Source organism: Pteropus medius, unplaced genomic scaffold (genome assembly GCF_902729225.1).
Source record: "Pteropus medius unplaced genomic scaffold, Ma_sr-lr_union100, whole genome shotgun sequence".
In the NCBI taxonomy this organism is placed as follows: domain Eukaryota; kingdom Metazoa; phylum Chordata; class Mammalia; order Chiroptera; family Pteropodidae; genus Pteropus; species Pteropus medius.
The window spans coordinates 820665-892220 of record NW_024352148.1 but is presented as its reverse complement, the minus strand read 5'-3'; the positions used below and the strand labels follow the sequence as shown (position 1 = coordinate 892220).

The 71556-nt window shown below is 53.7% G+C and overlaps 1 protein-coding gene and 1 pseudogene across 1 annotated transcript; both read left to right on the top strand.

Moving 5' to 3' along the window:
- The first annotated feature begins 35593 nt into the window (after window positions 1-35593).
- Window positions 35594-56321, top strand: ARSJ (arylsulfatase family member J). The gene is made up of 2 exons (XM_039846900.1): window positions 35594-36555; window positions 53967-56321. The coding sequence occupies exons 1-2, from the start codon at window positions 36251-36253 to the stop codon at window positions 55501-55503; spliced, it is 1842 nt and encodes a 613-aa protein (XP_039702834.1). The 5' UTR covers window positions 35594-36250; the 3' UTR covers window positions 55504-56321.
- Window positions 56322-59957: 3636 nt separating this feature from the next.
- On the top strand, window positions 59958-60076 carry LOC120589361 (uncharacterized; annotated as a pseudogene).
- Window positions 60077-71556: the final 11480 nt, after the last annotated feature.

Genomic DNA, 71556 nt, shown 5'->3' with positions numbered 1-71556 from the left:
CTGCAAACCCACCCTACCAAGCCAGGAGGGTGGGAAGCACCCAGGTGGCCGTGGAGAAGCATGGACGGTAACAGCTGCCATAACAGTCGTGAGCAACGTTCGTTCTGAAGAATGCACAGTCATCGGGAGGCGAGTCAGTGAAGGTCGAAGAACTGCCATGAACACGACCTTGAGGGGAGCCAAAGGAACAGCAGGGCTGGCTTCTAGTGCATCACAGGGCAGCCCATCTCCCGTCTCAGCTGTGCTCCGACCCCGCCGACCGTGAGTGCAGGAACCTGAGTCACAGCGTTAACAACGGAGCGCAGTCAAACCAACGTTTGTCATGCACCTATTAAGTTTCTTTCTTTAACTCAGTTAACATTCTTTTGATGGAGGGTGGTGGAGACTGCTTTCCACTGATATGTTATATTTCTGGAATGATGGGTGTATAAAGCATGTGACATTAGCCTTCACATTAGTCATCATGAGCTACAACTAAAAAGGGTGGCTTATTCGGAATCTGAAGGACAGAGTTTTATGCATTGGCCCATTTGCTATTTCCAGGAGAAGCCACGTAGAATAAAGAACTTGGTGACAAAATCAAAGAACTGAAAGAAAAGGTGGTGACCGTGTACATTGCTGGGAACGGAAAAGGACTTTTGAGACAAAACAATGACCATCAGAGGGACATTCTACGGGTTTAACAACGTTAAAATTTGAGACATCAATACCTCAAAAATGACCACGAAAAGTAGAAGACATACCGAAAATATTAATGATACAAACCTTAGTATATTTCATAAATAAGTAATTATAAATCAATATAAAACGATGAATGCACAAAGAGAAATAAAGGAATGGTGGTTAATATGCAATTCATAAAAATACCAGTCAACGAGCACATCTAATAACGAAAACGCATTTATGAGATAATCGTTCCTAGGTGCCGAACTCGCAGAGGGTGGAGGAAGTGGCTGTCGCCACTGGGCGGCACTGTCCAAACATTTCCAGGAAACCACCCGGCACACCCTCTCCGTACCTTAAAGCGTTCCTACCTTTTAATCTGAGAATTCATTTCCTACAAATTAGTCCAAAGGAAACGATCAAAAAAGTGGGCAAAAATTTCTATACTGTACCAAAAATTCATCTGTGCACTGTACGCAATTCCAAAGCAAGGCTCCCATCTGCATTCGAGGATCAGCTCACCGCACTGTCACGTCGTGAACAAGGAGATACCCAAGGACTCGGAAACGCAGCACGTGATTTGCTCCGTACGAACGCGTGTGCCCACAGCGCTGTCGGCGACCGTCTGCACGGTCGACGTGCACGGCCACCGTCGCTCCTGAGCAACAGGGACGTTCTGACGCCGGCACTGTCACAGTCACCCGTCAGCGAGGATGCTTTGATCGCCGTTGGTGGGCCCCGGGATATCGACCGGAACGGGCGGGTTATCTCCGGACGATGCTGATCAAATTCTCACGGCTGTCCTGAGCGTCACCCGGCCCTCGTGACCCACTCACAGCCGTCACGACCCTCACGAAGCCCTCCACAACCCTCACTGACCTCCACAGCCCTCCACGGCCGATAAAGCTGACTCATCCCTCCACGGCCCTCTACAATGCCCTCACAGCCCGTCACAGCCCTCGACCCTCACCCTCACGTCCACCTCCCGGCCGTGGCAGCCCTCACCGGACGGTCAGCGGCCACACTCACAGCCAGCCCTCGCATCCACCAGCCACTCGCAGCCATTAGCGGCCCTCACAGCCCGTCATAGATCACCATGAATCACCAACCCTCACAGGCCCTCACGGCAGTCACCCGCCAGTCACCGACCCACATCGTCCTCACGGCCTCCTCTTGTCCTCACATTATCACCCTCACGGAATTAATTGTGACCCTCTGCAATGGTCTGCATGGATCACGATATCACCCACATCACGGTATCACGTGCTCACCGATATCACAGCCCTCCCACAGCGTCATGGGCCTGTCGCCACCACGCGTGTGGGATGCTGGTGGGTAAACAGACGCCCTGCGCCCGGCTCACGAAAGCACGGGACGTGCAGGTATGCGCAGGGCCGACACTGGATGGCGACGGTGGGTGGCTGCTCCGGCGACGCGCCCACGAGGCCACAATCCCGGCGCCACGTCGGAGCGCGCGCTCTGTACCTCGACGAGGGCGCTGCAGGACGGGGCGCGGGGCAGCCCGATCTCGTGCTGCGTCGCTGGGCAGCGGGCGGCACAGGCCCTGGGTGGCCTCGCCGGCTCGCGTGAACAAACCCTGCGGTGTCCCAGGGGGCCGGGCGCTAACGGCGACCCCGCCTGTGACCGCACACCAACGCGATGGAGGTTAGTTCCGAGTGCTGCGGAAATAAGTGATTTAGAAATGCGTGTTTTTAGATTTTTTCCAAAAATAAAATTTTGGCGGATGTTTTTCATTCCCTTTGCCTTTCCTGATTTGTTCCAACGTAGTAGTAAAATTACTTTTCCCTCAGGTTTCTCAGTCCCTTCTCAGAATGCATTATGTTTACAGTTGCTAATCATGTGCTTTCTGCAGAGTGGGGAGGAGAAGTGAATAAAGAAGGCTATAAATTAAAATATTTCACGAAACTAAATCACACATTCCTAAATTTCATTTTTATTATGTAGCATTTAGGGAGTGTCTACAAATTACCCCACAGCTGATAAATTTCTGAACTGAACCCTGACTCTGAACTCTAGTTCTTTTTTCCCGATTAAAATTAATAGAAGGAAATAGCGTACATTATCTGAAGAACTGTCCCCTCTTTATATAAAGTTTTATATGTCATATTAAGTTTCCCAAACATAGAGGTTTTACTTTGAAAATGGAATTATTCTTTTATTATTTTATGATAGAATTGTAAAAGGATTCAAATTAAAACACTCAAGCTTTTTCTGAAACCAGATGAAGAAAATTACTAAAGATATTTCTAATCTCAGCAGTCTACTTTAAAGGAAAAAATGATAAATATTTAAAAGTCCTACATAATAGTCAAATTGAAATATTTAAGTTGTGGCCAATGATACAGAGAAAGCATCTTCCCTACACTTCCTGAGCACATTCAACAGAGTCGGATTAAACAGATGTGCGCAGTTTCTCAGAAGAATCTAAAATATCAGGACATTTAACCAGAGTGAAAAGAAAAACACTTCTCTTATTTAATGCTGTTGAAACAGAGTCACCAATGTTTAAAAAAAAAAACTACTGAAGATGAATGAAAAGCATTATCACATTAATTTCTCGTGCTATTTCACCATAAATTCCTTCCGTCCTCTGGGGTGGCAGGGTAGGACACGCTGGTAAAGCATGCATTAGGACAGGGGACGGTCCACTGCTGAGCGGGTCCTGGGCCCCCACTGCCCTAGGAAATGCTCGCCGAAAGACTCGCTCGTGAAAACGACGCCTCCTAACTGTGAGGGAAGTATAAGTTGGCTGCTTATATTTGAGGTGGTTTTAATCTAACAGAAGAATTAATACAAAAAATAACTAGTAAGTTCGAAAGAGTCATAATAACATGTATATGCAAAGCCTTCCTTTTTTGGCAGTGGAGCTGGAGCGTGTCATACGCAACTGGAAACCCCAGTGCTGACGGTGGCCGCTCGCTGTGCGCTAGTGCAGAACACGCACGCTCAAGAATAAAGTGTCTTTGAATGTGCACCTCCTTAACTGCAAATTCATGCGCTGTAGTTTCCTTTCAGTAAAAAAAAAAAAAAGATATTTATGGAGAAAAATTGGAGCTAACGACTTTAAAACAAAATGATTGTATTGACAGATCCAGTTTTACACTTTCTCTTACAAAGCCAGATGTTTTGTATCAGGTAAACTGCGACTTGCATCTGGCACACCTTCCCTGTCTCCCTCACTGCCGTACGGCGTAGGGACGTGTCATTCTGCCTGGGTCTCCCATGGAGTTTACCTGGTCTCGCAGGCAAAATCAGGCTTTTCCGGAATGAAGACCATTTTTCTTCCAATCCCCACGCTTTTCTTTACATGGGAATAGTTGACGCCCTGCACGAGTGAAGAAACTGCAGCCCTTTCATGCCATAAACCAGAAACTGCCCAGGGGACACTGCGCACGGCAGCACGTGCCGCCCGCTCCCCCCACGGCCGACGCCCACGCGCTCCGGCGCTTCCCAAGATCCCTCTCAAACGGCCGTTTCCCTGCAGGGTAGGAAACACGGGCCTCGAGCTTTGGAATTCTGTTGCCATTTCTTTCACTCTGAGTTTCTAGTCAAGACTCTGGAGCTTCAACCTTTCTAGAACATGCTCAGCGTGACAGCTTGTGTCAGAGGATGGGTAAACGGAGCTTCCAGAGCCTGGAGACAGGACCCGGTCACGGCGACACGCAGCGACACGCATCCCCAGCCACCTCGCTCCCCCCACGCTCCAGAAACGTCGCTGCCCGCTCAGCTGCTCTCCATCAGGGGACGACACTCCTCAGGGTCTTTGTGGACGAGAGAGGTGGGAAATGAAAACCTCCGCAGCAGGAAACCCCTCGGTAAGAGAGCCCTTTAGCAGTGGCCCCAGCCCTCGTGGCACCAGGGACAGCGGCTCCTCTGAGCATCTGAGGCCCGATGACCGGAGGTGGAGCCGAGGCGGTGGCGCCAGCGCTGGGGAGCAGCTGCGGACACACACGAAGCTTCGAAGCTTCGCTCGCCCACCTCCTGCTGTGCAGCCTGCTCCCTACTGAGCCCGGGGTGGGGGACCCCTGCTGCAAGGGGTGTGACTAGCCTGCCCCTCAACTCTGAGCAGAAGGCCGCCCTGTCCGGTGGGGCCTCTCGGTCACGTCCCCACTTAGACGCAGCGGCCTTACCGCCCGCCGAGCCACTCTCCGTGTTCAGAATTGTGAATCATTCACTATCTGTGGTTGTGTATAACGTAGCAGCAAAGAACATTCGAAACGCACGCTGGTGTCAGGACCAGCTCTCCTCGTGTGGGACCAGGGGCGTGTTTGAGCTTCGACTTCTCCAAACTGACCTGGTTCTCTTCCTGCTCTCACAGGGTCCCCGCCCCGCCAGCCGGCACTGACGAGCAGCTTCCGGAATCACGCAGCTCGACGTGAGCCCTCTGCGTCACACTGGTCAGCGTCCACAGCCAAACATCTTGGGAAACGGTGTTAAAACACTTATTGTAATAAAGAAAAATCCATCCCCAACAGTTCTGCTTTACTTATTTTGGAATTACGTGATTTGGAACACGAACGTTTGCGATCTCTGCATTTTAATTATAGACTGGACACTTTTAAATTCTCCTTGAGATTTTTAATCCTTTTCCCTCGAATCCTGACACCACCTGTTACTGACTCTGCTGCCCTCAAATTCTCTGTGTGCTCAGTGTCTGCGTCGTCACAATTTACAGTGTTTATTTCGACCTTTCGGTTTCGTGTTTTATTTTATAACTTATAAACAGCATTTCATTATTTTATAATTTCTTTTAATAAAATTTTGAATTCGATCATATTCATTATAAAAATTTATAGGTTTGCTTATCGGTGGTTTTATTGGCGTTTTTACATTTACCTTTTGCTTTTATCCGTGTATTGAACGTGGTTTCTTAGCTCATGCTTTTTCTCTACTGACTCGGATGATCTCCATCTTGTTTTTAACTCTAGTACCTTCATAACTCTCTAAAACTGAACATGTATTTCTCTAAACTATCCATGAAGAAGCAATAACTTCCCGTTCCCCTGTTTCAACACAGAAACTCGATTCTACCCCCATCCCCTCGTCCACACTGGTTTTCGTCGTCGTTTCGTTGAGCTCCGGATTTTATTATCGCTATTTGCCTTTGTGTTTGTACCCGTGTCATTACACTGTCACCGTGTGTAAACGATCTGGCAACTGCATTACTTTGTAACAATACTAAGGGCTCCTATACACTACCTGGAAGTTTCACTGGTCTCTATGTCCACGTCTCTTCGTCAGGCTACACCTTTCCCAATCTTGAGCTCCGTTTAATTTTCCAAGGCTTTCTTTTTGTTTATGTTCTTTCCCGGGAGACCACGGGTGGGGTGCTCTTCCTCGTTTCACACATTCCTGAAAATGTCTTTCATTCGCGCCCACTCAGAAATGATAGGTAATCTTCAAATAACACCTTTCCCTGAAAATTTCAGATTTTTTCCCCCAAGGAACTGCATTAAAGCCTGATAGTAATTGTTTCTCGTATAGGTGAACGTTTCATTGTTTGAGCGGTACAGGGCTTTCTCTGCGTCCTGAACTACCTGTGTCACCAGGCTGCCCACACAACGTGTCCCACTATCTCTGCCCCAGTGGCCCTATTCAGCGTCCATGTTACTCCACATCCCAGAGGAAATTCTCCCATCTGATTGTGACAAGTTTCCAAAACGTAGTTTCTGAGCCGCTTCCACCAATGACCCTTCTGTCGCTTTAACCTGCACGAGTTGAGCTGACCGAACCCCAGCTCCGCTAATCCGCGTGACTCTGGGCACGTGACTGAACGTCTTCGGGCTGCAATTTCCTCATGTGTGAAATGGGTGTAATATAAACATTCGAAGACTGTTCGCAAGATCAAATGAAATCACGGAAACGAGACGCCTCATTCGACAATGTTAAACAAACACAGCGACCATCTTCTGGTCAGAGGTGATTATATGATAACTGTCATTGCTAATGCCACCCAGCGGAATAATAACGTCTGGCTAGTAAACGAGCAGACCATTAAGAAACCGTGGCAAAGCCTGCTGGTTTAATAAAACATAGCCATCAGCGTGACCCGGGTAACGGTAAGGCGAGTCTGGCTAGGTCGCAGCAACAGCTAAGACACCAGGTGTGTGCTACAGAGGTGCTTCGTCTCGTCTACTGCAAACAGAAGTCTAACCGTTGAGCCGAGTAGTGCGCCACGCCAGCAGAGCCGCGTGGACGTGCGTGCAGTGACGTCACGGGAGAGACTCCAGCTTGGGGGGCGGGGGTGCTGCAAAGTGGCCTCACCTTCCCGTTCGTGAGTCATCAGCCAAGTGAGCGGGAGGCTTCATGTTGCCACAATAACGCACGACGTGTCTCTGTGCGTCTTTCCTGGCAAAAGTCCGCCAGACAGCTCTGTGCGCTACTCCAGACTGGCACGGACACCTTCCCAGAACTGGTTTCAGGGACGAGAGTCAAGCGTGCTCTCAGGTTTAACGGAGCATTTTCTCTGGTTGTCAGCACAGGATTTTAAGGGTACGGTCAGAAAAGTCTGCCGGGAAAAAAGCCCTTCTCTGAGAAATGTTTAAAATGACTTCATCTGGAAGAAATCCCACGGCCATGTGTTTGCTTGGCCCAGATTTCATTCAACAAAGCTTTCTTCGCACATGTTGTTCAGAGAGACAAAACCAAGAGCAGCACAGCTGCCCGCTACGAGATGCCGCGCGTCGGTTTTTAATCCGATGCTGTCAGCAGCATTTAGTGGACGGGCTTCGGAACTTTAAATCTGCAGAGAGAGCAAGGGATTCCCAGTGCCTGCTCTTCCTTCTGCAAAAACATTGCCGTCTTCCTTCCTTACAGAAATTCAGAGTCCAAGTTTGCTGATTTAAAATGCGTGTGGTCTTTTCTTCTTTCGTGTTTAATGTTATCTGTCGCTGATGACGTGCTTACTTCCTCTAGCCTTGTGAGGATTTGTGAAAAATCGAAGATACTTAATAAAACCTGGGACAGCACAGTTCTCGAGCCGTAGCGCACACCACTGTCGCGTGCCCTTGGAAGGCGCGAGCAGAGGACGAGCAGGTAAAGCCGAAGACGTGGGTGAATAAACTGACACAAAATTCTCACTGCTACTGGAAACCAGATGATGACGGGGGAATTTTAAGGGTAAAGATTTAACAGTGGAGCTGCCACAGATAAATTAACATAATATAACTTACCGTAAATTAAGTTTTCTAAAGGACTTGGAAAACTCACACAGCATCATCACTGAAAATTAGACTTATAAAAGCCTACTGCTGTGACTGCTGGGCTGCGGGTTACAGATAAAGCATCTGAAGGGTTTGGAGAGAAGTCTTGGAATGAGAGACTGCAGAGCTTGTCATGGCCGTGATGATTATGTGGTGACATTAGATCTTATTACTTATCCTCAGCGAAACGGTCACTGACAGAGTCAGAACTGGAACTCAGGCCCTGTGTCTCCTGACCCAGCGTCCTTCTCCACGAGCCTCACGGGTCCTGCCAGCGGGAGGGCCCAGGAGCGTCTCCAGGGGACGGCAAGGTCCTGGCCTGATTGTCTTGGCATGTTCCACTCTGACCCTCCATGCTGAAGTTCAAGTGTGTGAGGCATCGAGCGAATGAACACATTGACTAATTGCTCCAAATCAATGCCGGCAGCTGTTCAAGAGGTAATTAATTGAAATCCCAGTGACGAATCACATCTTAGATCTCTATATTTCAACGTCATTGTCAAAGCTAAAAATGATCGTGCTGTATGCACCAGACGATTTTACGTGTCCGGCATCGATGCATTCCCTTGCTGCTCACGACCAACAATGCAGTAGACACTAATGTCCCCGTTTCACAGACGTGAAACTGGAAGGAAGACGACGTGATGAAGGTGCCCCGGGCCACGCGGACAGCGAGGGGCAGAGTCTGGGTTTCCACGCACAGGACTCTCCAGAGCACGCTCACGCGAATCTCCAGCGCCTGGCCCACGTGGTGACACGGCGTGTCACAGCGAGGCTGGAGCTGGGCGCCACCACGTGGCAGGAGCCCTAACTCCTCCTTCCGCCCCGCAGCCAGCTCTGCGGCTGGCCTTGGGAACGGCCAGCTCTGCCCTCAGACCCTCCGCTCCCGTCACGGGGCCCCGGCCGCACGCCTGGAGAACGTTCCGCACGGAACGGACCATGACCGCCCAGCGCCTCGCAGGACAGCTGACCGCGATGGGGTTCCAGGCTTCCTGGGCTGTCCGTCTGTCTGCTCACAGACACCTCCACAGCCTTTAAGTCGTCTGCTTCGTCTGTCAGCGGGGAAGTCTGCCTCGCAGAGCCGGGGTGCTGGGAATCTGAAGCCGCCACACCCGCAGGCTGGGCCACCCCACGGGCGCCTCGGGGTTGTGTAAGGGACCCCAGGCCTCAGCCTGCCGTGTGCCCCAAGGAAGTCTCCTGCCGGCTTCTACACAACCCTCTGGCACGGCACTCCTGGGTGTAACTTAACAGTGCACCGCTCCTGCTGAGGCCTAAACACCCAGCGAGAGGGTCTGGTATTTTGTTAACCAAAAGGACTCTAAACGTAACGTGTTTTTACTTTTAAAGAACCCAGGGATTAAAAGCTTGCCTTTCAACCGGGTCAATTAACATCGCTAAACACAGCTAAGAGACAAATGCAGGGCGCCATTTCCGGAAAGACCTACACGCCTGCCCTGCTAACAAAATACCGTCATCTGCCCAGAGCTTTTCTCTTCGGCTTCCGTTCTAGACGTTCTTGGTTAAAAGGCATCTTCCCGGGTTCTTCAATAAGGACCGAGCAGAAAGAAGCCACTTACCGCCTGACTTCTCAAAGGAATTCTTCCTAATTACATTTTGAAATTAACTGCTAATGCAACGCAAAAACGTACGCAGAGCCCCAGCCACAGAGGAAAAATGAAAACGGAGGCTTCGCCTGAAGGAGCAGAGGAACGCGCAGTGAACGTGCGCCCTGGACGGCCGCAGCAACGCAACGGCGCGCAGCACAGATCGAACGGGCGGGTTACGACAAACCCAGTCACAGTCCACGGAATCCGGGCCGCGGCAAAAAAGGAAGCGGCGTTTTCCAGGAAGGAGTTTTTCTTACCCTTTGATTGCTCCTTGACACATAAGCGACAGAAAGAAGGCGTCTCCAGCCCCGCGTAAGGGCCCGGGAGCCGGCGAGCTCGCACGGCCTCTGGGGAACGAGGGCTCGGGAAAAGCAAGAAGCGGGGGACGCGGGAAAACGCGGCGCAACTGCGACTCTCCAGCACCCGGCCCCGAGGGACAGGGCGATCGAGGGCGCGTCTCCAGAACCCTGAGGCGAAAGGGGTCGTTTCAGAAGGAAGTCACCAGACCCTCCCTCCGGTCTGCTTAGTGGTGTCCGCTCTGAAATGCTCTTCCACATTCAAAAACCCCCTCTTCTTACTTCCCCGGTCATGCCTTCTGCTCTGCTTCTCAATGGAGCCCTCACGAGTTACCATTCCTTTGCGAAAGTTTTGAGCAATAACATACTAGCGAAAAAAAGCACAGTTAGCTTAAAATAACAGATTTGTTTTTCACCAATGTTTCTGAAAAAAATAAGGTAGTGTATGTCGTCATCAGCAAAGACTGGCTTTTGCGAATAATTACTTTTTAAATTTTGTAAGACCCTCCCCCGGTACGCAGCAGGTGCTGACGGACCCGGCAGGAAACACGGAGCTGCCTGCGGCAGCTTGTGAGCAACATGATGGGCGGGACCGTCTCAGCGGGCCCGGAGGTGACCGTGTCCGCGCAGCACTGACCGCTACTGCCACGCGGGCTGCCACGGGCCTGCGTCCACGGGGGCGCCCCGCCAGGCCCTGGGGACCATGCGCGAGTGCCCGGGCCAGCGGCTGTGAGCGTGACAAGCTCAGGGGACAAGCTCAGGAGCCCTGAGCTCTGAACACGGAGTGTACGGTGCGTCCCGTGTGGGCCTGATGGCTCTGCGGGGGTCTGCGTGGCAGCCGCCGACCCCGAGGCTTTGCGGGGCCACCAGCGGGTCAGCAGGCCAGCGCGCACATGCAGGTGACCGCTCATTTCCTCACAAGCACTGACAGGACAGGCGGGTACAGCGTCACCTGAGTGTCTGGTCACCCGCGGCCGCGTCTACTTTGAGACTACAGACAGGGCGGTGGCAGAGGCCCAGCCGTACCTCGGGAGAGTGACACTGTGCTGGCCGCGACCGCTCGGGGCCAGGGACCCCGCACTGAAGGGCGGAGCCCTGCGACCGCCCAGGGTCGTCACCACAACACTCCTGGTGCAGACGGGGCCCTTCGCTCTCGGGGTGCTGGCTGGTGCCCTCCACTGTCCTGGGCTTGGTCCCCACAGCCGCTCCTGTGCCGAGGCCACCTGCCAGCGGGCCTCCGGTCGCTACTGTCCCCACCTCCCAGTTCTCGCTGTTCTAAGCGAGGCAAAGGGACGTCTGCGGGCGGCCAGCCCCGCCCAGGCACTTCTTAGGTGCTGTAGGGTCAGGTGCTCGTTTCCCAGGGGTTCACTCTCGTCGGCTTTATAAGCCCAATTTCAAGGCAGTAAGAGCCCAAACGCCACTCGGTGCCCTACCTGTGCCTTCCCGGGAGGGTACACCTACCGTAGGGACCTCGCTGGGAACACCAGTGCCGCCTACGACAGCCGAGACTGAGGGCTGGGATGTTCCGACTCCTCTGCCGTCTCTGCTCGGACCTAAACTCGACCTGAGATGACGCGTCACCACACAGCCAGCTCGTGCCTTCCGCGTGACGAGCCTAACACGCCTGCCCCTCGCCGCCCGGGTCAATCACCGAGCTCTGACGATCCGCCCGGCTTCCAGCAGAAGACGTCGCGAACTTCCCTGGCGTCTCACCCGGAGCCGGAGCGTGTCCGTCTGCTCACCTGTCTGACACGGGCTGCGTCTGTCAGGGTCCTCCGGAGAGCCCAGGAGTGCACATCTGGAGACAGGTTTGTTCTCAGGAGCTGGCTCACCGATCGTTGGGGCGGCGAGTCTGAGGCCTGCAGGGGGTCAACGGGGAGGAGGTCACGTCACCGTCCGGAGCCCAAAGGCGTCTGCAGGCAGACCTCCCTCCCCGCTGGGGACCTCGGTCTTTTTTGTCACAGATTTCGACTGACTGGACGAGGCCCACAGGACAGAGGGTGACTCGCTTTACTCACTCAGCTGATTTAAATGTTAACCACATCTAAAAAATTCCTTCATGGCAACAGCTGAACCGGTTGCTGACCAAAAACCGGGTACCATGGCCCATCCAACGACATGTAAAGTGACCCGCCACAGGGGCGGAAGCTTCCGCGAACCCACAGCTCCCCGAACCTCTCGCAGTAGGGCAGAGCTAAGGCTGCCCGGCAGACAGGCGAGGCAGCCAACACCCACAGGTGCACGGCGCTCTGCAGTCAGCTTCCCAGCGTCTCCTCCCCGACGGCCAGAGAAGTGGGCCGTCCATGGCCCCGCAGACCTTGCGCCTTGACTAGGACGCTGCTGCTGATCCCCAGGGACCTCCCTCGTCTCCCTCATCGGACCACACGGCCCCCATTCTTCCGGAATGCTGTGCATCTGCATCGGCAACCACCTTCCTCACCAAACTGTCTCCCACACGGAAGGCCACGAGAGCTGACCCTACCTGCAAGCGGACGGGCCCGTCTCCCGCGGCGTGGGGACAGCGGGCTTTGTCACTGGGGTGCAGGGCCTCAGCGCATCCAGGCAGCGTAACAGAAACGGCACGGATTGGGGGGCTGAGGAACAACAGACCAAGGCAGACTCACTGGGCGTCTGGCTTCCTGTTCCACAGTGGCGGGGGGGGAGGGAGCTCTCCAGGGTCTCTCCGATAGGAGTGCCCGCCCCGTCACGGGGGCTCCACTCTCCTGACCTCGTCACCTCCCACGGCCCCAACCTCTAGTACCGTCACCTGATTAGGTTCCGCCATGTGAGGCTGGGGCACATGCCCAGTCCGTAGCACACAGTCAGGCCGCATGTCGGCAGATCTGTGCAGCGGCCTTGAGCCCCGGTCCCGTAGGGCGGGGGAGAGCTCTAGCAAATGCCCGCGGGAAAAGACCATGAATTTGTCATTAGCCATCTGAAAGATCGACCGTTTCTCTTTTTAAAAACGAAGCATGTTTTCCATAGCTAAACGACCCTCGACCTCTGAATTCGGTGATGATAAGACAGTTTATGAAACACTTCAGCAGCTCAATCCTGGCTTGACATTTCACATAACTATTTTAAATTCTAATACATCTGCTGAAACAATAAATAAAAATGAGATACAAAATATCCCTCCTTGTCCGCTCAAGTTTCTTTTGAGACACGCTTGCACTTCACTGTGCCCATCCTCGGTATGATTTACGTACTGAGGAAGACTATTAATGAAAATTAGGAAGTACTCGGTTAATGTAAGATATTAACGAAATGTCAGTGAACGTTAGTGACATATTGGAAGAAGGTCTCTCTCTCTTTCTGCCGTCCATCCTTCCTCCCACCTTATAAAGCAAACAGAGCGAACACTATTTCTCTGAGCTAAGGGAGGGGACGGCCACAGCTGCTGAGGTCCGGCTCCCCGACAGGTAATCCAGGGTTCCAGTCGCTGTGTTCTGATCTCGCCAGTTTCTGGGTGAAGTTATTAAACAGTAATATATACATCAAACGATGTTACACGGATAGACAACTATCACATCGACCCCGTGAGGCCTGACGATAGCACTCGGCGTCACGGTAAGACAGAGGGTGTCAGCGAATGTTGCAGAATTTAGTGACGTGAAACGACTGGGTCACAGTTAATCTGTCAACAATTCCCTGTAGAAGTTATTCTGACACAGAATGCCTATTTTCGGTGGTCATGGAGCTTCGTTTTATTTCCTTTATGATGTTACCACCCAGCCAATTTTGGTCAAAGTTACTTTAAAATAACATAAATATCATACATGATCGTTCAAAGATTTTCTGAATTTTGGTAGATGTTTGGAGGGGCACTGAGTTTACAATTAATTTTAATAACAAAAGAAACTCCTGGAAATATAGTTTTAAACTGTCAAGGATGCTCGAGTGTTTCTCTCTCTAAAGAGTAAATCGTTCTGCTGACTTTATGATGCCATGGGTATTTTAATCCTTACAACAATGGTTATAATTTTCTCCAAATGCAGTTTCCATGGAAACAGTGCTCTTTACACAGACAGAGGGACCAGAACTGCCTCCGCTACACGGTGAAGCCCTTTTCATCTCTGACGTCACTGAATTCACATACATGATAAACGGCATTTCGAACGTTTACATGTTTTGTTTCGAGAGCATACATATTTTCGTCAGTATGTTTACAACATTGTAGCATATATTATATACCTATTTGCTCGTATTTGCGCGACTGCCCACAGAAGCAGTTTTGACAATGACGTGGGTAATAACGACATACTCTCCACACCTGTCAGCCGCTCTCTAATATGACACGTATAGAAATGCATTCATGTAAAATATGAGTTTTGTTCTGCATATTTGAAGGGCTCAGTTTTTAAGTAATCGAGAAATTTTAAGTGATATAACATTATAGTATTTCAGTTGTACCAATTATCAATCAATAGCACCAAATTCATCAGTGTGAAATTGGTGAACGTAGAAATGACTGGTGGTATTTGTGACAAAATAAAACAAAGCTAGGAAGACACAAGGAGGTAACGTAAGCTGCGATTTTTTCAACGGTACTTTGAGTCCCTTTATTTTTAATGCCGCAACACAGCAAGTAGTGACTTGGTCACCCAGAAAGACTTACATCAGAGAGAAATCAAAGTCTGTACGATCCAGCACTCACAACGTCGATACGCTCATCTCCACTCAGTCGCCGGCCCCCGGTTCAAGGCAAACTCCGACGATCAGTTTTCCGCAGCCGGATGCCCTTTCATCTCGGCGCGGGGCCCCTGAGCGAGGAGCACCTGGCCCTGGAACCAGGAGCCCGGCAAACAAACGACGGTCACTGCCTCGTCCGCACCAGCACCGACGAGGAAGCTGTCGGTCGCCGACTCTGTTTAGCTTCGACTCCACCTCTGAATGAAGCTGAGTAGGAGAAGTGGGCAGATTCGGTCGAGAGAGTAAAGAGGGGACAGTGAGCAGCCTGCTGGGGCCCCCGACGCTGGGACAGGAGGCGAAGCACAGAAACGCACGGCAGAGCACGAGGCGCGAGGACGAGGGCTGCGGAACGGCGGGCTGGGGGACAGGGACGCCACGGCGCTGCTACCAGCCTGAGGGGCTCCGCCGAAGGCCGCTGTGCACCAGGCACGGTCCCCCGAGGATGGCTCGCAGCCCTGCGTGTGCGCCCAGCCCACGCTTCTCTGAGGCTCTGCCAGCATCCGCCACCCAGCGCGCCCAGCTGGACCACTCGACAGACTCCCCGTCCCCGACCCCTGGACCACTCGACGGACTCTCCGTCCCCACCCCTGACTCCTGGACCACTCAACGGACTCCTCGTCCCTGACCCCTGCTGCGCCTCCCTCACCAAACCCAGCACCTGCAGACGCATCCCCTGAGGTCGCCGCTCAGGGCGCACAGCGGCACCAGGAAAATGCCCACGTGCTCGTTGCTTCACACGCTCTTTGAACTGCAGGCCTCACTTGAGATACTTTGGTTCTCAGAAAAGTCCTGTTGTCTGATTTGAATCATTCCCGAATGGCAAAAGACTCGACTTTGAATAAGATGTTGCTTCATCTGGTTTGGGTTTCTAAAACCAACCGTACTGAGGTGCCTATGTACTTCCAGGGGCTGTAACAGGATTTCAGGTTTGATAAAGCCCACACACACGTGCTAAGATAGGAAGAAATTAACAATACATTTCGCCAGCTTTTATTGAGTGATATTTTTAAAGAGTTATGGTTTTCATTTGTAGAATTAGAAAATGGCCAAAAGTGATCTAATTTTTACAATCAGACAATCTGAAGACATAAATCAAGCAAAAACTATTACTTAATAAACATTTTCGTAGGGAAAAATATAGAGAAAAGTGATGTTAAGAAAGCAGTGGAATTTCTATGACAGACACAGGAAACTGACGGATCGTCTCGTTTTCCCCTCGGAGGAAACGGGTGGGCACAGGGCTCTAGATCTCAAACAGCAGCAGCTTGGCACGCGCTTGGTGGGAACCCCGGCCTGGCCCTGGGCTACAGATCTGGGGGAGAGTCACACGGCACAGGTGTTGTCTCTGCAGGGTTCTGAATTACCAGGAAGCTGTGCCACCTGTCACCTGCGTGAAGTATTCGTGCCTAAATAAAGGAACAGTCATCAAGGTCCAAAGTTCTTTCGGTTCATTTTCAAAAGGCACGTCGGAGAGAAATCAAACTCGATCTCTCGGTCTTAGCTTCTGCCCGCCCCTCCTCCCGTCCGTGTCGGGACGTGTGTCCTCTTCCGTGTCTGTCACTCCGCCGGTCAGCTCTTCTGTACCCACAGTTCAGAGGGCCTGGCCTCTGGGACAAGCCAGAGCCGGGCTCCCATGCTCGTGTCAGCCTGCTGGGGCGTCCGGCCCACGCGGCTGTGAGGTCTCAGGGTCCGGCTGCCCGCCGTCCACTCTCGATGGCCTGTCCCCGAGAGCCGGCAGTCCCCACCACTGCGACCCGCACCGGCTCTCCTGGGCTTAGACGTCCCTGCTTCTCAACCATTCCCCCCGCGCTGTCAGTGCTGATGGAGGCTTTTCAGCAAGGCGGCAGTTTCCGGCTCCTGGTGACCCCAAAGGTGAACAGAATGGACCTTCTTGCCCTGTGTGGGGATGCGGGGAGGGAGCCCGGGCCCGCTCCACCCGAGGACCTTCCTCTGCGGGTCGCCCGCTCCCTGCTTGGCTCTCACTCAGAGACTCATTGGTTACGGTGACTTCCACTCTGCAGTTTAAGAACCAAGACTCGGAAAATAAAGAGGTGTGCCCTCCTCCGCCCAGCAGCCCCCCCTCACCCCCCGGAGAACAGGGGCTCCCCGCCTGCCCACCCCTGCCACTTCTGCAGCCTCGGCAGCCACATCCTTAAAACGGTGTCACTGTATTGAACTGATACCTCAGAGGACTCATAGCTCTTGAATTTTCTGAAACTGTGACAGGAAATAATTAATTCTATGCTCAATGATGGATGAGTAACTGGATTTCATTATACTGCGCTCCCTACTTTTTTATACGATTAAAATTTGCCACAATGAAAAGTGGTTCCTTAATGCTCTTTTATCTCAGGAATAATACACCAGCGGATCGTCACTAAAACACATAAATGGATGGTAGTTGGAACATTATCGCCATCATCCTCATATTTACTTTTCACACAGAACAGATATGCAGAAGCTGCTACTGGTGGTAATTGAATTTTTCCATCTGTTCCACATTTTGTAAAAGCAAAATCCTGATGTAATAAGATCAAACAAGACTATTCTTCTTCACTGGAAACAGCCTCGAAGGGTTCAGCTGCAGCCCTCCCCCGCCCCCCGTGGGGACGGGCAAGCGTTTGGTTCCTGAGGGAGCCCATTCGGGGTGACGAAGCCCCGTGCTTGATCCGCGGTTCCCCCGGCCTTGCCCAATCCCCGTCTTTAAAGGGCTGCGCCACTGAGCAAGCGCCCCGTGTTCCCACAGGCACCTGCCCGGGCCGGGCGCCAGGTGGGTCACTGACGGTGGGACGCCCCTCCGTACACCGGGCAGTGTCCGGGGGGGCGCGGTGTTCCCCACAAGCGCGCTGAACAGCAAGCGTCCCACGTTGCTAGGGTTCCACGAGCAGCTCAGTGTTCTCTTCTGAAAGGCCAGCATGTGACACCAGGCAGGTGAGAGGCTGGCTGCCTTTGGAATTGAAAATTAAAGCAGCACCGCTTTACTGCGTCTTAAAATATTGGGAATCTCGAATCAACTTACTATTTACAGCCTATTCCTGATTCTGAAATAATCGTACATTAGGTTCCAGATGTGTGATTTTGGAATTTCAAAATCTATCAGCTCAAAACCCCACCGAGAAACACGGGGTCGAACAAACAGCACAAAACAGAGCTCCACCCCACAGCCGCCTGGCTGGCATGGGCCCCGCCAACACGCAGCTGTAAAACCCACGTCTCCGGACGTGGAACAGCAGAGGCGGCCTGGGCGGGGTGAGTAAATGACTCGAGAAACAGCTGTCGCTGCTGAGGGGGGCAGGTGTCTGCTGAGGGGGGCAGGTGTCTGCTGAGGGGGGCAGGTGTCTGCTGACAGGCACAGAGAGCGGGAATGAGCAGAGACAGGTCCTTCAGGAAAAGGCTGGGGCGGGCACAGGTCCTCCAACTGGCGCCCACGAATGTTTCCATCCCATCGAGGAGAGAACAGAAATAAGCCCTGGTCAACACCGAGGGGAGGGACAGGGACGCGGGCAGCTCCTGCAGGAAGGAGGGTTCCGCGCCCGCCCGCGGAGGCCGTCCTGGGGGCACAGCGATCGGACTGCGCTCCCTTTCACAGCCTCAGACCCAGACACTGTGGAAAGCGCTGGCTGAGCGAGCACCTGCTTTAAGCAGAGGATGGGGAGGATGGGCGGGGTGGTCCCTGCACAGGAATTCCAACCTGGGGACAGAGCTCGACGGGGCTTCCAGCGAGCGACCGGTGGGGACGGGGCCAGTGACAGGCAGGCCACAGCCAGGCCGGGGGGAATGTGTAAGACGCTGTAAGCCGGGTGCCCTCCCACGACTGGGGGCGATGTCCTGGCTCGTGAGAGGCCCGCGTGTGACCTCCCACGCGTCACCCCGCGCACTCCTCCGCTCTGCGGTGGGCCGGCCGTGGCAGGCACTGAGGCTGCCACCCTTGGCTTCTGCGCGGCTTGGCCAGTGGGGCACCAGCCCGTCTGGGAAGGTGCAGAAGGACGCGTCCAGGGCACCGTGGGTTCTCCCGGTCCCTCGCTGCATGCTGGCGAGGCGCCAGCTCCGCCCACAGTCCCCGCTTCTGTCCGGGGCGCTCTCCGCACAGCTGCTGCCCCTGCGTTCAGCGAAGTGTCCCCTCCTCTCTCCCCTGCCCTCCTCGGAACACGGCAACGCAAAGTGCCACCACGGTGGGGGAGCTGGAGAAACGAACCCGTAACAGTGACCCGCACCGCGTGGCGTGGAGAATGGCCACTGCCCCACGGGCCCAGGCGGCAGCTCTGCAGGACAAGGGGTCACTGCGGTCCCCGCAGCTGCTGCGCACCTCGAAAGCCCGCCAGACGCACAGAGGCCGTCAGCTTCGCGGGCAGAGCGTGTGTGTGCCACTCGGCCGTGGCGTCCTCTGCAGTCTGACCGTGCCACACGCCAGCATGCGGGCCCACTCGTTAGACGGTGCCACGCGCACGCACCTGTGCCCAGGAAGCAGGACCCTGAGGCCGAGGCCCACCACGCACGTCCGAGGCTGGGGGCCGCGTCGGCGAGGTTCTAAAGGCCCCGCGTCCGGACACAGCACGTTGCTGGGCAGGTGACAGAGGCCTGCTCTCCGCTCGACCGCCCGCCACGAGAAGCCGCGAGAGGCACAGTGCTCAGTGGGCTTCGGAGCAACACGGAGCAGGTCAGACTGTTGGTTTGGAGGGTGTCGCATCAAGAAAGAGTGCGTTCTGAGAATTAAACGTAACATGCTGCCATTGTCTAGGGCAGTACTGGCCTGTAGTGACCCTCATGAGGCGACTCCTCAACACAAGTCCCCCGACGAGGGCCCCGAGGATGAGGGAGGGGCGAGGGCAGGGAGAGGTCACGTGATCCGCAAGCGTGGACTTTCCCTAACTCACCCGAACCCCTGGTCTACTGTATTCTAAGGAGCCTCATCTACATGTTGCATTTTTAAGGGTTCTTTGAAATGCCAGATGTTTAGCTTCGAATTCAAAAACAAGAGTTAAAGCCAACAGAGAAACCGCCTGCCACTGTGAACACAAAAACCCGCCTCTTCCGTTGAACGCCAGGCCCTTCTGCCCCAGCTTCCAGCCCGATGCTGCGTCTGGCGCCGCCCGTCCTCACGTGTTACCCAGCGGAGTCATGGTTCCCCGACGCACAAAACAGGTTTCCGCAGGTGACGCTCGGTGCCAGACGGTGGCGCGGACAGGAGTTCCCTTAGCACGGTGCCCGCCGTTTAAACCGATACGAAACCCCTGGAAACCTATGAAGCAGCGTCTTCTAAAACTGGACACGGACAGGCCACCCGGTGACACCACTGCCAGAATGTCCCCAACAGAAACTCACGCGCAATATCTCGAGAGGCAGACAGAAGAGTTTTCGGCATCACCTGTAAAAGCCGAAAGCTGGAGACAAGCCCGGTTTCCGTCGACAGGGACGCAGGTGAACTGTGACCCGCCCCCCACCCCACCCCAGTGTAACGGGAGCCGCAGTGGCAAAGAACGACACCTGCCTCTGCTCACGGCCGCGCGGGCGCGTCTGAGGCACGGCGGGCGACTAAGGAGCCAGGCACAAGGAAGTCGTGCTTCACCATTTCATTTGAACGGATTTCGATTCCAACCAAACTCCGGTGGAGGAGGCCAGGGCAGGGACCAGAGCACGTGTGACTCTGCAGGTCACTGGCAGATGTCTGCTGTTCCCAAGACGATTAGGAGCCACCGATGGTTTCAAGCAGAGGAATGACATGGATGCTTAGGTTTAATTTAAAACCATACTCGCTGCCCCACAGGGAACGATTTCAAGGGCACAATAGTAGAAGCAGCAGGTGAGTGAGCTTCATTCCAGGTGAGAAAGGAAGAGGATCCGAATCGAGACCGGACGTGGAGACGGCGACAAGCAGAGACTTGGGGACAAGCTGGGGACACGGCCAACGGAACCTACTGACGGATGGTGCAGGCGGAGTCAGAATCAACAAATCGCTCTTTGCTTCCAGAAGAAACAACTTGATGGACTTCGATGCCGTTCGCGAAGTTGGCAGAGAAAGAGAAGACGTTAAAGAGGAGATTTAGGGTAGAAAGACCGCGAGCTGCTCCTTTTTAAAAGGCTGCGTGTGAGAGGCGTGCAGTCGGGGTGTCAGATCAGCAGAGCGAAATAACAAGTCAAGAGCTCAGGGACAATCCACACACTGAGAGCCTCCAGAACAAACACTGAATTGTCCCTATGTCCGTTGGTGAGGTCCCACAGAAAAAGCCCTGAAGCAAAGACGGTCTGGGACCCAGAAGCGAGAAGCCTGGACCCTGACGGGTGTAGGAGGGAGGGTCAGACGGCAGCGGAGATGAAGATGAGGGCGCCATCGAACCAGCGGACCGGCGGGGCCGCGAAGCAGAGCCCACGCGGGGCGAAGGAAACCCAATCCACCTGCCCGCAGGGGACGAGCAGCTGCGGAGGCGGAGGCGGAGGCGGAGGCGGAGGCGGAGGCGGAGGCGGAGGCGGAGGCGGAGGCGGAGGCGGAGGCGGAGGCGGAGGCGGAGGCGCAGGGCTGTCACGCGGAGCCGGCCGCGGGGGTGCTGGGCGGGGTGCTGGGAGCAGAGTGGGGGGCGCGGGTGTCCCACCCCCGTGGGATGAGGTGGAAATGGAAGGGACAGAAATGACAGCACGACGACCCCGAGAGCGAGGGCGAGGTCAGGGGCGGTGCGGAGACGCGGGAACACGGCCCCGCGAGCAGAAAGGGACGGAGCTCGTGAGGTGCCGCGCAGCCTCGGCTTTGGGATCAGCCCCGGGATCCTGCTCTGAGAAGCGTCCCAACCGCACTTCGGCCACGAGGGGTCGGCAGCCTCCGCGGAGTCCCACGACGCAGAGGAGAGGACAAGGCAGCGACGGGGATTCACTCGCAGCCCTCGCGACGCGAGCGAGGGCCGTGGGCTGTGCCCAGAGCGGGCCGCCAGGGCGACGGGCCTGTGTCTGCAGCACTGCGTCCGTGGGGACCCCTGGATGGACGTTCTAGAAGAACGAACGCTGGCGATGGGGAACGGGGCGCAGAAGCCGAGACCTCAGACGCGGTGTCCTCTGGGGCTGGAAAGAGCTGGGGAAAGCGGCTGGCGGAGAGAAATGACGACAAGCTTGAAGGAAAGACCAAAGACCCAAAGTCATGGTTTGGGATGATTTATCACATGGACGCTGACGTCACGAAGAAATGGCAGGACTTGGGGATCTGCGCCCTCGAATAAGGGGGCTGCGGGAAGCAGGCGAACAGGAAGAACGGAGGAAGGACACGATTAAGCGGCCTGCGCCCAGGTGTGGCACAGAGTGGGCACTTGCGGGACAGCAAGAATGAAGAGCCGGAAGTGGACGAAGCGGGGGGCCGCACCCCACCGCTCACCCCGCATTTGGTCGTCATGAGAAAGGACAAACGGCTCATGTGAGGGGCCCGTAGCCGAGCTACAGGACCAAGCGACAGGCCGCTGTCGGACAAGGCAAGGGCAGCGGGGACCGCGCCTCGGAGGGACGGCACGTGGGGGCCTGGGCGGGGGACACAGGGCAGGACGTGTGGGCACGACTGCGCTGGCTCACAGGGCCGGTGCTCCGTATCCACGCCTGCTCCAGACGGAGCCACCCGGGCTGCGACGCCCTCGAGCGCAGACGCGCCTCCGGGGAGAAGGTGCCAGAACCTCGGTGGGTGCTGAGCACCTCCTCCTGCGGCACGGCGGCTCGTGGGATGAGCGCCCTGCTGTGCACCGAGGCGGCCAGCGGTCGACAGCTCTGCCGCGGGGGCCGCTGGGACTCCGACCCACACGCTGCCCCGCCAGCCCCACGCCCGTTCACGCTCACGGCGCCTCTCGGGTCCTGGGTCACCGGGCGGCCCCCAGCCCGCGTCTCTGCGCCCCCAGGTGCGTCCTGTCCCCACCCTCTGCTCCTGCAAACGCAGGCTGCGACGTGCTCTGAACGGTGTAGTCGTAGATTACACGTGTTTCAACAAACATCAAAAAAAAAAAAAACGAGCAGACCACAGAAAACTAGAAGTGTCACCAAAAACCAACAGCAACCCACACACGGGCCACAAGGTGTCTTGTTCAGTCGCAGCTCAGATCACCCAGTTCACACGTCCGCAGATGAAAGGGGCCCCAGGCGTCGAGACGGGGGCCAATGGCCTCACACGGCGCCAGGCGGCATTCTGGGGGGGCTCCAGTCCGACCCCGGCTCGCAGTCAGCATGCAGGTGACTCAGTCTTCGCCCAGGTAAGTCAGCCAAGACGTCAGTCGAGTAACTAAGGGTGACCGCGCCTGGTCTTTAGAGTGGACGGCCAGCTCCGAAAGCGACCTGCGGCTCAGTGCCTACGACACAGAGCTGTGCGACCTCATGCGAAGCTCTGTCGTGTAATTTCCTAAGGGTTAAGCACTGCCTACTCTGTACCTACGTCCCAAGTTAAAGTCAGTACTATGGGAAATGGATATGAGCTGGAGATACAGCGCGGTGTGTCTAACGCGTAACTGACAGCACATATACGCACACTTCACAGACACACGCACACACGCAATACACGCATGCACACGCACACACGCACACGCACAAGTCGGAGCCGACGGACGTTTCGATGACAGTTTTACAGCATCACAATACTACTGCTCACTTATTCCGTGGTTCCTCGATGTCTGATTTAGACTAAATTCGCATTTGAACTGGGATTCAGACTTCCTCCTGCCTGCCAAGAAAGAATAAACATATCCACATTCGCCAGAACGGAGAAACTTATATCAAAACGTGAGGAAGTAACAGTGACTGTTCTTAAAGAGAGAGCACGTGGTGGCCGAGACAGGGCATCGAGAGAGGACAAGGTCAACGAGTCCTGCGGGGTGCGTTTTCATTTCCCGGTCACCTCACGTCAAATTTGAAAGCGAAGGAAACTCTGAACCGCCGCTGCGCATTGGAGTTGTCACAGGAAGGACGGTGATGAGCGCTCTAATGAGACATGCGTATTTCCTTTGATAACTGAGTAGGTTCCACTCAGAAGCTGCGTAGCAGAGGTGAGCCGGGCGGGACTCGCGGTTGTGGTCGGGGCCGGCATGGTCAGCGGCCCCACGTCCAGCTGGCCCACTGCACGGGCGGCTTGAGGCGACCGGCTCCCTCCAGATCCTCCAGAGACTCTCCCGAGAGGCACTGCTGGTTATGAAACCACAGGGGGTTCTCAGCCTGTGAGTGACCGTCCGCGGCCACAGTAAGAAAGGGCCACAGCCGGGCCTAAGCGGCACAGGCATCTTCGGAGTCCTGGACGCCAGAGGCCCGTCGCCATGGGCCAGCAGGCGGGCTTCTCCCGAGGCCTCTGGCCCAGGCCGGCGCTGTCCCCGCACGGTCCCCCTTTGTGCCGGAACCAGTTTGGCGTCTCTGTTGGGCCCGAACCTGCTCTTCCTGTAAGGACACCAGTGAGGTCGGATCAGAGTCACCCTCATGGCCCCACTGTGACTGAATCACCTCTTCAAAGGCCCTGTCCTCAAACCCAGTCATGATCCAAGGTGCTGGCGATTAGGATGTCGCCACATGTACGGCTTTGGGGGAGGGCGTGGGACAGCCCGTAAGCTGTTACTAGAGTTATCTTCCCGAGTCCTGTGTCAGTCTGCTTCAAACAATTTACGTGATCTTTAGAGCTATAACTAAAGGTACGTATTTTCATCTCCATTTAACAAAAAGTTTTAAGACCTCGATTAAGGGTTCTTAAACAGTACACGTGGAGAAACGGGAACCCCGCTTCTGAAATTAAGTCTCCTTTGGAAAGTGCCGTGGGGACCTGCCTTCGTCACTCTCTCCAGCCTGCCATGAGCAAGCTGCAGCTTGCAGGGTGACGAGATGCTGCCTCTAGCCAACAAGGCGCCCACACACGAATGCACGCACACCATAGGGCTCGCAGAATTCATTCTCAGCTCCAGATCCTTCCCGTGCCCAGAAGAATCCAGAGCTCTGATCCTGGGTAGCTGGCGAGCCCCCTGCTCTTCATCGTGGCCCTTCCTGCATCGGCCCAAACATTTGGGCGTTAACGTTTGGCCAAGAGGAGCCACCGTCTCGAAAGTGGCCACAGAGTATCACTAGGCGCGTGAGCCCGAAACATGCACACTGGCTTAAAAGTGGACTTGGTTTCCATGGCAGCACCTCTGGGGAGGGAGACCAGCAGCTGCAGAGGTTTTTAACAGTGCTTTTTTTTTTTAACGTGAACCAGATATTTAAGGATACCATAAGCTATCCGATGAGGCGCCACGATCGTGCTGCGGGGCCCCACCCGTGGCCTCTGTGTCGTGCCCTGACCAGGCTCTACCCAGGCCCTCCGGCCCACCAGGCCGCACCCCGGCTCCTCTCTGCCCTGCGCACCCCCTTTCCTCCTGTCTCTTTCTCTAAGGAACAAAAGCACTTTCTTGCGCATGCTCAGGCAAAATCGAATGGTTTCTCTTGCTCCGATCGGAAGGCTTGAGCTGTAACCGCAGCTTGTTAAGGAAACGTGAGGACAGCTGTGACTAAACACGGTTTCGTCCTCGGCAGCAATCCTTTGTCTGCGTCTGTTAGGCGTGGCGTAAGGATGCACTGTGAGAGCCTCTGAGATTTCAGCTGGCTAGATGTTCCACAAACACAAACCCTGCTAACAGGTGTCACTGTTACGCCCCTTCCTGGCACATATAGGCGTTATCTGTGCACTGTGTTCTGTGTTGCCCAAGTGGGCGACATGTCACCGAGTGATATCGCTTCCTTTAAAATAAAATAATCACAGAAAAACAAATCTGACTTGAACACGACAGCTCCACGGCGAAACAGCTGAGGGCCGTGTGCCCACGTTGCCCCGGGCAGCGCCCCAGCAGGCTGCAAAGGCTGTAGACGGAGGGGGACGCTCCGCACCGGAAGTGGGCGTCCTGGGCCGCTTCACCCTCCTGGGAACTCGTTTCCCTGCCTCGTGTCCTCCGGCAGTGCTCAGGGTCCGAGGTGGCACTACACCTTTCAACACCAGATAAATTTAAGCAGCTTGCTTACCAGTTCACAAGGAAAAGTAGATGAGATTAGATCTTGCATAAAAAAAAGTATATATATTAGGTTTTACAATGTTTATAAGATAAATTTTCTTCGTACTTAGCAAAGGAACCAATTACTTTGTAGCAGAATTTTATTAGTAAGTCCGTGACATGGCAGATGTTCTTCTACTTACATATATTGAGTTCAATGCTGGTATGAAACTCAATAACATATGCGAAGATGTAAACTTTGGGAAGGTTATTTTTAATATAAAAACCCATATGCTGACTTTTAATTTTTTTATTATTATTGGTTAGAACACAGGAAACTGCCAGTAAGTTCTTAAATATTGCACAATCTATTGGTGACACATTGTCATGACTTCTGCCAGCTGGAAGCAGCTAGCCTTTACTCACGACGTTAGGCAGAAGTTTTGTAAACTCATTTTCAAAAAAATTCAAAGGGAGGTGGTTAGATATAAAGGGACAATTACTCTATAAACTCTTATTAAGCAGAAGTCAATGGACTGATCCTGAGTGTAAAATGAGGCCTCAAAGGAAAGGCTGTGCCTTCGGGAAGTTTACAAGGAAAGAAGCCACGTGAATGTCAAATATGCCAACCCAAAAAAACTCGTATCTAAATCCTATTATTTTGAGAAATGGGATATTTGATGAACCAGCATGCATTCTCTCATACTCGTCTGCGCTGAGTCTAAAGACATGTTTTCCTAAGACGTTATCCTGCATATATAAATTAACCCTCTCTCGAAACGCATCAGAGTTTGACCTATGCATTCTGAAGCAAATCCTCCTACTAGAAAATAACCATGAATATCTTCCACAATTTGAGAATAGACCTTATTGTATCACTACTCCAACTAAAAACAGAAGACAAAAGCCATTCACTCTTTCCCCTGAGACCTTCTCGGTGCTTTGCAGCTCGAAGTCAAGTTTTAAAAAATGCAAACTGACATACAAAGGAGAGCTGTAATTGCTACTTACACTCTACACAGAACGTCTTTAAACGCAGAACTGTGAGAGGAACCGTGAGTCTTCGGAATGACAGATTAGAAGCACCCAGAGGGAGCACCTGCACAGCTGTTACGCAAACACGCAGTGCACGCATTTCTTTCCACGTGTGCAGGGGTGGAGATGAGGCGTGAGGAGCGAGGGGTGGCTGTGTCCCATAGTCCTCGGCATTAACTCGGGGTTTGCTGGGAGACGCAGGGGGTGTGGGCGGACCCCAGCTGTGCGGCTGGAGCCTGGTCACCCCGTAACCCTGAAGCGAAGCTTACACGCGTGCTCCCCGTCACGGAGCCCTCCTAGTCGACGGCAGCCGTTGAGTTCCTCTTAAGAATTTAAAAACGGACGTTTAAGCCCGAATGGAGGAGACGGAAGGACAGGCAGACCGCTTCCGTCTGGCCGTTTAACCTGCAGAGCCAAGAGCAAACGGGCCTGGGACTTGGCTGGCCGAGTCGTCACATGGAAAGTCTGTCGGATACGGCTGACCAGGGGACAGGCCCGACAAGGAAGAGAGGTCTGCCTCTGAGGCGCTGGCCCGCGGGGCGGTGCTCCAGGGAAGAGCTTAGGAAGCCAGGGAACGGGTCAGCACGGCCGGGAACGGAGGGCGTCGACACATCCCTGACCCAGGAGAGCGGGTGGACGGGGACCAGGACGTGCGTGCACTGGGCGACGCCACCACAGGTGAGGTCGCAGCAGAGCGGCCGCGGTTCACTGGTCTACTCGCCCAGAGCGGTTCCAACACTCTGGGCCACAACCGAGACACACCACGGCCCTGTCGTTGTGCCCCCTTCACAGAGAAGCCATGTTTTCTAACTTCTGCCCTGCAGCCTGGCATCCTGCCTTTTACGAACTCTAAAAAGTGGACAAAAAAGATCTCAAGACTTAACAGAAATAGCACCTTTCCCAAGGATGGAAATTTGGCATGTGAGCTAGTGCCGAATTTCTGCCAATCGCTCATTTGCATACTCACGTCCTTTCACCCGACAGAGCAGGATGGTGCCGAGTGCCGGCAACTCCGAGCATCAGCCTGGCGGCTCGGCGGCTCAATTTAAGAGGAGCAGAAAGTCCCCCAGTTGTCCACTCACAGTGACCAGGGGTGCCCCCTCGTCCGGTGCCAGCCTGAGCACAGCTCTCTGGCACGTGCCACAGGTCTCGCCGGCACAGCCCGAGCTGTGGACGGGGTCTTGGCACGGGCCTTCCGGGGCCCGTATGGAGCGAATTCTGGGCCGCAGATGAGAGATTAGTGACGTGCTCGGGGTTCCCCACACATCAGTGGTTAGGTCAAGTCCTCGCCCGCCTCCCCCAACTACGATGTCCCTACACCGTCAAGTTTTCGCACGGAGAGTGCACTATGTCATCTGCTGTTTTCTCCACGGCAGCCCGCGGTGTGGGGCAGCGGGCCAGAGGGTGTCAAAGGCCTGCTCCCTAAGCCTGAGACAGCGGTCGGCAGGAAGGAAAACGCCACCGAGACGCTCGTGAGCCGCGAAGCGGACGACACCGTCACCGAGGGCTGCCCGACCTTCCTTCCTGTTACCATCGGCCACCGATAAAGCACCAGCTCTGAAAGGCAACTCGGAAAGCCAGGTGACTTCTCTGACGAAAAGCGGGGAGACCTTGGCGGTGAGTTCCTTCCCGTGTGGGTGCGTAGGTTTGGGGTGTGTTTCATTTCCTACCTTCTTTATAGTTTAACTTCGTTGCTTATTATAACACTAAAGTGCTCAGAATGGGCGTGTATACATACGTGTGTATCAACACACATGCTTTAAATTGTCAAAGGTTCATAAATAGCCCAGGTAAAACGAATGAATCCTTGAAGCAGAGGTGAGTAAAGCTTTGTCGTGCATACACCACGAAGACGGTCTGCAGACGGGGAGCCCTCCAACCAAAGCACGGAGCGGGGGTCGGGGTGCACCGTGATAGAGCAGCTCATGCGGGGAGAAAGCGGGCACTGTTCACTCTTCGGTCACTGGTTATAATATTAGAGTTTTCTGAAATGACAGGGATTGGTCTGGCTCACCTCGCCTCACCTTCGGAAACAGGCTACGTTTCGCCTATGATTCTCGGAGGCATAAGCAAGAAACGGCCCAGGGCAAGTCCGACATGCAAAAGAAGGTAAATTAAGTGCTGTTTGTACAGCTAGACTGGTTTTGTCTGCTCCTGGAATTTTCAAGGCTGGTCTCCGTTTGTTTTTAATTTTAACAAAATCCTCACAGTAACCCTGTGAGATAATGAAGCATGATCCTTATTTTATGGATTAAGAAACTGATGCCCCTAAAATGCAAATAATTTGCCATGAATATTATTGCCTTATATTTCAATAATGTCACTGTAATTCACTGTTCAAGTATCACAAGTAAACTATTTCTTGAAAGGTTTTCAAATAATATAAAATAATAGCAAGAAGAAATTCTCTCCGATTATCGATTTTTTAAGGTCAAATACAATTCCTGATTTAATACATTCTACTTCCTTGAGGTTGAACAACCAGATACGATGAGAATATAAGTTTAAGATGAAACCCTAGATGTTTTCATTAGAAATTAACAGATTCAAATATAAGTCATTATTTGATAACTTTTCACCTACCGTATATAAACAGCAAAGATTTTTGTATGTCATGAAAAATGTATGGTTGTCTTTCTTTTGTTTCCCGAGAGGACTCAGAGCCCATTCTTTCCAGGTGCTTCAGCATTTTCTGGCCATCTGTCCGATTCGCTTTTCCACAGGGAACAGCAGAATTGCAGGCACCTCACTCCTAACTTTCAAGGTAGAGCTTCTCGTGGTTTGCAAAAATGTTGTGATGTTTAAAGCGACTGCCAGTTTTAGAATATTTACTCAGAGCCCAGGGTGAATCATAGAGAATCATTCTGTGGCCGAAGGCTGACTCTAATAACGTAACTAGGTTCAGTAGGTCACTGAAATGCTTTTCCCTTATTTTAAGCTAATCTTGGGGGGCGGGGAACGCCATGACCAAATATCAACAGGATCAGTTTTTCAATAGTTTCCAAGGACTAGGTAGAGAAGAGTGACAAGTCTGTGAATCACATTTTAGAGCTTAAAAAGACACCACCACTTGGGCCACCTTGTCCACCGTGCCGGCAACGGGAGCGTGACAGACGCTTGTTTTCGCTGTGTCTTTCTAACCTACTCTCTTCACTGGACCCACTGGCAACACAGACGAACGTGTGGTCTCCGCTTCTCTTTGACCCGGATCGTGGTCAAACCGTTAACTTTTCCCTGCTGCCTCTATGTCTTGCAATTTCAACACCGAGACCTGTGTGGGCTTAGTTTACGCAATTCCATTATGAACAACTGACCTTGCGTTTTCATTTCCATCATTGCTCACTTCCCAGTGCAAAAATTCCCCTTGAAGGTAAAATTCATTTTTCACTTTAGGTTCAAAGATCGAAGAACCACTGATTTAAGAAGAGAGGAAAGGCCAGCGAAACGTGGCAGAAACCACAGCGGATCTGAGGAAGGGGCCCGGGTCGGAACCACAGCTCGTCCACCCCGATGCCCACGGAAAGTGTTTCTGGATCTCACGCTCTGTGTCCGACACTGACGCGGTGTGTGCACAGAACACTGTCCCTGCTCCCTCCGCACACACTCCGGTGGGGAAGGCAAGAGGTGGCGAACAGCCAGACAAACGAACACGGAATTACACAATGGGATGGACGCCCCGGGGCGGCGGAAGGCTTCCTGGAGGAGGTGGCACCTGACGGGCGGTAAAGCACGGGGTGTGGCGGGGGCGGGGCCGGGGTGTCGGGGCAGGGCCTTTAAGCAGCGAGGGGCTTAAATGCGGAGTTGCAGAACCAGACGGCTTTAGACTGGGAGGAGAAGAGGCTTCGCCCCTCTGACGACGAGTTTTCAGTGCCTTTGGCGGGTTCGCCGCGTGGGCTCCGAGCGCCGGCGCAGGGAGCGGGCCCGGGCCCGGGCCTGGGCTGAGGCAGCGCGGCCGCCCTCGCCCGCTTCCCTGCTCTCGAACATCGTCACAGTTCTCTTGTCTGCCCGGGGTGACGGAGGGGCAGTGACGACAAAAAACGGGCCCAAACAAAGTGCCACTAAAAAGGAGAAAGGCAGTAAGGACGCAGAAATAAAAGGTGCTAAAGTGGGCTTCACGGTCAAGTCTAAACCGTGCTGAACAGCGCACATCCCAGCAGCAGCGTCGCCAGGAGGGGTCCAGCCACCTCCACCGCCGCAGTGATGGCCAACGGCCTCCCTGACAGCGGCGGGCGTCCCGCCCCGCGCGGGGCTGCCCAGGTGGCCCCGCTGAGCAGGAGCCCACGGGGGAACGCTGGTCTCTGGACGGCGCCCCGCCCCGCACCCCACGCCTGCGCAGAGCCAGCGCCTGCGGGAGGGCCGCAGGGGCGCGCACGCACGCACCGCGTACACGCCCATACCGCATGCACCGCACGCACGCACCGCGCACACGCATGCACCGCGCACACACCCATACCGCATGCACCGCACGCACGCACCGTGCACACGCCCATACCTCACATGGCACCGCGACGCATCTTCTACACACACACACACGCATGCCTGCATGCGACACACTGCACGCACTTCACACGTGCGATGCACCACACTCATACACATACACCGCACACACGCACCGCACACACACACGCACTGCATGCACCACACGCGCCGCCCTGGACGTTCTTTGCTCTGTTTCCTGTTCCAGTCCACTGTCAGTAGGACGACGCAGCGTAAACTTCAGCTGTACCCCAAAACTTTTAGCTTCCTACAGTACAGGAGTCGCTGCAGCCTGATACACCAGATGCTTTCTAATGACACTGTCACCGCCCACCCTCCCCCCGCACTGTGCAAAGTCTCAGAAACGATATGTAACGTTGATCACACTCCAAAGCTCCTGTGACATGGTGGCAGGTATGCTGCACATACCCTCACAAGGACTCTATAAAGGACACCAGCGCTGAGCCACAAAGAACCTGGGACACGCGGACGAGCTGAGCACATCGGCCAAGGCCTTGTCCGCGGTGGACGGGCAGGGGGTGCACAGCCCACCCACGTCTGGACAGCCCTCTCCCCACGCCCGTGCCCCCTCCAAGACACGCCCGAAGACTCGCAGCCGACTCCCCAGGGAGCCCACAGACCCGCTCTGGCGGGTGTCACCAGCCACCATAACCCCTTGTTTCCCCACAGGACGAGCCGCACATGTCAGAACTGGGGGTGCTTCCTATTGTTCCGGACTCGCCACACGGGCAAACCCTTCGAATGCTGTGCGCGCGGCGCAGGCAGGTGTCCGCGCACCTCCGCCGTCAGGTCCCCTCTCGCCCGCCCCATCACGGGCGGCTTCGCGTCCTGCCCTTTCGGTTTCGCTTCCTCCGCACCCCAGCAGCTCCCCGCTCTCCGGAGCGAGCGGACACTGGCCTTCGCCGCCGCAGGAGAGTCTCTCGTAGCCGCCGAGCAGCCCCCGCCCGCTCACTCGGTCCAGGTGGCGTCGCCGCGGAGAGTCCAGTGTCCTGAGCACGGACCCTAACACCTGCCTGGCCTCCTGCGCGACCGGGAGGGTCCACAGCGTCTGTTCCCGTGGACCGGGGAGGCCTCCGTCGCGGTTTAGCCTGGTGTGGGGGGCCGGGGCAGGGCTGCTTTTCAGTTTGGCTTCCCAGGCCTGAAAGGACAGAGCCTCTGCTCGGCCGCTACCCTGCACATGGACTCTGCCACCAACCTTTCTGGAAAGGTAACAGCCCCCAGGGGAGCCGCCCCACGCAAGGCCACCGGCCTGCGGGCCAACGCGCTGCCGCGGCCATGGAAGGCTCAGCCAAATAGCAGGAACCGCACCCCCCACACACACCCCGTGGGTCGCGACACACCCCATTTGCTGGGTGGGATGGAGGAGTGGCTGACGGCGTGGGCTGAGTGTCACAGGGAGCCCGGGAGAGATGGCGGCAGACAGAAATGCGATGGCACCTGGCTGAGTCACTCTCTGGTCTCCAGGGGAGGGGTCATGGAGGCACTTTACCTGGAGCTAAGAAGCTCGGCGGATGTCCAGGCCATCCACAGCCACTGAGCGGGACCAACGCGCTGCGGACCGCCCACCTGCCCCTCACGGCGAGGTCTGTGCCCTCCGCGAGGGCCGACTGACGCCTCAGGTGCGGGCGCCGCGCTGGGCCCGGGCCTGAATGCAGGGCTGACCACCTGCCCCGCCCGCTCCAGGAGGGGGCGCGCTGACCCAATACCCACGCGGCCTGTAAGCCGCTGTCCACATGCTGGCGGGAAGGACGGCAGGGGGACGGAGGGCAGACCTAGCAGGTCCCATCTGGGATCCGTTTTAAACACGATCGCTGAATGTGGAAAATCCATCAGAGGACACCCAGGTGATAACTCAGTATTGAAACGTTCTGATGTCACTTTGCCAGGGAACCAACTTTCTTATTAGCTGAATAAAACTGTCCACAGAAGACACCCTGTATTATGTGCCCTCGTTCACATGGAACACTGGAAAAGAAACTATATTCTATGCGGAAATATGCAAGCTGGGCGACATCCAGGCAAAGCCAGTGCGTGTTCACGTACTTTTGATGTTTTAGTGTGCACCCTTTTCACGCACCTTGTAACTAACTGGAGCAGGCCCATGCCCTTGTTAAAACGCCCACTAATCGTCTCCTCTGTGAAGCTTCAGATATGTCCACAGCGGGATGAGACTCAGCTTTGGTTCTGAATTGAAGCACGGGGTCAACAACATGGATCCTTAAAAGAAATCACAATGCGAACCACACCTTGCCGTACAGATTCCTCTAGTTGTTTCCAGAAAATAACACTGACTTCAGAAACTCAGCTAACAGACATAAAATAGAAATGTTAAAGCTAGAAAAGTGTGGGGAAATGATGCCTTTTATTGAAAGTAATTTAAATAAAACATATTTCAATACATGAGAAAACACTCCCATTTTTATATTTCCATCTTTGTTTCATATACATTCACGTATGTATTGTCTGTAAAAATTCCATTACTCTTCCAACTTTCCTCTACAATCTTTTCGTATTTAACCTCAAATTATGTGAAACACCACTATTTGCTGGCTACCCCCAACCACTCTCGAAACAGCGTTACAAAGAATGTGCCGCTTTGCCTTACGTTTTGACCTTTTCTCCTTCACGAGGCATGAACTAGAAATTCTCTCATTACGAATGTCATCAAGTTTATAGCAAAGAGGAAAATAATGCTTAACCAACATCAAGATTATCTCCCACCCATTGGCTTATGAATTTGAAAAGCTCCATCATACTAACTGTATGAATGTAATTACTGGTTATTTAATGTGGACTTCAAATACAAGTAAATTAACCGGATAGCCCACAAAGAGATACTATGTGATTAAATGTATATTTACATGGAATCTTTTTGCTAAAACTATTGCCATACCATTGTAAAGAAATTAGTTTCCTTAAATTAATTCAACCAAAAGAAATTGATGAACATCACAAAACCAGATGTCATGTACCATTAAAGAAACAGAATAAATACACTTAATTTATTTCCAAGGATTTTAAAGGTGAATAATTTTTACAAACCAGAGTCAGACTTTACGGCTCAGAGTTCTTGATATCTCAATAGAAACATCTGCGGAAAATCTGTTCTTATTTATTTCAGCAAGTAAACACAAGACAGCCATGAGGGGAAACGGGTCCCATAAAATCTTATTGTTATGGTCCAGATCTTTGATATCGAAAGAAAGTTGATCAACTGTAGTAATGTTTAGATCAATGAAATGCCTTTCTCACGGGATTAATATGAAAATCTGATAAATAACGTTTTAAAACATGGAATGCTGTTTTAAAAGGCATTTTAAAAAAGTCTCATCAGCAAAATTAGTATTCTGCTTTTTGGACAAGACATCTGCATTGCCAGAAGACGATTTTGCCTCAGTTGACCCAGAGACTTAAAATCAAAGGCTTCCTACAGAGGTGGGGGCGGGGTTGAGCAGGAAGAGAAGTGGGGGTGCTCCCAAGACTGCCATCATGATATGACACTCTTCATTGCCAAGTTGACTTGTTTTCTGAAAACTGAAGACCAGGCTCCAGGCGGGTCGCGGAACCGCCAGCCGCAGGGACTAACGGGAATGGCCCGGGCGAGGGCGCAGCAGCGCAGGCTGCATGACAGCAAAGCAGGGGCGGCGCGCGCTGCAAGTGCCACAGGCGCTAAGCTTCCATTTTACAAACGTTTTGCCTGGAAACTAAATAGGAACATTAGCGATAGGAAGGAATTAAAAATAAAGAACTAAGTGAAACCGAACTGACGCTTCGGCATTTGGGTGAATCTGGCACTCCGCCCTGGCCCACAGTGGGTGCTCAGTAAGTAACTCGAATAAAGAACCGCGGCCCAGCGGCTCTTGGCGTTGAGGCCGTCCACGCGGACGCCCCAGGCCCGCCGGGCCGAGCAAGGCTGAAGCCCGTGGTTCGGGGAACACCGGCGGAGCCTCAGTCCGGACGAGCTCTGCAGCGGCTTCCTCCGCCGGCCACTGGGCCACTGCGTGGCAACGGGCCGGAGGGTGGGGTCTGGCACTCGAGCCCCTGCGGCCTGGGCTGGGGACCCAGTGGGTCGGCGTGGGGGAGGGGAGGAGGGGCCCTGAGCATCCTCCGCGGGGAGACCCTAACCAGGAAGGCGGGCTGCAAGGCGGCCTGGGGAAGAACTCATCCCCAACTGTTAAACAGGGAGGGGAGGAGGAGGCGGGAAACATGGGGTGGGGCAGGAGTAAAGGAAACCGAAGGGGAAGGAGAGAGAGGAGTCGTTTTCCTGGAGCTCTCTCTCCCACCCCCCAAGGAGCTGGAAAAAGTTCGAGGCTCAGAGCTGGGAAGAAGGCGCGGGGGGCGGGGGCGCTCGCTCTCAGACCGCGGGGCAGCGCCCGCAGCGCCAGCAGCCCCGTCCCAGGCGGTGGCACGGCCAGGGGACCTGGGACCACAGCAGCCCGGGGCGGCCTTCCGCCTCTCCAGCCCTGACGGGAGCTGCAGCGCAGTGGGTGACTCGCTGCCTGGGGGCAGGGGGGGAAGGAGGGGGGAGGGAGGGAGGGGGGAGAGGGGAGGAGGGGGGAGAGGGGGAGAGGGGAGAGGGACGGACGGGGAGGAGGAGGAAGGAGAGGGAGAGGGAGAGGTGGGGAGGAGAGGGAGGGCGCCCGACCCACCCAGGAGCGAGCGGGCACCGCGTTGCGCAGCCGCAGGCCGGGTGCCAGGCCTCGCGGGGACCCGGGCGCGGGACGTCCAGAAGCCGGCTCCTGCTCCCTGCGCCGCCGGGCAAGGCCAGACAGGAGCCAGGGCCTGGGAGGGGACCCACCGGAGGGGACGGAGCCTGGACCCTGAAGAAGTGACCAGGGCTGGGCCGCGGCCGGGGAAGAGCGGGGTGCCCTGCCGTCCAGCTGGGGGACCCGACCTCGCCCTGCCCCGAGAGACTCGCCCCGCGTCTGCGTTCGGCCCCGAGGATCTGCCCAGGGTGATGCCTGGTCCCCCACTTGACGTTTCTCCCCGAGAACGTCGGGGTGGAGGCGCGACTTCGCGGACGCTGCTCGCGGACGAGGGGAACGTGCGGGTCTGGGCGGCTCCCCCGCCTCCCGGCCCGCGGAGCCGCCGCCCGCAGGAGGCTGAGGTCGCTGCGTGAGGACGCGGCGGAGCGGGGCGCGCCTCCCTCCATCCTGCGTGCATGTGCGCCCCGAGGCACGGAACTCGGGGACCAGGCGGGACGCGCGCGCGCCGACCCTGGGGGCTGTGCGGGGCCACGTCCACGGCCACGTCCACGGCCCGCGGTCTGGCCGGAGAGGGCGCGGGCCATGCGTGCGCTGGCCGGCCTGTGGGTCCTAGGCCTCTTTGCCTGGGGCCACTGCTTCGTGGAGGAGCAGGATGGGACTCTGCACCCGCGAGCTGGGCTCACGCCTGAGCCCCGCAGCCCCGCCACCTCCCAGCCCCACCTCATCTTCATCCTCGCGGATGACCAGGGGTTTAGGGACGTGGGTTACCACGGGTCGGAGATACGGACTCCCACTCTGGACAGGCTCGCCGCGGAGGGGGTCAAACTGGAGAACTACTACGTCCAGCCGATCTGCACGCCGTCCAGGAGTCAGTTTATTACCGGAAAGTAAGTGTTACTGCTTCGTGTTTATTCCTTGGAGAAACCTTAAGCATTCGATTAATAAGATCCAGCTTTTGATTTAGGGAGTGACAAAAGATGTGGGGAACAGATGAACGAGTGACCGAGTGAATGAACGAATGCATGAAACGCGGTCTCGAGTTATGCTGAGTATCAATGTTCCCTAATGCCTGCTGCGGGCCTGGTCTGGTCTCGTTTCGCACACTCCCGGACTTGTGAACCGTCACCCACCACCACACGCCCCCACAAGTGGGCTCCTTTCCCAAGTCTAGTTTGGCTTCAGGGCATAATCGAATTTGTTTCCAATGTCACACTAAAATGCAGTCACCATCGCTGACGAGACCAAAACATTTCCACAGCCCTTGGTTTGTTCTTAGGTCAAAGACTGAAGCATCGAAGCCGCTGGTCACCACACAGGGAGGAGCAGGGACGGAGGCAGTGGCACCAGTGTCCACAGGACCGCGGGGACTTCCGTAGGCGATCCCCCCGCGGGAGTCACTAACGAAGGCCACAGCTAATGACCAGGGCAGTTACCCAGATGAGTCAGACCTCATCTGAACTTCTCTGCCTGGGGCTTTTCTGAGTAACTCTCAGAAAAATCAGATTCCTTGGATGCTTAAGTCAAGTTTTTCACATTATTGTAAGTGATCTGATGTCCAAATTCAGCCTGTGGGACAGAGATAAGCTAGGAGACCCCGGGTCAAGCTACTCGCGGCCACAGGCAGACGCGAAGCGTGTCCTGTGATTTTGTGTCAAGGGACCCTCCCTTCACTGAAGTTGTTCTTGGACTTGGGTCCTGGAGGAGCGGCCAGTCTCCACTGGAAAAATAAAGACTATTGTAGGAATCTGTCTTGCAGACACTTCTGCTTACAGCATGATTCCCACTGCTTAGCAAACTGTCAGACTTTAGCATCACTGCCAGAGGAAAAAAGATCCCGTCCTTTCCTCTCCTGACAGAAAGAGAAAAAAGTCTCACTGTCTTAGAGTCATTTGAAAGGTTAATTGCAGCAGAAAGTCAGGGGCATTTGATGTTTATCAAGGAGCAAGTGCCCCTGCCACCCCGGGTCTGTTGGCTTACGAAGCGTATGTGTCAAAAAGGCTCTCCGGCCCTCTTCAACGAACTATAAAATCTGCATTTACTCAGAGAGCCAGCAGTAGTGGAAAAATATGTAACTGAATGTTTGAATTTATCTTTCACGGTAGAGAATGTTTAAGGCTTGTCATTGAACATTTAGTTCCTACCCATTATCTTGCGCTGACAAAATATCTAGGTGTTTCTTTTGATCTTTATGTTTAATGACATGCAACAAATGAAGCTGGAAATAATTCCTAATTTTTCCCTGTTGTCAAGGAGATTCTCCTGTTCTTTCAATGCAACTCAGCGTCTCACGAGATTTTTCTGCTAAAATGTTCTAGTCAGTGCAACGAGCTGTGCAACTGTTCTGGGTACAGAGGTTCAAATGGCCACTGGGACTTGGTCTAACTTTCTGTTTGAATCAGACAGTTAAGGGCTTTGCGCTCAGTTCTCCTTGCAGACAAATTGCTGAGACTTTCCTTTAAATAAACACAGATGTTAAGGAAGGAAGTGGTTCTGGGCCGAATGATAATGGACGGCTCAGAGAGAATACGGCCACTTGTCCTCTCTGTGGGAACGTGTCTGTGCTTCCTGGATCCTCTACAGTAAAAAAAAAACAAAAGCAATAAAAACCTGAATGGACTGAATTATTATTTTAAAGGAAAAACTAGATTATGTGAACTAAGAGAGGATTCAAACATCTTCACATATATAAAGTTTAAACGGTTGAAGCTAAAACTACTTCTGATAATATTAACGAAACCACCCTCCGTTCACATTTTGCTGGAGTCGAAATGTACAGACCCATCCCCTTGTGCTGCACGGGTCTATAAGGGTCCAGACTCTTCCGTGACTGGCGTCGTGCCCGCCAGGCAGCACCGACCCTCAGCCAGCCCGCCGGCGAGCACCCGCTGTGCGCGGACATGGCATGGGACACGCGGGTCCTCAGGTGGACGGCAGTCTTCCCATTCGAGTGCGCAAAAACAGCCAGCCATGCTGCTAGCTAAAAAGCAGATTTCCAGCCCAAGCGCTGGTTCTGCTTTAGTGGTCTAGGGTGGCCCAGAAATCAACACTGACCCCAGGTTATTCTGATAATGCCATCGTATAAATTGAGCGCGTTTGTATAAAGTGCTAGCATCTACCGAGCAGTCACTACGTCCCCGAATAATGCATTTTACCTCATTTAATCTTTACGACAACTCTATGAGGTGCTGCTATCGTCACCCCCATTTTATATGGACGTGGGGCCAGATTCCAAAAGCAGCAGTGATGCAGGGAGGAGGTCTGCACCCCAGACGGAGAGACAGCACTGGAGGTGTCTGCAGTTGGCCTGTGAGCGTTTGAGAAAGCAGCTGCCTGTTAGATTTATTTCAAAGTGATTTTCTCACTTTTTTAAAATAGTTTTTCAAATGAAGACATGGAGAAATGGCGTATCCCTTTGAAAAACTAAAAACAGTGAAGGCTTCAGAAAGAGAATTACAACTTTTGCAAAATTCAGACACACATTTTATGCAGACTTTCTAGTAGGAAATACTGGCAACCTGGAATGAACTCACATTTTGGGCAGCAATTCTGTTTTTACTATTTTGTTATTTTTCCCACTTGAAATACCACGGTGATGGTTTTTTAACAAAAGCAAAGGGAACTGAAATGGTGTCTACTGGTAATAGGATATTGGATAAATTCACTCCGTCTTAAGACAGCCCCTGCTTCTCGCCCAGGGTGCTCGCTCCCCAGCTTCTGCCCCTCCGGTGGCTTTTGCCGGCTTTGAACTTCACGGGAGTGGAACTACAGGGGAGGGGCCCTTTCCCCAGGCATCGCGTCTGTGCAACCCTCCCCGCCACTGAGCCATTCCCTGCCCTGGGCTGTCCCAGTGCCAAGCCAGAGGCGCCACGATTGGTGCTGCCACACGTCACACGTGCACGCACTCCCCTGGGACATCCGTCAGGAGGCGGGGCCGCGGGGCGGCGGGAAGCGAGGTCTCGTGGACGGCCCTGACAGCCGCCCCAGTCCACGCGCAGTAGCTCGGCGCGCCGCTCTGTTCCCTCCCGTCTCCAGCGTTCGCCACGTCTCTTTTCATTCTATTCTGGTTGCTGTGCACTGCTGTCATTATGGTTTAAAATTTGCATCTCCCTGGCGACTAATGAGACTGTGCATCTTCCCACGCTCATATGGACTATTTGGATACCACCTTTAATAGGCATCTATTCAAGTCTTGTGTGTCTTCTCATTAGGTGCCTGTTTCTCTTTACTGATTTGTACTAGCCATTTATATATCCTATTACATAGACATATATATATATATACACATATATATACACATATACATATACACACATATATATACACAGATATATGTGTGTGTGTATATATATATATATATATGTGTGTGTGTCCCTTTTGTCAGATATGCGTATTGCAAACGTTTTCTCCCATTGTGGCTTGCTTTTTCACTCTTTTAATAGTGTTTTCTGATGAGTGAAAGGTTTTAATTTTATTGTAGTCTTATTTATCATCTTTTTCCTTTCCTGTTCTCTTTAAGATGCCTTTGACTAAGATCACGACAGTGGTCTTTTCTCTGAAAGTTGTATGGCTTTTTTTATTTAGATCTACCATCCGTCTGGAATTAACTTCTCGTGCGGCGTAAGGCAGACTGGCTTTTACACACACGTGCCCGTTAGGGAGACCACACTGTCCCACGTGTCCGATCAGCGTGCATGCCGCGGCCCTTAGCCTCTCTGTCCAGATGACATTCTGAATCACTGCAGCTCAGTGCCCTCTGCGGGTCTGGGAACGGAAGTCTCCTACATGTTCTTCAAAGCTGTCCCTTACCAGCTCTTTGCCTTGAATGCGATCAGGAGAGTGGCTGCACGATGCCAAGTGGCTGAAGGCTGTGGCTGGGGGGTGCGAGGCACCTCCCTTCGGGGTCACTGTGCTGGCTCAGTGGACTGACACAGGAGGCGCCAGCTGAGGAGAGTGGCCTGGAGGGTCAAGGCAGAGAGTGAGCCATCCGCTGGGGAGTGAGGGGTGAGTCAGGCGGGAACGCTCGAGCCACTGGGCAGTGTGCAGCCCCGGACGCTGCGGCCACAGGTGCGAACAGAGACCAGGCATCGCGCTTGTCCTCACGCCGCCTTTGGGTGCTTGTGTGCAGGAGGAGGAATAAATGGGGTGGGGCTGTGCACTCTGAACTTGGCCAGGAAAAGGCAAGCGAAAGGGTCAGTGTTCTCTAAAAATGTGCCAGGCTCGACGGCCTGACCCTGGTGGCCGCGGTGAGGACACTGTAGTGGCCTGGGGACCCTGAATAGATGGTGGTGCTTGGGATCAGAATGCCGTGAGCAGTGCAGCTTTTGAGCATAAGGGGTGGGTGCTGAGGTGACACAGAGGCGGTCATCTGTGGAAGGAGGGCGGGGCGTTGGTGCCTCACTCCCGTGGAACTTGAAATCCCTCAGGACGGTGGGAGGAGCAGCGAGAGGCCAGTGAGCCAGTCGGGGGGCACCAGTGAGGGGTGGGGCCCTCGCGGGGAGACCGGGAGACCGGGGTGCTGACACGGATGCTGACTCGGTGGAGCTCGTGAAAGACACAGGAGCCGCACCTGCCCCCGAGTGCCGGTGAGGGGCCAGGCGGGCAGCAGCCCCTGCGTCAGGCTCTGTGGTGCCGGGGCCACAGACCAGCCCCCACTGGAGAGGGCGCACGGATGGCAGGCCATCAGCGAGAGCGAGAGGGATGAACGAATGCCCAGGACAGGCAGGGGGTCACTGAGTCCTGCTGTGACAGACGTTCATGGCAGCAGCGTCCTTGGAAAGAGGGAGCAGAATCAGAGTGCAGGGTGGACAGAGGTAGATTAGAATCTCAGTGACAGCGGGTGCTGGGAACACTCAGATACACAGGGCCGAAGGGCATCATGGGATTTTCCCAGATAGCCTCTTAGCAGATGGTAACTACGGCCTCTCTGGAGACAGATCGAGCTGGACCCCGGACCGGGCACCGCCGACTGCCACAGCCACTCTGGGCCTAGGCTGGCTCAGGAAGAGGGCATCCATGTGGGCCCCTCTGTGGACTGCAGGGGGCCACATGGGCAGGGGGTGCGTGTGTCCCCCCAGAGTGTACTAAGTATTGTTTTTGGGTATAAAGTCACTAATTGACACTCATCCTAGTGCCGAAAATCCTGAAAAGGTAACTGAATTCTTTCGGCCACCGTCACAGGACGCCAAGGGGCGTGGGGCTGAGCGTGCTGGGCGTGAGGCACGTGGGCACACACTCGCCCACTCATGCTGGAGGCGGCACGTCGTTCCTCCGAGGCCTCGTGTCGAGCTCTGCTCCCCACCCAGAGCGTGCTCGACAAAGACCAGTCGCTGAGAGCTCACTCACTGCGCCCATAAACATTTAGCTAGAACATAAACACTCAGCAGATCGTAAATGTTATGGTCAGATGTTCGGGAGAACGGGGGTCTGTCCAAGCCTCGCTTGACTGTGGAAGCAAACGTCACGAGGGAGATGGGGCTCGAAGAGCTCGCACGTCCATTCCAGGTGGCTCAGCAGGCAAGACCTTCTGCAAGCACCTGCCTCTTCCTGTCTGACCACGTGGATCTTTCATACAGAAGAACCATGGTCAAGTAAGCTACAGGCACCCTGGGGTCAGAGTCCCTAATTTTAAATGTCTTCTTAAAAAGACGCGCTTTGAAGCGAATCCCTATTCAGGTCACTGCTCCGGTCCGAACGGCTGTCCTGAAAGGCGGAAATGTACCCGGGTGCAGAGGGGTGACGACATCTTGTCCCGAGCGTGTGACCCGCCCAGGACTGTGCCCCCGCTCCCCGCAGGAGCTGAGGACGCGAGCTGCTTCTGCTTCACAGTTCGCTTCCATTCGGCTCCGGAACGAGTTTCTACGTAACGTTTTCTGCATTTGACTTTGATGTCGTTTGTTGCTTTTATTATTCTAGTCGTTAAATGTTCCCAGTACTGTCGCCTCATCCGGACATTCATTTCCTCTTGTGCTTTACTGAAAAACAGACTTTTTGCCTCTAATCTTTTAACCCCCCCACCCCCGTAATTCACCCAACAGCTTAGCGGTCGTCAGGCGTGACCCCCAGGACATTGCCGCCCTCCGCAGGCCCCCTCCCGGGCCCCCAGCGACACCCAGATGGGGAGAAACTAATATTCACGGTGCCCGTCGCTTTCGAACATCCTGTCATTTGACCTTCACAGCCGCTCCAAGGGAAAATATTGTGATGGTTTTGAAAAATACTCACGAAATAATTTAACGACGTCCTCATTTTACGGGTGACGTGTGGAAGTCTTAAGAAAGTTATGTAAGTGGGTCACAGTCCGTATCTGAACCTAAACCTGTGTGGCTTCGACAGAACCCTCGCTGGGCTCGTCGCCCGCCCGCCTGCTACAATGCGAAGCACCTCACCCGGTCCTCGCGAAGCGTTTAGCCTGCTCCCTCCGCCCCCCGTGTCTCCAAAGAGATGGGCCATCTCGCACGTGGCCTTCTCCCTGCTCGCCTGTCCTGTCCTGTGTCCACTCCTCGTCTCCTGCGGTCGCTCTTCGCCCAAATGCCAACCGTCCGTCAAGACTCAGCGAAAATACCGCCTTCTGTGCTCGGCACGGCCTCGCCAGAACTGTGCGCCCCGGGTGACCTCACGCAGCTCCTCCCCCTCCTCGCAGCTGTCACTGGGCCCCTCGCTCTCACGCTGGGCCCCTGGGCAGCGAGACTGGCCCGGGATCTGCGCAAGGCAGACTCACCGTGCACAAACAGGCACCTCGGGCACGTGTGAAGAGGGACAGAGTGACCAGGGGAATGGAGAATTATTCTGCCCCCATGAAAAGCAGTGGGGTGGAGCAGGGACAGCGTGGAGGGTACCGAGAGGCAGTCCCACAGAGCTGACTGACGGGGTCTTCACGGGGACTCCGTCCCTGTGACCTGACCTTCCTGAGACTCCATGTCCCCATCTGCAGAACAGGAACAATGACGTGATTGACCGCGCCAACCTCAAAGGTTATTCCCCTGGTCGAGTGAGGTAACACGTGAAAACAGTTAGAAAACTTTAAGTATTATGTAGTTTTTAAGTAAAAATTCTTTTAAAACTTGAACTCAACTTTTGTTAATTAGTCATTTAAAAATGGTTTTTAATCAGACACAAACATTAAAAGAGCCGACAATTCTTTTAAAAGGCTTCTTGAGCACAGTCCTGTCTCTTTCCCACGCATGTCACTTTACTCGGTAAGTACGGAGTTAAGGTTGAGCCCGTACGTTTTAATGTTAATGTTTCACCCACGGAGATGTCCCACGGGACGCTCACCATTCCGAGAGGCCCAGGAAGGGGACGGGGCACTCTCTCCAGTCTGCGCCCGGACACCACGTGGTGTCGCTCGGCAGAGCCTGCGGCCCGCTCAGCGCATGGCAGGCCAGAGCCGACGTGCATTCCACGTGACATGGGGGCGAACACTGGGTGAGAACCGCAAGTAGGTGACGAACGGGCCAGTGGGCTAACACTTCACACTCCCTCCCTGAAGCGATCCTTTCTGAGCACCTCGCTGACCACAGCGGAACCTTCTCCCTGGGCCCTGAACACAGCCTGGGGACGGCCCTGCAGGGGGCGCCGGGGACAGCTGAGTGAAGACAAGGCTGGGCTGCGGGGTGCAGTGTCCGTGTTGTGGTCAGCACTTCAGTGCCTGCTGGACCATTCTAGGGCGGGCAGCAAATGACCCGAGGTACACAGATGCGTCGCAGCCCCTGCTGAGGCCCGCGGACCGAGCCCGGCTGCCACCTGACCACGTGGGACCGTGGGAGCTGGCCTCCGGAGAGCCTCGGCCGGCCTCTCAGCTCCCCGCTGACACCCTCCTTGGACTGTCACTGCCAAAGTCCTCGTCTCTCCCCACTGGGCTGAGCCCCTACTTTCCTTCTAAGCAGGATTCTCTGTTCTAGAATGTTCTTCATTCTCCTCCGGGAAACCGCCATTATGTCCTCCCAGACTCTCTGCCAGCCTCGCCTCCTCCACCCCGTCTGGACCTTTCATACAGCTGTGTGTGCGGCTTTCCACACCTTCCCTTGGCACGAGCTGTGGCAGCCAACACCGAGTGACCGAATTCTTAGAATCCAAAGGCATGTGGCACCCTTCCGACCCCTTCATTTTGTAATGACGAACAGGACTCTGCTCCCCATTGAACAAACAGAATCAGTCATGTCACGTCTGTCCTGTCACCACCCCCAGTCCACCGGCCACCTGGGCCTGGTGGGGAGACAGCCCGGCAGTCGTCGCTAAGTCACTGTCCCCTGCTGAGGGCACGCGCCGATGCGTTTCTCAGCCCTTGCCTGCTCTGATGCCGGGGAGAGCGCGAGGCGCCAGGCCGGGGTGGGAGGGGGCTGGGGAGCCCACGGCCCCCGGGGACTGCGACATGCCCCACACGCGGCGCCCAGGGGCCCTGCCGAGCACGGCGTGGCCGGCGGTGGACAGAGCAGCAGGATCCTCTTCAGAGCTGCTCACCTCCTCCGCCTGCCGTGTCCCCTCGTGAGCGCGGGGCCTCCCTTCGAGCCCACCGAGGGCAGAGCAGGGAGGACTGTCACTCACGGTGCCCGCGCCCTAGCTCGACGGCACCGACGGCCGTGTCCCCCGTCCCCTCCCAGGAGGCACCGCAGCAAAGGCGCCTGCCAGACCCGCGGGCCCGGCCTCCCCGCTGGCGGACGCGGTGCCCAGCGTTCCCCTTTCTCTTCTTCGTTACTAACTTCCCTGTCTCTGCAAAGTCACTCCCGTGAGCACGTACACGAACCTCAGTTCCTTCTATCCAACACAAAGACGAAGCGAAAGACTTACTCGACCCAATTTCTCTGCTGTCCTACCCAGTAAAAGTCCATGAGTTATCGATACTTGTTAACTCGTCCAATTAATTTATACATTAATCTGTATTACAATTATCAATCTATACTATAACTTTGATAATAAAACCTTACACTGTCCTATTAACTGTAGTGATATAATAATGCATACTTAAAATGTTAATGTATGCTATAAATGACATACTTTTAACATTTTAATCTATAATTTATTAGACGTTTATAAAAACACTGTGCCATAATCTTGAATCTGAAGAACTCAAGAACTCTAAAATTGTATCAGACTTTCAATATCATCTTTGGGATCAAGCGCCATGAAGTTAGAGACTACGCTAGACCCTTCCAATGTGCCGGGCGTCGCTGCACGGGGCAAGGTCACAGGAAGCGGACGTGAACTGGGTGATCAACGCAGCTAGTTAAAGCAGTTTCGGTTTAGATGTCTTCACACACTTGAAAACATACGCTCGAATACTTGAAATCAGCTTTTTACTCTGAGTCCGGTTTGGTTGTTTTCATTGTGCTGCAGAATCTAATTTGATCACGCGTTTTCCTAGCTGAAGGGTTTAGTTGCAGATAAAGTCTTGGGAGGAGCGATGAACATTCATTTGGCGCTTTCCGGGCATTGGGAGATGCACTTGTAATGTGTTACTCTGTCATCTGTCCTTCTGTATACGCAGGTTTCTGTGTCTCTCTCCACAGGTGAGAGAGACACACCCTCTAAGCCTTAGAACCAGGGGCAACTCTTATTACCCACATTTTACATATGAAGAGATCAAGCTCACAGAGGTGAAGCGTCTTGGCCCAGATCCCACAGTAACGAATGAGGCTATGAGTTTTCCACTGCGTTCCTCAGAGGGGCGACAGGATGGGTTTGGTACAGACGCACAACCATCCTGACAGTAGAAATAAACGAATGTCCTATGAAACACAACAGCAGGCTGAAGCGCCAGTTCTTCTGAACCCCCGAGACGCGCATCAGCCTGGCTGTGTCCCACGCAACGGGGGACACTGGAGTGCGTCTTTGTTCTTCATTGGTTTCAGGTTAATTCATGGTTAACTGGGCTGACATTTCCAGTTTACCTTTCATAGTCTGAAAGGGGGCTGAAGTCATTAATCGAGTTATCTGTCTCCTGGAGAAACTGTGAGCGCGGTGTTCCTCTGGGCCCCTCCCAGAACTGCTGTTCGTTTACTGCGGTCACCTCAGTTACCTGCTGGTATCGAGGTCATAGGGTGCCGCCTCCGCCTGAGAGAACATGGGAGCCCACACTTCCGATTTCTTGGATTTTAGGGACAAGCAACTGTAAAAAGACCTCTGACCGATGTGAGAGGGACTTCCCCATTATATATTTCTTAAAGATGCTGAATCTTAAGAACCTTTTACAACTTCGAATCCCTCCTCTTAGCTCCTGAACTTAAATCCCCGTGTGAAGCTCCGGGGAACCATGCTGTCCTGTCACGCAGGCGTCCCTCCCCTGCCCCTGGCCTCCGGGGGTCCAGCGAGGATGCACAGCGTGTCTTCCATTTCCCAGCGTCGGCCCAAGGAGCTGGCGGGTCCACACGTTTGTCTGCCGTGGGTTAGCTGGCTCAGGTCCTTGTTGAACTTGGAACCTGTCCTCGGATTTATAAACCTGTCACTGCCGAACGTTTCAGTCCGGTGAATGCAGTGACGGAGAAGCCCAAGTTCTAACACAGATGGCAGCGGACGCGTGTGGAGCCCAGGCCTCCACCCCAACCCTGCCAGGCCGGCCCGGCCCCGCACCCAGCACGGAAATCCCCGGGCGTCCGCTCCAGCCCAGAGTGTCAGGGGAGTCCCGACACGCTGCAGTGAGCCCGCGTGGAAAATGCGGCGGTCACTCGCCAGAGTGGGGCCCGGGGCGCCGAGGCACAGAATGACAAAGCAGGGACATCACAGCTGCAACGACACCCGCCCGCCTCCCAGACGCATCTTTTACGAGAAAAGGCTCTGAGTACAGCTCGTCCCCACAAAGCACGATGTTCATTTTACCCCTTTAGAGATTCGGTTACGGCTCCCGCAGGCGAGGAAGATCGGTGATAACCAAGGTGTGGAGATGCTGGCGGGGCGAGGCCACAGGGCCTTGATGTCCCAGCGCGGAACACAGAGGTCAGAGGTCGTGGAAAGTACCACGGAACAGCACGTGGCGCCAAGGGGACAGCAGGCTCCGGGAGGGGCTGTCCCTTGCCATCGAGCACCGTCTGACGGCCCGGCTCAGAGAAGAGAGCACGAGGGAAGACTGCCAGTCCCGGGTCCCGGTGAGCGTGTTGTGGGACAGACACTGGGACCGGCGCGTAAAATCCCTGCCCACCTCCTGCGCATCCGGTGACGGCCAGCTTAGCCCCGCGTTTCTCCCACACCCAGCAGGGAGCGCGGGGGACGCCGCTCGGCCTAGGAATGAGAGGCTGAGAAGACACAGTAAGAACGGAAAAGACAGAAATTCAACAGAGAGAGCGGACGTGACTTAACACCAGATGGACGCGGCTTGAAACAAAGAGAAGATAAACTGGAGGACCTTCAGGAAAGTTTGTTCAGGTGACCTGCAGATAGCAATGGCATCAACCGAATGGGGGGGGGCTATTCTGACTTCGACCCAAGCTATTTGGTTTCGTATCTGCATTTCACTTTTCAGAAACCAAATATCATTTGATAAGATGAACACCTTCCGGGGAGAGTTAATTCCACGTTGATTGCACTTGCCAGTCTTTAAAAATCATGCTAAATAAAGTAAAACGCAGCGACTGTCTATAAAATTTCCATTAAATGCTATGCATGATCAGTGTCCCCAATAAACAAAAAATGACAGCACTCTGAAATTCCTCTAGTCAGAGCTGAATTCAGGATAGACAAACATGGAAGCGATGAAGTGCTGTTTCTGTCCGACCCGGGCCCCTCACAGGTGCTCACAGTCCCGTCTCCCTCGAGACTGCAAAGCTGCTGGCAGGTCCATAGTGTCTGAGAACCCCACCCCCCTGACGCGTGACAGCATCAGGGACGTGAGTCAGACTCACAGGAGCACGGAGCAGGTTTGCTGCAGGCCATGCCACATGTCCCCAGATGGGGAGCTGCTGCTCAGACGGATGCTGACGGAGGGTGAGCTGATGGAGGGTGAGCCGACAGCCCCACGGGGGGCCGCTGGCCCGGGGTGTACGTTCTGCGTGGGCCGCTCAGGATGTCCGCAACGGTTTGAGGCAGGTCCATTTAGCGTTTGCCTGAAATGCTCTTTTCAGACCTTTGTAGGTATTAAAATTTTTATAGTGCTTTTAAGTCATTACTTTAATTAGAAGAACATCTCTTCTAATTAGAACTAAAAAAAAAAAGCAACACGTTAAGAACGTCTACATTTGCCTCAAGATTTTGAAGAAAACAACGTATTGAAAGAATGCATTTTTATTTACATCCTCCTTAAAAAGCAGAATGAATTCTGAACTATGAAGGGCTGACAGAATACCTCAGCAAACAGAGGCCAAGACTGAGAAGTGTCCACAGCCCACGGATTCTGGGACAGAAGGCAGGTCTTTGAAGCCGAGTGTCAGAAGCGTGGCCATGTCTTCTTCCCAGTCCCAGTGACTGAATCAGGGTATCGCGAGCTGTCAGCCCAGAGACCTCTGTCTGAATCCAGGTCTGCACTTAAATTTCCCAAACCCCAGTCTCTTCTTTGTGAAGTAGGGATGCTACTACTTTCCAAGGGCTGTGGCAAGACTGAGAAGTATTATTAGTTTATTGCTAGATACATAGTAGAAGCTCAATGGCTGAAGCCACACTAACTTGATCTTAGCACAAGAAGGCCTCCTGGAGCCCAGGCTGTTTGTGGCATTGATACCAACTTCCTGACAAGGTCGTCACTGCTGCCCTCCACCTGAGTGCTGGCCAGCAGACCCACGGCGACTGAGTCTCAGTCCCGGAGCTTCGGGCAAGCCTGGGGACGGCCTCCCCCCACCTGGGCGGCCTGCTCAGTCCCTTCTGCTCAGTCCCGCCTGTCCCTTGGCCCTCCGCCGCCCCCTCGTGGCCACGGCCAGCACCGCCTCACCCTGTGCACCCTGGACTGGTCGAGAGGCTGTAAGACAGAGCAGAATTTGGAACCCGTAGTGGATTGCAGGCCACGTTCTGAAAATAATATTTATGTGAAAAAACTGAAAGGCAGCCCCCGAAGACCCCCCGAAAAGCGAGGGCATCAGAATGCTGGATGTGGATCATCTCAACGGCAGAGTCTGGACCGGAGAAGCAAGGCCAGCCAGCTGGTCGTGGTGGCCTGCTACACAGCCTACTGGGCTGGGCAGCCGACGTGTTACTGAATTAGTAAGAGAATCAGTGACTGTTATAATCTACCTTAGATTCATCGAGGACCATGACCAAAATATGTCACTTAGTATTTTCTGGCGTGCCAACATCCAGGGAAGTTACAGGCGTACTATATCTCGGTGTCCCGAGGCTTATAGAAAAGGCAATTGTTTTAGATTTTAAAAATTAGACTGCATGGTATCTAAAAAGCTGACCGAGCCACTCGAAGTGAACCGAGTAATCAACCAAAGGTAACCTGAGGGCAGGTCTCCATCGATACTTCCTAAGGCTCTGCTCTGAGACAGTGCTGTCCCCTCAAAGTCTGTAACACGCGATCCGGATAAGACATACATTTACCAAAACTAACGGGAGGAAGAGTCAACATATCAGGTGACAAAGTCCAGTCACCGGCGCCCGCTGTGCCCCAGAGGTGGCCAGAGACGGCCCCTATTTTTCTCACGGTCCCTTCAACCTTTGAGCCCTTCCTGAGCTTTATGTGCTTCGTCGTCTTTGTTTCAACAGCGACTTCAGCTCGTTTAGATCACGATGAATCTCGATGATGCCGCTTATTTACTATTCCTCCCAAATAATGAGCGTTTCTTCTATTTCTCTATTCAAGTCATGGATAACATGATTCATGAATTGAGGCCAAAGACAGGGCCCTGTGTGCTGCTCCAGAAGCCGCTTCCGGGTTAGGGGCCCTCGGCCAATCAGTTAATATCCATTCATATTTCATTCTGGAGACTTGTCTGACTGGTCTTCAAGCTAGCTGCTGCTGTCAAGTCAAGGTCATTACCAAGTCAAAGACACTACCAAGCTCTTCCCTAGAGCCCAGCCGTCCCCCTCCTGGAAGAATCTGTAGCACCCGTCAGCACCCGGTGCTTTTCCCCAGACCGACCGCACCGCGTCCACCCCCACTGACTGGGCCCAGAGAAGTCCGACCTCCACGCCACCCCCTCTGCCACTAGGGTCTCTACTTACAGCCCACTCGGTGATACCGAAGCTTGAGGGGAGGGAGGGAAAACAAGATACAACGAAACTTCGTCCCTGGCACGTTATACACTCAGTAACAGTGGTTACTTGAGCAGGTGAATAATAGTGAAGGTGGATGCGGATGAGTTACCCGAACTCTCCACGCGCCAGCTGTTCAAGTAGCTGTGCGTGAACCACGGAAAGTCTCCAAACCCCAAAATCTAGATTCCAGTGTAGAACCTCAAGACCAAACAGCCTAAAACTTGGGAAAGCCGCTAGGTTATTCTGTCAGTGTCTTTTGTCGCTGCTCTTATCAGATGGAACTACTTCGTGGAACGCCCTGCCCGCTCTCCGGAGCAGGAGCCAGAGATCATGCGCATGGAAATCTTCTGCATGCAAGTGACTGGTGCCCGCGTGCAAGACTCCCATTCTTACACAAACAAGTGCTATCGTACAGCTGACTGCCATTATTTTGTAAGAATCACAAGCAGATTTCTCAAATGCCCATCATCTTCCTAAGCTATTTACCTAGTATGGACCCTTTTCATAAAAGAAAACGAAGCTCACTTGGCAGTACTCTTTGGCCCTGCCTAATCTGCTCTTTTTGAAACGCTCACAAAGCATCGACTTAACAACCCGTTCTCGACTCTTTCTGGGGTCGGCATGAGCTTCACTGCTTGCTTCCCAGTGCCCCACTCCCTTGATGAGACAGCTGGAACGGCTTCGCCTCTGGACACCGGCATCTTCGCCCTGCTCCTCGGCTTCTCGGCAAGGCCTGGCGTTAAGTCTTAAAGAGACACGAACACATCGTGCCTGGCCCCTGGTGATCAGGACCCGCTGTCACGCCCGGGAGGAGGCTCTGAGTGCAGGTGGGGGACTGGGGACGTCTCTGCACCTTCTGCTCCCTTGTCTGTGAGACGAGCGTAAAGCACCTACTTGTCAGAGGTGACGAGGACAAGATCGATACGCATGTGGAAGGAGGCCTGTCATTATCAACCCTCAAACAGACACGCCAGCGACACGACTCAGAATTCTGGGGGAAGAGCAGCCGATGCCGTCATTCACTGAACGGCCGCGCCTACCAGACCCCGTGAGCCGGCTCGGAGCTGCAGCCCCCCAATGCGTACTGCTGCCCGCCTTACAGAGGAGACTGAGGCCCGAGGGGTTCCGTGCTGCGGGGAGTCACGCAGCTACTGGTCAGTGGAGCGAAGTCGAACTCGGGTCTGTCTCACCCCAAAACTACACCCTTAGCCCAGGCCCCAAATTCTGCACCAAGAGGCTTGAACTCATTTCGGCAGGAGCCGCCCCCAGACCCCTCCTCTGCCATGAGCGGCCGCAAACCGTGCGTGGCTGGCTCTAAACTTCCACCGTCGTCGCAACCACTCTCCTCCCCAGAGACAGCGGAAACCGAGCCGCTTAACAGCTCGGAACACTGGCGCCCCCCGCTGGCTGCCCGCCAGCCTTGGAGAGCAGCGCCCGCTTCTCTCCCGTGCTTTCTCGTGTGGACGGTCCGAACCCCACACGTCTCAAAGGCCTCCATTCCCTTTGCCTTCGGCGCTCGGTGAAAAGTGCCCAGTTCCGCAGAGGACTTGGCGCGTGGCTGGCTGTCTGGTGAGCTGGATGTATCCGGCCACGTGCGCTGTCCGCGTGCCCAGGGCCCCGCCCGACACCGCGCCCCCAGCAGAGTCCCCTGTATGGGTCTGCAGTGTTCACTCTGACAGGTGTCGCCAACTTGTCACACACTTGTATAAACTAGTGCTTTCGCCAGTGAATGTTTTAAATCCTGGACAGGATCAAAAATGGTCAAAATCAAAATAATACCATCTGAACCTGGTGCAAAATGAGGCTTATGAATGCTTCTTTCTTTGGGAGTTTCATTTTAAGTTACTACAACTATGATAACTGTGGAACTCTGACGGCGCCGGCAGAGGACACAGGGCCCGACTGAAGGCCGCTTTCCACTGGGATCAGTACATCCCCACGGGCCCCACGGAGCCACCAGCGTGCACCTGCAAGTGACACTTCCAGGGAGCTCACAGTTGCATTACACTCTCACCTGAACATTTAAAAACAGATTTAACTATTCGCCAAGCCATCCATCACACGTTGGCCTTTCAAGTTATATCAATTTGGAAAAAAAAAATTGCTTTTGATCTCAATATTACTCTGTATAATTTGATTCCAAGAGTATTTTCTCATTTACCCTCTCTCTATAACCTTCATTTGCTCAGAATTTCTGCTTTCTATTTAAAAAGTCTTTTCGAACTTACATAAAACTATAGAATCTATAGCTTTTAAAACGTCATGAACTAATAGGCACATCTTGACCTAAATTGAAAATTCATACACTTATGTGAATAATAACCATTCTCTGGGGAAAAAAGCCCTTGACAAAGTATCCTTAGGAAAAGAAAAATGCCAGAAATTCGCATTTGCGTAGTTTTAATGTACAGGAAGGGTCACTGTATTTTCTTAGACTATTTTGAAAGTGAGCGTAATTTTTTTAAAAGGAGACTGAGAAACACAGGAAAGGACTCAATCCTGCTACGTGGGGGAAAATCCTTCCTTAGCACTAGCTAAAACAGTTACTCTAAATGTTTTTCAACACTACGCTTTACACCTGAAACTAACGTAACGTCGAACGTCAACTGAAATCGAAAATTTTTTTGATTAAAAAATAAAATAGTTTTGTGACAATAAAGTACTGTGAGCCAGAAATCTCCTCCTCTCTACAGAGCTCTACTAGGTCGGGGATGAATAATAAAATATTTTTTTGACAAACAGATTTTTTTACAATTTTTGTGTGTGATACTAGTACTTCAGAACTAACTTGAAATAAATTACCTCAGGAAACGCGTTAGGAGATAATGTGAGGCCCGTAGATGAAAAACAACAATAATAAAAATAACAACAATACTCTGAAATGTTTATCCTTTCCGTTATTTCGTTAGTTTTCTATTTCATAATTTAACTTCATAAACAAATTATTTGGATAAATTACGATACAAGAATTTTGATAAAAAACACTGGGTTAAGTGGTGAAATCTTGGTTTCGAAAGTACTGACTTAGACTCCAATGTATTTCAGACGTTAACTGTGAGGCTCACGGGTCCGCGGCAGGAATGCCGATCGGCCATGTTTTCTGGGGTAAAGTCCGTCTTCCTAACAGCATTTTAATTCAAGGACCCCCGTTTCATGCAGAATGTCTCTTTCGTCTTCTGCCAAGGTACCAGATCCACACCGGGCTCCAGCACTCCGTCATTAGGCCGACGCAGCCCAACTGCCTGCCGCTGGACGACGCCACGCTGCCGCAGAAGCTGAAGGAGGCCGGCTACGCCACGCACATGGTCGGCAAGTGGCACCTGGGCTTCTACAGGACGGAATGCCTGCCCACCAGGAGAGGGTTCGACAGCTTCTTCGGCTCCCTCTTGGGCAGCGGCGACTACTACACCCACTACAAGTGCGACAGCCCCGGGGTGTGCGGCTACGACCTGCACGAAAACGACCGGGCGGCCTGGGGCCACGGCGGCGGCGCGTACTCCACGCAGATGTACACGCAGCGCGTGCAGCGCATCTTGGCGTCACACGACCCCGGGAAGCCCCTGTTTCTGTACATCGCCTACCAGGCCGTGCACTCGCCGCTGCAAGCCCCGGGCCGGTACCTGGAGCACTACAGGTCCATCGCCAACGCCCGCCGGCGGCGCTACGCCGCCATGCTGTCCTGCCTGGACGAGGCGGTGGCCAACGTGACCCTGGCGCTGAAGGCTCACGGCTTCTACGACAACAGCGTCATCGTCTACTCTTCCGACAACGGGGGCCAGCCGGCCGCGGGGGGCAGCAACTGGCCGCTCCGAGGGCGCAAGGGCACGTACTGGGAGGGCGGCGTCCGGGCCGTGGGCTTCGTGCACAGCCCGCTCCTGCGGCGGCGCGGGACGGTGTGCAGGGAGCTGGTGCACATCACCGACTGGTACCCCACGCTCCTGGCGCTGGCCGCCGGCCGGCCGGACGAGGGCGCGCGGCTGGACGGCTACGACGTGTGGGAGGCGCTGAGCGAAGGCCAGCGCTCGCCGCGCGTGGACATCCTGCACAACATCGACCCCGTCTACGCCAGGGCCGCGCACGGCTCCTGGGCGGCGGGCCACGGGATCTGGGACACGGCCGTGCAGTCGGCCATCAGGGTGCGGCACTGGAAGCTGCTCACGGGGAACCCCGGCGCCGGCGACTGGGTCCCGCCGCAGGCCTTCAGCAGCCTGGGGCCGAGCCGCTGGCACAGCGAGTGCGTCACCTCGTCCGCTGGCAAGAGCGTGTGGCTCTTTAACATCACGGCCGACCCCTACGAGAGGGTGGACCTCTCCGACAGGTACCCCGGCGTGGTGCGCCAGCTGCTCCGCAGGCTGTCCCGGTTCAACAGGACCGCAGTGCCCGTCCGGTACCCCCCCAGGGACCCCCGAGGCAACCCGCGGCTCCACGGGGGCGTCTGGGGACCCTGGTACCACCAGGAGGGCGGGAGTGAGGAGCCCCGCTTAGGGACGGCTGAGCGGGAGCAGATGCCAGGCAGGAGGAGGGCGAGGCCGGGCTCCCGGGGGGCCCCTCGGGGGCGCCCCACGCCTGAGCCCCGCGTCGCCCCGGCCGCTCCCACACGAAACCCCCCTTGGGCCCTCGCCCAACGCCTCGCAAGCCAGCGAGGGTGGCTCGGGCCCCTCACTGCCCACACGGGAGACCGGGGCCGCCCGGCCACTCCGTGGGACAGCCCTGCTCGGTGACAAAGCCACCGCTCTGGGTGCCACGCTCAGCGGACGGGGACGCGTGCTTCCCTCATGCCCATCCCAGAGGCAGCTGCGGTCGTGATGACCTCAGCTGAGCGAACGCTGTGCTTGAGATCACGACAGGGACAGTGACCTGCACTCGGGGACCAGGCTGACTGGACGGAAGCTGCAGGGCAGCGTGACTGAAAACCGCCTGTGATAAGCACACTCGAAAGTCGGGTCGCCTCAGCGGCCTCAGAAAACGTATTTTCTTAGTGAGTTTTTGTATGTCCGTCACGTGGCCCTTGGGTTTTGAATGATCTGATTTGCGGGCCGTTTCCCTCCCTGGCACTGGGAGCGGCCTGCGCCCCGTCCTGCCGCGCGGGAGGGAACGCCCCAGCAAGGACGGCAGAGCGCGCCGCCACCGCGCGGCCACGGCTGCTTCCTGAACACTCCGTGCAGGACGTTTCAGCATAAAGCACGGCATTTATTTTTACAGAAAAATATTTTTTCGTAAAGTTATACAAATGACTTATTTTACTTTTATTTTCTACATTCCATTAGAATTTTATTTCATATCTTTAAGATTGCCTAGCACTGTAATACTATAAGTTACTGTAATACTGTGTGAGTTCACAGAATATAAAAAATAATTATGCGGGAAAAAATGATAACCATCGCTGCTCAACCATTATTTTGAATGTAGAAAGATGAATATATTCCTTAAAAATTACTTGGAATTCAATGTTTGTACAGAGTTGAGAGGCAACTTTATTGTTTCTATCATAAACACTTTATGTATCCTGATATTAAAATGACATTTTATGACACCAGCAGATTTAGCATGGTTTTGTGATCTAACTCCTGGACAATGTATTATTCACCTTGACAGACAGAAATCTTTACAAACAGGCAACTGAAGGCTTAGCGAGCCGCGGCAGTGAGCAACACGGGCTCTGCGAACGTCCGTCCCATGGACGGGAGGGACCACGCAGACGACGGCCCCGCTCCGCACAGGGCGGGCGCGGTGGGGAGACAGACGTGAGGACGCGGTGGGGAGACAGACGTGAGGGACGCCGGGTGGGGAGACAGACGACGCTGTCCCGCGAGGGAGTCGCACGACGCTGTGGCCGTGATCTGAAAGCACCATTGAGGCTGCCAGCGGAGCTCCTGTCTGGTATCTAAGTCTGCCACCGGTCGGCCCATGAACAGGTCCTCATGGCGGCTCCCCCTGCCTCCAGTTACGGAGGCCTGTGAGCCTCAGGGTGCATGCGGGGGCGCCACTGAGCCAGGACTGGGACGCGTGAAGGGACGGCTGTGCTGACCCCGGGTGTGGCGGTCCGCAGCTGACAGCTGAACCCATTTCGATCAGAATTCAGAGGGCGCCCCTCACAGCCTGTGGGGACTAACAAGGGAATGTAGAGACTATTACTGAAATTACTGACTAAAATGCACAAAATGGTTAACAATTTTTAATTTTAAATATTTTACTTTTAAAATATATGTTTCCACTTCATTACGTAGGATAACGTACTACTTCCTGAGTTCGTGTTTTGTCAACTGTAGATTTAAACGGGTCTTAAAAATCGAGGGCATTCTGTCGGTGTTTTTCTTTCTTAGTGGTACATAGAATAATAATGTGACTTATAACAGATGGTGCCTTATGATTCAAAATATGAAATTTTCACTATATTAAGAGTTCTGACAAAAAATAAGCTCAGGAAATGCGAAATTCAACGACGTGAAAGGCTGACTCGGATGGGGGCTTCCCTAGGCTTTCAAAATCCTGGTGCTCCGTTCAAGTCCCTAACGGAAGGAAACTTTTATACAGCACTTTCTATTCACCATGAAACCCCATTTGAAACCCCATCTAGAACACGGTGCACAGGACTCGGCAAAGTGTGGGACAGACTGAAAGTAAACGCAGAACCTTCTAGAAGTCCCTAGCAAGACAAAAAAGGGGCAACGAGGAGAGTTAGGATCACGAAAATTAGCTCGCACGAGAACCCAGGCACGACGTTAAGTTCCCCGTGAACACATGACCTCATCTCCTCGATGGGAGCAAAGGGGCCCCCGGCTCCTACCTGGCGCGGGGCAGGCTGTGACTTACGACAAGTCTGTGCCTCCCCCGGGCAGTGAAAACCTAACGGAACCGTCGTGTGTAAACAACAAGTGAACGCACCCAGGATGCTGCCGGAAGCCGCTGGGGGTGGCAGGAAGGCCGGGGGGGGCAATGCTGGGCCTGACTCTGACACCCCGACCAGCAGCCGACGTCAACGCCGGGCGCTCACCCCCGGGGGCCACTCTCCAGGCGGCAGCTCTCAGCGTGCATGTCCGGAGCCGCCCGGCGTGTGTCAGGGTGACCGGCACCCCCTAAACCCGTGACCCTCGAGTGCAGCAGAGGAGACCCCTCAGATGACGCAGGGCCCCGGCAGCTTCGTCAGAAAGTAGCCTGGGTGCGGCTTTGCTCATGGATGAGGAAGAACAAGGCATTCTTCAAATAAAAACACACGAGCGAAGCTCTCCAGTGCCCTGGGGTCCGCAGCCGCCCCAGGTCCGCCGAGTCCGTCTCCAGGGCTGGTCCACCTGTCCCTACGTACCCCTCCCTCGCTTACGGTTTTCTGGGCCAGGCCCCTTAAAAGTCCTAAGGCCAGAGGAGAACAGCGCCGGGGACAGCCAAACGCACGCACGGCTCGCGCGCTTCTGCATTCGGAGCCCCCGGCACGTGGGTTTGGCATCGGGGTCAGCGCCTTACGTGTTCCGTGCCCAGGGTCCTTGGGCGCACAGGTCGCATTTGCTGGCAGCGGTCAGAATGCGTGTTCCTGGCGCGAGCAAGCCAGCTCGCCAAAAGCAGCAAACACACCTCTCCCGTCCTAAGTTATGACCTGTTTACCGCCAGTGAGTTACTATTAAAACGCATCATGCGACGAATGTTTGCTACGTCCTCCTGTTCCCAGATGAACATTCTCCCCGTGCGCAGGCTGCGTCCTAGCCCAGCTAGGCAGCCACACGCACACGCGCCTCACAAGTGAATCACAGGCCACGCGAGGCGGTGCGAAGGGAAGCGCGGACCGGGTAGGAGGGCCGGCTCGGCCGAGTCCGCCCCCATCCACTCCGCATTTGCGGGGGGCCACGCACACCGATGCGCACCGCGAGTGGTGACAGCTACGTGAGCCGGGGTCCCCACCTTCCGGCACTGTGCATTCTCCTGGGAGACGCAGCCACACGTCACGTGACCAAACACTGCCGCTCCCCGCCCTCCGCCCCTGCTCCGTCGCCTCCGTGGACCCAGCACCCTGGAGCATGTTCCATGCTGCACTCACACATTTTCTTTATTGTCTCTTCCCACTAGAACACAGAGTCCCTAAGAAGCGCGACTCCTGCCCGCTCCACCTTCTTCTTGTCGTCGGGATGTGCAACAGTGCCTGGCATGCGACATTCGCTTTTGAACGAACAAAGGAATCGCGTTTGTCCGTGCGATCAGCTCCACTTCCTATACAAGGATCCCACTGTTGAAAACAGAACTAATCGTCTCTAAGACCTTTCCTCATAATAGCGATGATGTGAAATGCAGATATTCCCAGCACATAAAAAACCCGACTCTAATAATGTAATTTATAGGAAGAGTGTTACAGCAAAGCCGAGCAAAATTTCTGCGAAATTGAGAGCAAATTTTATCTCTATAACCTTCTACCTACCAGGGTAAAACATGATTATCCTAACATTCCCTTGAACCTTCCGGATACATAAACTGAGAGTTGACACAAAGCAGAGAAAGCCTCAAATTGTGAATCATTTTTCGTAGCAAGTTGTGAAAAGGAAAAATATAAATGACAAGTACGTTTCTAAGTCGTCATAGAATTACGAGGCCAAAGAGACTACATCTCACATTCTTGGGTATTTTACTACAAAGCTCTCCGATCTGGCAGAGCAGAAATTCCGCTTCTTTAAAGATATGTTTCGTTTTTCCAAAGCATTTTATTGCTTTTAGCATCTCTACGAAGCCCAGACTCATTGGTGGGATGTGGCGTAAAAACGCACACAAAACGTCTTTGGGAGTCACGCAGACTTCACCGTGCTTACCTATCTTTCCATTTCATATCTATGATTTGAGATTTCCTTCCTCTCAAGTTTGCTGCAATCCTGTAACATTCTTTGCCAATTGGCTTATGTGATTTTTGATAAAATCGATCTCAACAAATGAAGAGGAGGAGGCAAATAACAGGCTCATAGAATATCTGTGTTCACGCTGCAGACGCTCCTCTCCTGAGGATTATAGGAGGGAGAACTTATCTCATTAATCAGATGAAAGGCCAATAAAAACCCCAAACCAATTTCCAACTTAAATTAAGCTCTCTAGAAACAACACTTCAAAATTTACAGTTCCTTCAGCCCTGAGAGCTGTGAGTGGCCGGGGAACACTTTCGACTGACATCCTCTATCTAAACGACTATGAGAAAAGATTGTTCTAGGTCCACGGCCATGACTCCCTGAATGCACCTGATCCCGTCTGATCTCGGAAGCTAAGCAGGGTCAGGCCTGGTTAGTACTTGGATGGGAGACCGCCTAGGAAGACCAAGTGCTAGGGGTGTTTAAAGAAAAAGAAATGTTTATAACCAAAGTTACAAACGAGACCTTGATTTAGTTTAGTACCTGAAACCATGTTTCGTGTCACTTTCGCCTGACCTTCCAGGTGTTCCTTTACAGCAAAACTCCAGCGCCAGAGTCTTTGCACCTGTCTGTCTCTAGCACAGCTCCGAAGCCGTCTGTGCTTCAGGCTCGCTGACTGCAGGAGAGGACCCCGGGGCTCCGCGGGGGCGAGGGGTAACGAGTGTTAACATCCACATCCATCTCCACCTCAGACTCCACCGTAACACACACACACAGGGGTTCAGAGCACGCCACCCCAAAACACGCCACCCCAAAACACGCCACCTTGGCGTCCTGATTATTCTGCGTGAGTTACAGGCACTAACAATGGCAGATACAGGAAGGTGCATCGAGCAGAAAAGCCAGCGCATCCCCTCCTGCTAGTAGGAGGGGCCAGATTGTTAATCCCCAGAGTATCCCTGACGTGCTCAGAAACAAGAGATAAAATCACACTAACTGTTTTATTCTGTTCTTTCAAACAGGATGAATATATCCTAAGTATCCATGAAGAAAGATCCTGGCGTGTCCATGACATGTAAATTGTCTCATGAGCATAAAAAAACAAAAAAAAACCTTTTTGCTATTGCCTTTAATTATAGATAATTAATACATAGTTAATTAAGCTATTCATTTAGCTTTCACAAATCATGAGGAGGAAACTCTACTCTGATGCAGTGCCGAATAAAAGGTACACGAGAAAATGTCTCACTCGGATGCAGTTTTAAATGAGGCGGGCACGGCGCGGGGTCGGGTATCCAGGGCCTGGGGAGATAAAGGGAAGTAAACGGAGGACTCTCTACTGTGACGGTGCCCAGCGGAGGGAGCCCCGGCCGTCAAAGAGAATGTAAGTGATGACCGAGGCTGACCATGACGCTGAAGAGCTTTCCCCGCAGGCTTCAGTATTGTAAAAAGAGCATGTCCTAAATGAGGCCAGCCCTCTTCCACAGAAACAAAATGTGAAAACATCAGGCATCATTTGTGAACAGTGGCTCTGTGGCTATATTTGTATTTTGAATCAGGCCTTTCATCACAACAAACTATAAATAAAATATGAATCGAAACCTTTCTTTCTCTTATTAGTAGCCAGATGCATACATGACGCAGGCTTAAGTTATTTTTCACTTTGCTCAGTGAATACAAACCAGATGAGGAAAAAGCGCCTGTCTTAAAAGCCTACAGCCTCCGTCAGAAACAGACTCGCAGATACAGAGGACAATCTGGTGACGGCCAGAGGGGAGGGGGTGGGGGGCTGGGAGAATGGGGTGACGGGTTAAAGCAGCACAAGTCACGGGGACGGGGAGCACGGCACGGGGAACGCCGCTGGCGCTCATGTAATGGGTGGGCGGAGGGCCCGAGGGGAGAGCGAGCCGTCGGGGGATCGTCTCATAAACCACGTAAATGTCTAACCAGGGTGCTGTGCACCTGAAACTAATAATAAAATACAATTTTTTTAAAAAGCCAGTAGCCTCGTTCAATGTGGGCAAATGCAACGGGAGTGCGTTCTAGAAGGGGCACGGCTCGCCCGGCGCTGACATCTGGAGCATCCCCAGGGAACGCGGCCGTCCGCTGGTGCCGCACGACCCCGCCGGCTTCGGACCCGGCAGGGAAGCGTGGGCCACGGTGCGGCCTGTGAAGCCGCCACCGGACGTGCTCCTGGGCACGGCGCAAGTACCTCTTCTCGCACCGCCTCAGAGCTTCCCGCCTCCATCGTTTCTACCACTAAGTGTTGACATCGTCTTCAACAGTCATCGCTGTATAACTGAAAAACGTTACTAAACATAATTATTTCGATGTTATGACAATTGCCAGCACCACATGTATGTCTGCGTGGGTACATACGTGTATATGTATATAGAGAGCGTGAACAATACACATAGGTAAAGGGTGCCGACAACTCTCGTATACACGCTTACATATTTACAGATTCAAGCGCTTACTTATTTATACATGAGAATGTATAACTGCATAAGTAGCTCACAGGCGCACAGGATTTGCTGGGTGTCAGGCTCCGTTTCAGGCGCTTTCTGTACGTTCGCTGACCCTCCCCAGCAGCCCGCATACTCCTGTTATGATCCCGTTCTGTCAGGGTGAAACCATGGGGCTGAGCTGGAGTCACGTGCTGCCTGCACGCGCTGCAGGTGGGTGGCCGGTCCCCGCTGCTGCGGAGCCCACAGCAGGGGCCACAGTGCCGAGAGCAGGAGGGGGCCCGAGCGAGCAGGCAGCTACCAGCGACAGCCAAATGCCGAGGCCCGCTCACCCCCAGACATCTGCCAGGGAGCGCCGTGGTGTGTGCATGCCGGGCAGGCTCTGCAGACAGAGGAACCTGTGTAAGAACACGGGTCCCAACCATCCAGCCAGTCGACGTGCTCCGAACGTCCCTTCCCTTCCTAACGGCAATCACAGGCCCTCAGACAGCCGGGGGCCACCCCTCTCCCCGCACAAACCCAGCCCTGCCCGGACAGTCTGGACGACCCCTTCCTGACGCCCCTCCCACACCGGCCCGGCAGAACGCGCCCTGCGCGCCGCTCCCGCGCCAAGCAAGCTCTTCCTTCCGTGCGTCTTCTCTCTCGGCCTCTCGTCTCTGAACGCTTGCCTGGGCTGGAAACTCTTCTGCGGCTGTCCTTCCTGTAGCCGGCAGCGTGTCGTAAAACCGTCTGTACAGACACACACCTGCTGAATAACTGATAGCGGTGAGGATGGCCTGGGCTCCGGGCCACCCGCGTCCTGGCCGGCCCCGGCCAGGCCTGCATCTGCGCCCAGGTGCTCCGTGCATCCGTAGCTGGGTCTGTACAGGGCCGCAGGGCTCACGCCCTTCGCTACTGCAGATGGCTGTGAAGGGGCGTATTTTGTTAAAGAAATTTGCTGGAATTAAATAAGCTTTCTGCAGGAAATTCTCACGCGACCAAAAGCACCAACCTCAGACTATAGTTCCGTAAGATGCTGCTAATACTCATTTAGCTATTAGTTTTATTCTGATAATCAGTGTAAAATCGTGTACTTTTGTGAAGAACTAAAAGATATTAATAAGTATTTGACAGGTGAATGAATGAACAAATGACGTCGCAGGTATGTCCTTGAAACTGTGTAACCAGGAGATGACTTATAACTAGGTCAATAAGTAGCAAGTTGTGTAACTGCAAAGACAGGTATTTTATTTTACAGTAATTGGACACTAGTACAACACGCTTCGATTCTGACCAGATGTGTTAAACAATTTTCAGTTTATTTTATTGGCTCCAAAACATACAGGTAAATGTACTGAAAGGAGTATTTCAAAACCCCACTTAGGAATAATCCAAACACTAATCAAAAAGGAATTCGCTTTAAAGAAAAAAGCAAGTAAAAACTGTTCTTAGCATGCTGAATCTAACGTGTATTTTATCAGATTACTAACCGAACTACATGATGCTCAGCGCATTCGATCTTAAAAATGCTTTGGAACTTAGGGGAAGGAACAGAAGGAACTGAGCGAGGCATGCAAAATGGCGGTCAGCTCGTATGATCACAGGCACTGGAAGTGGAATTGTGTTCTTTTTCATGTTTGACACCCAACGGCCGGAGCCTTGGTGCCCCAGTGACCCGCAGGTAGGAAAAACAGTGCAGCCAAATAATTTGTAAAGCAAAGCCCATTCTCCGTGAGTCTCCAAGGAACTCACTGCTTCTTAACATTTCAAACTAGCCTTTGCATGTCAACATTAAAAATAAATCCAATTAAGGCACACAGCTTCTGAGAAGAAATGTCCCCTTGGACCTCGGGACTGCACCTCCACCTCTCCAGGGAAAATGACATTTTAAAACCTAAAACTAAACCAGAGAAGTTATCATTTTGTGTCAGCAAATACACACGCCGCATTTATCACCGCTCCTCTCTGACACATTCACAACGCGAACAGCTCATCCTGTCAAAAATAACCAGAACACAGCCCCAAAGACCCGGTGTTCCCACAAACAAGACACGGACAGGCACCAACATACAAAGCTGCTGAAGAAACTTCATACCTTACACCCTCCTATTTTGTAAAATGCCAATTTTCCCTCCCTTTTAGAACTAGGATAAAAAAAAAATGAGGGAAAGTAGGCAAATGAGAGGATGAATAAAAGAGAAAGTAGCGACACCGCTGACGAATGACGACGAGACTAAACACGTTTTAGCGACGCCGAATGCACGCCCTCGGGTGCTCAGAGGCACCGTCGGCACACTCCCCACGCCCCTTTCCTGAGCCTGAATCGACTGTCCTAAGGTGTGACACGTGTCACCGCGCACCTGAGACGCACAGAAACATTGACTCTGCAGCGTCCATGTAGCGCCACAAACACCCCTGCACTCCAGCGTCGGGCTCTGGGTAAGCAGTGCACACCCGAGTACCAGCTGCGTGCCAGGCGCAGTACCTCGAGTGGAAGACAAGCCCTCTGTGAGGTCAGAGGGCCTGAGCGTGAGCCCAGGCTTGGCGCTTCCTCCTGTGATGTAGGGAACCCTGCAAACGCTCTCTAAGACGGGGATGATATCTACCCTCCGACGGCGGTGAGCGAAGGTCAGGTGCGCAGACGATCTTGGTGGGAAATGCCAGGTAGGTGCTATCACATCTCTGATTAAGTCCTCAGTGTCCTTGGTATGATGCCTGGCACCAGACGGCGCTTAGCGGACATGGACACCTGACCGCGCTGGTCACCGGCACTCAGCCGTAAACAGCTACGTCACTAGGGACCAGGGTGAGCCGGCGTGGCAGGGCATCCAGCCCCCTCCTGCGCTGCAGCCTGCTCCCCTGGCAGACTCGGGCACCTGGTCCGGGCGAGCACTACGCTCACGAAGGCAATGGGGTGGGTGGTGCCAGCTAGCAGCGGACAGGGAGGCGCAGCTATGCATGCAGATTTCTTTCAAATACAGCTTCTTGAGTGTCGCATTTCTTGGACTTTGCTCGACTCAGGTAGAAGGAATAGGAAACAAAACACGATGCCTTCCCTTCACCGTGTATTCGCTCATTTGTCAATTTACTGAATAAAATGTGTACTATTCTCAAGCTGCTGTGATGGTGGTGCCTACACTAGCTACTAGCAAACCGTGACATTTGGAAAGTGGCTGATCCCACCTTTTAGATAATCAGATGCCATTTAATGTTACCAGTTTCAATTCTATAGCCCAGAAGAGAAGCCAAAAAATTCGAAGACGAAGGGTAAGAAAGGACAGGGTTGGACGCCATGCAGCGCGGGCAGACAGGCATCTCTGGGACCGCGCCCTCGTTTTGAGAGTGGCGGGACGGCTCTGTAATGTGGCGATTCCATGACGGTGGCCCTTTTAAAACAAGGGCACGGATTCTCATATACGCCTCCCTTGAAAGAGGGGAGCCTAGTTCCCTTCCCTGTGAGTGCAGATGTAATTTGCGTGTGGACTAAGAACAGGACGTGGCAGAAGTGACGGAATAAGTCACAGAGGGCATGGCTGCTTCCCCGTGCGCATTCTGGGAGAAGCCAGATGCCACGGCAAGCAGCCTGAGGGCAATCTGCAAGGCCAGGAGCTGAGGCCTCCTGCCGAAAGCCGTGTGACAGCCATGTCAGAAGCACAGCCTCCGGCCCAATCAAGACTCCAGGCAACTGCAGCTCCCGCCCATGTTTTGACTGTAACCTCAGGGGACACTGAGCCAGGACCGTCCAGCGATGATGCTTCTGGTTTCCCGACTTTTAAACCTTTGTGAGATGATAAACACACGTTGCTTTAAGCTGCTAGAGTTTGGAGGTGATTTGTTACGAAGCGAGAGATAACTAACACAATGACGCTGATATAAATTATGTTACATAATGAAAATGCTACAAGTGAATAATCAGAAATAACTGTATTTTGACATAGAGAATTTGGAAAAATTGTAGGAGCTTTCGCTTATAGAACCATGGAGGAATAAAACTGAAAAGGTACAATTCTGTGAGAAATACTAAGAAATATAAATGGGCCCTATAACCTGATCCCAGGCTTGGGTTTGACCCTGGACGCTGCAATAATGCAGCCCACTGGGCCAGTTCATTATAAGACACTTTTTTATGAGCCTCTCTGGCACCCAGTAAGTATTTGCTGAATGGAACAACGGAAAATAACAAGGAAAAGTATAAGTCTGGGAAGAGCATGGACGCTAAAGTGAGAGAATACTTGTTTTGTGCCAGACACCATGAAAAAGACGTCCCACAAATAAAACAAGGAATTACTTACGTTATTCAAGACAACTGATAAACTATCTGCTCCCTAAATCTAACTTTAAAAAGAGAGAAAATATAGAAAATGAACCCGATGGAAATAAACACTCTCAGGCAGAGCAGAAATAGTAACTATGTGAACCCAAGATGCTCCTAGAAAGTGTGCCTTATCAGGGTCTCAAACAAGATATTTCCCTGGGCCATGTGACTTTCCACGAAGAGAAAAAACTTAGTAAACCAGTTTGGATGCATTAAACGCAATTTTAACCAGTGCTCATGTAAAACTCCTCATGCCCAAAACAACTACGCGGATAGGCCTGTGCGCTCACGGAGTCTTTAATGTTGCTGTATAACTGCGTATTATTTTTTCGAAGGTTCATCCTTGATCTCAGCATCCTGAGCTAAAGCTACAAATAAAGGTACAATAATGGTGACAAATTAAACTTTAAAGATGTTGAAATATTTATTAGTTATACACAAACACGTTTTACTAGCACCATGTACTTTAATAATGCATAAGCCTGCGTTCCGTTAAATGTCACCTCGATTGGGGTCTAAGCACCTCGCCAGGGTTTCGAAGGGAGAGGCCTGGGCTCAGGAGTGGGCGGGATGCTCCCCCCACCCTCCCGCGCTCCTTTAACTGCAGAGGCCGAGCTCAGCCCTGCTTCCTGTCCGGACCAAGCGTTCAGCCACCACATACTTGAATCTCGTTTTCTGCCACCAAGATCCCTTCAAATGCCAAAAGCTACACACGCCTGGCTCTTGAATTACGCCCTTCACCTGAACAATAACAGCAACTGAAATTTCTCAGACGGAGAAAGACAAATGCCATACGATTTCAAGTATATGTGGAATCTAAAAACCAGAATAAATGAACACAGGAGACAGATACGAACACAGATGCGGAGCACACTGAGGGGTGAGGGCGGGAGGAGGGCTGGGGGCCGGGACTAAGCAGTACAAATTGGCAGTTACAGTCACAGGGATGTGACGCCCAGCACAGGGGGCTCAGTCATGCTGTAATAACAACATAGTTGTTGGGGGTACTGGACGCTTTCGAGGATGACTTCACAAGGTGTACAAATGTCTAATCACTATGTTGTACACCTGAAACTAACATAATATTGTACACCAGCTATAATTAAAAGTCAATTTAAAATTAAAAAATGACAAATTTTTTTAAAACATGACAATAAAACAATTTGCTAACAAATACATAAATTGAACGATAATGTCAACAAAAATACTGAGCACGCACATCTGATATGCCTGGTCCCTCCTCATCGCAAGCTGTACCTGAAAAGAACCCCAGGGCACACATGCTGCACCCCCAGAATCACTTTCAGAATTGGCCAGCACCCCTCTGCTGACCTTCACTGTCCCTGGTCCCCTCACTGCTCAGAGGGGACCCTGGCTGGCTGCAGCCCAGTCCCAGACCTTGGCTTCCTCCCCCGCCTTCCGAATCACAGTGTCCCTGCGTCCCTCCTGGTCACACGCCGACCCCATGCACCTCTCTGCCACACACCAGCCTCTGCCCGGCGGCTCTGTGCCCGGTGGCTCTGCGCCCGGTGGCCGTCGGGACCAGCCAGGCGCGCACACGCGGAGGGGGCCCGCCCGACGCGCGCAGCACAGCGACAGCCCCGGCAGAAGCTGCGCCGCTCGGCTCCGGGGCTCCCGGCACCCCCAGTCACGCCCCGACCTGGGCGCCTGTCCGTGGGTGGGCTGGCGTCAAAGCGGCGCAGTCCCCGGGGCTGTGTTAAAAGGCCCGCCCTGCCCGAGGCTGCGAGCGGAGGGCAGGAGGGACACGGAGGAGTCGGAGGCCCCTGGAGGATCGGGTGAGACCAGGTGGGGCGGTGGTGTTGAAGGCAGGTGGTGACGGACGGGGTGTGAGATGAGACATGAAGAAGGAGCGATTTCAGCATCCCACGAGCCCAGCCAACGTTTCTGAGCACGAACTCAGCGCACGAAGAGGGCTTCCAGCAACCGCAGGGGGACCAGGGGCACAGCTGCTTAGCAGCGGGCGACTCCCTGGCCGCCAGGTGGAGACAGAACTGTCCTGAAGATCCCAGAACCACACAGGGGGACCCTCTCCAGCGCCACAGGGCGCACCTCAGCGCTCCCTTCCGTTTTGAACAGGGACGTCTGCATCAGGCCGCCATGCCTGGTACATACCTTTCTCTGAAACCAGCTGCTTTTCCCTTTGGGTCCGCAGTGCCTGCCGAGGTGCGTCCCGGGCATTGCTGTCGCACGAGATCACTCAGTCAGACGCCAGGCGTCTCCCTCGGCTGAGTGGGTGCTGCCCGTGGAGTCCAGGGACAGTTCGGGACAGTGAGCATGTCTCAGCCACAGCTGGGGCTTTTGTCTCTAGCCGGTTCCTTCCGTCCTCGCCCAGGAAGTTCGGTGGGCACTTCCCGAGCCTCGGGCTCCGGGCTTCCCTCCTGCCGCTGTCCTCAGCTTCGCCCCGCCGGTCCCCAACGGCTCACCCTGACGCCCACTCCTAAAACCAAGGTCCCTGCCTGCACGAGCTGCTCCCAGCGCAGAGCCCTGTGTGCGTACGTACACGTGTGGGCCATCGTGAAAACAGCGTGGAGATGCCGCGGAAATGAGAGAGAGAACCATGTGACCCAGCAACCCCGCTTTCCGTATGTAGCCAATGGAAACGAAATCAGGACCTCGAGGAGAAACCTGCACCCCCACAACAGCCAAAACGAGGCAAGCCAAGTGTCCACGGATGGAGGACTGGACAAAGAAAATGTGCTATATACACAAGGGGACAGTATCACATCCTAAAAAAAGGAAGAAGTTTCTCATTTGGAACATGGACAACCCTGGAGGGCACTGTGCTAAGTGACATAAGTCAGACACAGAAAGACAAACACCCACAATCTCACTTACAAGTGGAACCAGAAAAGTGAAACTCACAGAAGCAGAGAGTGGAACGGGGGGGGGAGGGGGGAGGGGGAGACGACGGCCAAGCAGGGCGGACATCCTGGGGGTCCAGGGTGCAGTGTGGTGACTGGTTAACGATGCTGTGCTGTGTAAAGTTTGCTGAGAGCAGGTCTTAACAAAAATGGCGACTACATTAGGTGATAACTATGTAAATTAACCTGATTACGGTAATCATTTCACAATATACACGTATATCAAAACACCACATTGTACACCATAAATATACACAACTTCTGTGTGTCACTTATATGTCAATAAAGCTGGGGTAAAAGGGCACCCCCAGCCCAAAGCCCGTGCCGGCTGGATGCCAAACGGAAAAAGACAGCCTCTGGCACCCCTATGTGCATGAACCCCACTTCTCCCAAGAACACCTCAGTCTCTACTTCCCCCAGGATCTGAGGGTCACGTTATCCCGCAGGCCCCCGCCCACCATCAGCAAGCACACAGAGCCATCTCCAGGGTATCTGTGGGCACTGTGTCCACAGTGGCCCTGGGTGGCTGGCTGTGCTCCTGACATCTGAGATGACGAACAAGGACCAACACTTTGGTGAACTTACAATTTCTATTTCCAACAGCCACCATGCAGCACAGTAAATTAAGTACTTTTTACCACTGTACTTCACGACATGCAGAGTTAAACCAATTTTAAAATGCCTGCTGTCCACCTGCTGGTGGGGGCGGGAGCTGGTCTGGCAGACCGTAATGAAGAAGTAGCCTCTAAAGCTCACGGCTCCTCATAAGAGATGCAGTGGAAAATGACAGCCCAACATTCACTAACCACATAAAAGTCCCAAAGTAAATTGCATTTTGGCAGAGAGTTTAAGGAGAAATCTCTGAGGGAAGACTTCAGAATCGCCTGCGACCTACAGCAGGGCTGCATGGCCTGCATCTTAAGACGAAACCTCGCAAATGTTCAAGAGCGATTTACTGATGGTGGTTTCTACGCAGCTAGGACGTGCTAGGTAAGCAAGACGCCTTACTGGTGACAAAGCTGTCACTCGTCCCTGTGCCCTTGGTAAGTACGAGCATGCTCTGGAGCTGCAGGGAGCAGGCACGGAGCTTGTGCAATGCAGCCACCCTGCACAGGGAAATGGTCCAGCCTCGCACTGAATCCCTCGCGATTCTCTTCTTTCCTTCCAGCTTAGGGACATGCGGACCACTTGGCCTCTTTCATAGCATCAGCGGGCACAGAGGACAGGTGACCCTGAATGTCTCTTCTACAATCAGAAGAATCCAAGGTAACTAAAAGGTTGATGTCACAGGTTTTGATGCCACAGGTTTTCGAGACGGTCTAAGACTCTCTGGAAAAAACCGCATTTGGCCGGCCCTTCAGGAGTCCGTTTTTGCTGGACCTTGCTGGGAGAGGAGCGATGGGTCCTTCCTTATGGCCCCAGGCAGGCGAGCTGCACCTGTCTAATGCCCTCTCAGGACAGACACTGCAGGAGTCAGCACATGCAGTCAAGTTCCAATCTCATCTCCCACAGGACCCTGAGCAAGTCCCACTGCTGACTCTGCACCCACCTCCATGGTGACCGCGGTGCGTGGTCCCCCCCCACACACACCACCCAGGAGGCTAGGGCGAAGGTGAGGAGATGCCAACACTCGCTCCTGTCCTCACACACAGCACGGGGCAGGCTGCATCCGGACAGCACAGGAGATACAGCCTTCTACAGTAGAGAAGGAGATAAGAAATCTTCATACACTTGTTTCAACAGTTTTAAAATCGACACATATTTGAGTGGATGTTTAAAAACATATAAAAATACAGAACATATACAATACACATAATACACACATAACGGGCACAATATGCACACATAAAACATGCACGACACATAAAACATACAAAATACATCCACAACATACACAGCACACACAAACATGCACTGAAAGCACTGAACGCAAGCCCGTGACCCGCCCGTGACCCGCCCCGCATGGCTTGCGCAGGGCGCCCGCAGCGCCGCGCTCCCGCCCAGCAGACCCCCTGCAGGGCGCCTGCCTCCTCTCCGCGTGCCCACCCACCGCAGGTCGCTCATTGAGTCACAGAGCGCCGCCTGCGCCCATCTCTCAGCCTCTCCGGGCTGTCCGCTGTCACGTCCGCTGTCACCCCCAGGGCGGGGCCCTGGCCAGTACACCCTACAAGCCCAAGCACAACCCCGCATGGGGCGGGTCCTCCGTCGGCCTAATGCGCACCTCGCGGACAATCGTCTGCAAAACGTCACCTAGCAGCCGCTTTTCCAGGAGCCGCCGCTGCACACCACGCGGCCTGGTAAGCGGGTGACAAGCGCCCTA

Coding starts and splice junctions, on each gene's coding strand:
- ARSJ (XM_039846900.1), top strand. CDS start 36,251: ATGCGTGCGCTGGCCGGCCTGTGGGTCCTAGGCCTCTTTGCCTGGGGC. Junction 36,556..53,966: donor AGTCAGTTTATTACCGGAAA/GTAAGTGTTACT, acceptor TCTTCTGCCAAG/GTACCAGATCCACACCGGGC.